The sequence below is a fragment of the Dreissena polymorpha genome, chromosome 9 (genome assembly GCF_020536995.1).
Source record: "Dreissena polymorpha isolate Duluth1 chromosome 9, UMN_Dpol_1.0, whole genome shotgun sequence".
Taxonomy (NCBI): Eukaryota; Metazoa; Mollusca; class Bivalvia; order Myida; family Dreissenidae; genus Dreissena; species Dreissena polymorpha.
In genome coordinates, this window is record NC_068363.1 from 100,736,052 (window position 1) to 100,808,140 (window position 72,089).

Genomic DNA, 72,089 nt, shown 5'->3' on the forward strand with positions numbered 1-72,089 from the left:
TTCTAATTCAAGGTCATGCCAACCTACAAAAAAGGGTTAATTTCCACCAATAACTGTTGCATACACATGCAATTAACCTTTGTTATAAGAATTTTGAAACCTTGTTACATGAAAATTATTTATTCATTTTCGACAAAAACATTCATCTTTAAGATAATAACAAGAATTATAAGTCACTGTGTATGATGAACGGAAAGTTGTATTTATTCACATGATTACATAACTGTTTTATTTAGCCTACATAAGCGCTCTATAAATAGCAATTTCTAAGTTCCAATTCACTAGTCTGATTGACATCAAAATATACTTATGCCTTTTGAACTCACTTCCTGTCGTTGTTCGATATTGTACAATAAAAAGTAAAAAAAAAAGTTTGAAAGACTGTATGTATATAAATTGAATTGCTGTGGTGTTTATTTGCGAGTCTCGTAATACAACAAACAAATTTTTAAAGTACAATTCATTTTAATTTTTAACACTTACCTGCTATCTCTTAGCTATACTTTTCCAAGGTGGGTTAAATCGTCCGGAAAATAATCAAGCTGGTAACCGTCCACCTCTATAATGAAACCAAATCATGTTAAATATAGTACAATGGAACCTAACAGGAAAACAAGAACCACAACTCATCTTCCTTTTACAAAAAAATAATTAGTCAATGAGCGGGGTAGGAGGTGGGACTTACCGATAGCAGGTAAGTATTTAATCATTAAAATGAATTTTACTTTTACTAAAAAAAAATTGTTTTTATGTCATAAATACGTTACCTGCTATCTCTAAGCTGATTTTGCAGCTGCGGCGGGAGGTTCGCATATATTTTCCCATCGCAGCAGAAACCATATCCAGAGTTTTCAGCCAGAGATAGTAGAATCATGTCTTCAGATAATCTTCGTTAGTACAGTATTGTACTTAATACTCAGATGGCACTAGTGAACTTACGCCATAGAAGAAACTACAGTTTGAGCAAACACAAGAGGACCCAACAAACTTGCTTGTTGGCACTCAAGAGAACGAAGATAAAAAGAGGAAAAGAGGAGGTGGTCGGAGTCCTCCAAAAAGCAGCTTGAAGCACTTCAGAAAGTGGGGTCTGATTAATATAAGCCCACGAAGCCGAAGGAGCTCTTAATTCATTCGGACTTATCTTTAACAGGGATAAATCCCTTAATGAAGAAGAAGAGTACGCCTTCCTCATGGTCGAGGCTACCCAACAAGAAATAGAAGCCGCAGACACATCGCCCCCCCCCCTTTTAAAGGAATGAAAAGACTTACGAGAACCTCGAATAGACTTTACTCTTTTAAGGTAGAACTTCAGAGCCCTGACCGGGCAAAGGAGTCTATCAATATCTTTATGTCCACAAGTTATAGAAAGACTTGGAACTTTGAAGGGGTTGGAAGCCATAGAGGGGAGTTGATTTTTTGCAAGGAATCCTGGCTGACATAACAACGTAACAGATCGATCGGAGGAGTCAAACCGAAGATGGCCATCCTCGATAGAAAGAGCATGAATTTCACTTCTCCGTTTTGCAAAAGCCATAGTAAGAAGAAAAACGGTCTTCCAGGTTAGAAACTGTAACGAAGCCTGATCAAGAGGTTAATACGGAGCCTTAGTAAGCGAACAAAGAACACAAGCTAAATCCCATTTAGGAGCATGTGTTCGAGATACAGGACGTTTAAGTTCCATAGCTCGAATCAGTTCTAAAATCGCTGGATCAGCACAGACTTGTGACCACTTACTAAAAGCCAATGTATGCGAAATCATAGATCTGTATCCTTTGATGGAGCTAAGAGACAGTTTCTTATCATCAAAATGATAAATGAAAAAATCCGCTATGCGTCTAGCAGAGGGATTGAGAGGATCAATTTTCACTCGAATACACCAATTAGAGAAGAGTTTCCAGCGAGCATCATAGACTGCTCTGGTGGACTTTCTCCTGACGGAAGCAACGAGGGTTGAAGCCCTGACAGAAAAACGTTTCTTCTGCAGCGATCGCCTGATAACGACCAGACGTGTAAGTGGAATATTTCTGCCTCTTTAAGACAGAAGATCTTACCTGTGAGGAAGTTTCCTGGGATAATCGTACAGGAGACCGAGAAGATCGTTGAACCAAGATCTCCTGGGCCAATAAGGTGCGATCAGGAGTATCCGGCACGAGCTCACCCTGATGTTCGCCAATATTTTGGGAATTAGAATGAGTGGGGGATACGCGTAAGCATCCAGTTGGTCCCAAGCGAACTAAAGCGCGTCTACTTCCCACGCTGCTGGATCGAAGACTGGACTCACATACATAGGAAGTATGTGGTTGTGTCTGAACGCAGATAGGTCGACCAGGGGATAACCGAACTTGAGAAAGATCTGATTGGTCACTTCTTTATGACGTGTTCACTCCGAAGGAAGTAACTGGTGTTTGCGAGACAAACCATCCGTCAGGGCGTTGAGGCGACCTGGTATATATTTTGCCAGAAGATAAATGTGGAGTGTCTTGCAAAGAACAAGTAATTTTCAGGTTTTCAGATACAGGGAGTGAGAATGAGTTCCCCCTGTGCCTGGATGTAAGTCACAACTGAAGTGTTGTCTGTTGACACCATCAAACAAGAATCTCCAAGATGTGATTGAAATTGAGATACAGCTAGAAAGACTGTTCGCATTTCTAGATTGTTGATATGAAGATGAGATTTCTGATGAGACTACAACGCTGAAGTTATTAGACTGAGAGGTTCCTGGTGAGCACCCCAACCTTCCTTGCTCGCATCCGTTATAAGATATAATGACGGTTGCGGAGGAAGAAGTAGTACTCCTGCCACGAGAGTCTCCTCGTCTAGCCACCACTGAATATGAGACACTAATGACGGAAGGATTGGAATTTGTGTTCGCAGATTGCCTGGAGACCATTTCCAACAAGCTGAGAGATAGTGTTGAAGATGACGTAGGAACAGACGTCCCAACTGCACAAAGTCTGCTACTGACCTCAGGATACCGTTGAGAGAGATAAATTCTAGAGCTGTTATATGAGATTGGGACAAAACGCAATTGAGCTTCGCCAGAAGGTCTGATATACGTTGACGTTACACTCTGACCCGATTGATGTGGGTCAAGAAATTCATTCCCACGAAAGTGAAATCCTGAGAAGGAATATGGTCTGATGTGTCTGCATTTAAAAGGAGTCCTAAGGAGAGGAGTTCCTTCAAAGAGAATTCTAGGTTGCGCAGAAGCAATTAACGATCGAGCTGGTGTAAGGGCCAGTCGTCGAAATACTGAATAAGAAAAATCCCGTGAAATCGGAGGTTTGCATCGACTGCAGCAATTAGTTTGGTAGAAACTCGTGGGCAGTCGCCTTTCTTCCGCCTGTTTTTCCAAGAAACCGAGAATGGAATCTGGAATATGGATGCGGGGATACCAACTCTATAGGGACGCGAGAAAGTGGAGGCCTTTTTTCGAATTGAAAATTAAGGCCTGTTGTAACATTAGATTGAACCCATTTGTCCGATGTTATTTGAAGCCATCGATTTAAAAAGTGTAAAAGTCTGGCCTTGACTCGTATTTCCGGCATCGGAGGTGGTGGCGGTAGAAAGGGTTGGGCTCTAGGGCTAGTAAGGATGGTCCGCCCCTGCCGGCAGAAGGTTTCCAGTTCATCTGATTTGGCTTGGATTTGCCCTTTTTACCAAAATCCTTACCAGAAGACCTCTGAGAAAAAGAAGGTCTGGTATAGGAAGAAGACCTGTTAGGAGCCGATCGTGAATAAAAGTAGGTCTTTTAGAGAAAATATTGCTTCTCTTAGAATTCTTGGCTGCTGGAACTGGTGGTGGTCTAGAAGCAGGACGCTTAAAGACCATTTGACGTTGTCCAGAGTTGTTTCTAGCTTACGAAGCATGAAGCTGGTCATCCCTGTCAGCTCCGATTGTTTCGTGTATCCTTCCACCAAAATATGAACCCTGATGCGAGAGGAGCCGTTCTGAGCAAATTCATACCTGGGTCCAAAAGAAAATCTTTAGGTTAAGACGAGAGGATAAGATCTCTACGAATCCTTAGCATCTCGGATATTGAAGAAGCAGTTTTGTGTGATAAAGACAATATCGTCCGTGAAAGATGAATGAATAAGTCACGGAGTTCCTAAGGAACAGAGTCCGACCAATCACAAACCATCTGCAAAATGATCGCCAACATAGCGTCTATCTGATTACTTAGACCTAATGATCTGCGCTCTCTCAATCCCCAATTTTCCAACATAGAGTAAGGAATTGAAACAGAGTTGGAAGCACTTCGCATATTAAAGGGGCCTTTTCACAGATTTTGGCATTTTTTTAACATATTCATTAAATGCTTTATATTTATAAATGTAAACATTGGATCGTAAAAGCTCCAGTAAAAAATCAAGAAAAAAAATAAAAAAAGGAAAAGAACATTGCCCGCAGCAGGTTTCGAACCAGTGACCCCTGGAGTCCTGCCAGAGTCCTGAAGTAAAAACGCTTTAGCCTACTGAGCTATTCCGCCGAGTACACATTTTTGACGTATTTTATACCATATATAAGCAATCTTCGTAGTTTCACAAAATTTAACGACAAAAACAGAACTCTCCAAATTATTCAATCGTTTCGCGTTGCAACGCTTTATAATTTTTAGGTTTTAAAATTGTCAAAAGATGCATATAATGGCTATATTAGACCATGGTTAATGTTCAGTATTACTGTTTCCTCACAAATATCATAACTAAAACGAAAACTTACGAATCTGAAACAACTTTTTTCAATTTTGTCAATTTACCAAAGCGTGAAAAGATCCCTTTAAGTAAAAGCTTGTTAATGACCGGATCCGGACCCGAAAGCTTGGACAAATCCAACCGGAAGTCGGATCTGGTACTGAAGGCTTGTAGCTTTTACTACCTTCGTGATGTTTAGGATTAGACATGTCCTTAGGAACTTTCCACGGCTTTCCTCGTTTTGGAATAAGTTTATTAGCAGATTCCACGGAGTCTGGAACATACGTTCATAGACCTGATTATTAGAGGCCAAATAGTGATTGGCATCACTGTTCAACTCTGCGTCTGATTCAGCTGAACTCTATGCAAAACCAGTGGTATGCATGGAGTCGGAAAGAAAGAAGTGGGAATAACAGGAACATTATTTTGTGCCAGATTGGAATTATCTGGTAAAGAAGAATGACCATCCACCAAGTCAGCAAACTGATAATGTAAACCGGAAGTTGACGGTAGATTATCAGTATTGACAGGCACAAAATGTCCAGACAAATTTTGAATCCATAAACTATCAGGATTCGCCGGGGTAGCAGCAGGGGGTACACGACTAGACAACGAAGAAGATACTCGTAGTGCTGCCAATGTAGCCGTAGTGGCGAGATGAACTCCTGAATTCAAATCTTGAGAGCTCAATGAACTAGGGTTCAAAGACAACTTAAGCCTAGTGACTGCAACACGTGTGGATGTCAACATGGGAACTGACACACGTGGCATGGAGAAATGAGATTCCGTTAAGGAATAAGAAAGTGAACGTCGATATGAATGGTAGGCACGGTGATGCCTACGTGAGGATCGTCGACGTCCTTTATCTCTGCGATGCCGAAATCTAGATCGGCTACGCTGAGAGCGAGATCTCCTAGAATAGCGTCTCCGTGAGCGTTGACTGCTCGATTAAGAAGAGCGTGTACGATGTCTACTCCTATTGTAGTCATTTGTTGATGACGAAGAGGCATTCGACGAAATAGAAGAGGAGTATGAATAGTCCGATAATGACGAACGACTTCTTCTGACCGATGACCGGTGACCGGACCGGTCCCAGGTGACCGGTGACCGGTGCCATGGACTGGTGACCGGTGACCGGACCGGTCATATCATGACCGGTGGCGTCACCGGCCAAAGGCCGAAGTATGGCGGCTGTCATATGGTCTGACATTGATCAATGAGTCTCATTTGTAGATCCGCGATCAACGCCATCGGGCATAGACCGACGTAAGGTTTTCGTCATATGGTCTGACGTCGACCGACTACCGGCAATCAGCCCGTTTCGGTCAACATCCTGCCCGATACCCGGTCTTACTGGTCATCAATGACCGATAAAGTCACCTGGTAATCATCCTCTGTCGAAGTTTCTTCCATCCTTTTGCGACTTATGAATGTCCTCCGACGTTGAGCTCTCTGCCAAATGTCATTAGACCAAAAGTCGCTAACCGCACATTTGTTGTCAATTGTGCAGTGTGTACATGAAAGGCAGGTCTTGTGGTTATCCCACTTTGCCTAAACATGTCCGCAAGAACCTCGAGTTTGTAGGTTCATTTCTTAATTCTGTAATAAAAGAACAGAAAAGACACTACAAAGAAGCAATGATTATAACACAAAATAAAAAGTTAAAACAAAAAATGTACACAAAGTCACTTTACAATTGTTCTCAATTACCTATTGAAGAACAAGCACGAAATGCACGAAATGCACGAAATGCACGTGCTCCTGTACATGAGCAGGCTACGAAACAAAAAATCAGCAAATGCAGAAACAAACAAACTACTGCAATAAAAAATCAGAAAATAAACAGAATCATATTCAGAGGAAAGATAAATAAAATTTATCCGTAAAAAACCCGACAAACCACGACGAAAAGACCGAAAAATGTTAGAGCCAAAAAGTGGCGTGTTCTCATGGCTGTCCGGAAAAAGAAGATGAGTTGGGGTTCTTGATTTCCTATTAGGTTACATTATACTATGTTTAACCTGATTTGGTTTCATTGTAGAGGTGGACGGTTCCCAGCTTTATTATTTTCCGGATGATTTAACCCACATTGGAAAGGTATAGCTAAGAGATAGCAGGTAACGTATTTATGACATTAAAATGACGTCCATATAACTTTACCGTATTATGAGTAGCAAAAATAACCTTTTTTTCATAACTATTTATTTTCGTTTTATTACGTAGTATATTTAAAACAAATATTTACACGTTGTGTTGACTCAAGAAATATTCAGTGTGAGCTTTTGTGGCTGTCCCTTTCAAGAATACTCACTGGTTTCACAGTGGACTCCCTCGAAGCCAATTGGGCACAGACAGAAGAATGTGAGAGAGTTTCCGCTGCTTATGAAGCACGATCCATGTACACAGGGGCTTGGGAAACACGGATTGGCAGGGGTTGTTGGTGCTAAATCATGTGTCAATGTTCATTATATTACACAGAACATAATCCGTTTCATCTTATACAAATATACACAATGGAACTTAAATATTGTTAGTGCAAATCATTATTTGTATTATTATCTTTATTTCAAATACAATAAAGAAAACTGAGACCAATACCACGATGAAACATTTCAAAAAAACTTAATTTTATTATCGTATCAGTGCTTTGTGGGCACATATATCGAAGTTAAATACACCTGTGGTCGTTGAGGTAGTGGTGGAAGGTGACATTGTTGAAGTTGTAGCTGTAAAAAAAACACACTCACATTGACATTATTTTGTTATTATGTAAGTTTGGTCTTTTTAATGTGATTTTGAGTAAAACATCTGGTTATATCATGAAAAATGAAATAAAAGTGATATACATTAAACGTACGAGAATCTAGAAATCTTTTGTGTTAGGTTCTTTGTCGGGGATCTGTAACACGCAAAATATATTACAACTACGCAAAAGAATTTTTTTAATTGCAATGTCAAACTACACAAATGATTCAATGAACACCTATAATTGTTGCTTGAAAATTGGACATGCAAGTTCTTACTGAAACACAAATCGTAGAGCTTAGTAAATCTAATGGAAAACCAATCCTTGTCCTATCTCATAAGATAAAGAGTACATAACTTTAAAACCATGTTCTATTAAGATAGCTGTGAATAAGTCCGGGTTGGTTTGCGAAATTCAAGACATTATGACAGAGAATATATTTTGTCTGGGTACTTTCTCAACAAAATCAACTGCGTTTCCATTTAAGTCCTTGTTGTTTGTAAATGTGTCACATTGTTTTTTTATTTATATGCATATGTATTATGGCCACACAATATATTCACTGTTGTCTGATATTTTCTGTACACGAATTTAAAATGCAGTGAATTCATCGAAAATAAAGACATGATCTTATTATATGCAAAAATAATGTCTAGCCCGATAATATATTTAATATCGATATTTCTAAATGTGACAGTATGCTCATTGAAATTATGCAAATATCGTTAATGATATTTGCTATAAAAAAGTTCAGTTGCTTTGCTGTTACTTTAGACATTTCTAGTTGCTCGTTCTAGTTCACATGTCTTTCGATATGAATGAGATTTATGATATAAATTTTAGGATACAAAGATACACAATGTAAAAATGTAATTTTAATCCGTATTGTGCGAATCATAAATTGTGTTATAATCTTTATAGCAAACATTATAAAGAAAACTTAGAATAATACGACGTCGAAACATTTCCCACAAACTAAAAGATTTGCATTTCTGTTTAGACTGTTACAATGCTTTGTGAATAAATATATATTAGTTAACTTAACATGTAGTCGCTGAAATAGTAGTTGAAGGTGATGTTGTTGAAGTTGTCGCTGTAAAACTACAAACTCACATTTACATTCTTTTGTGACAGCTCGATATATTTAATGTTAATAGCAGGAAAATCCGTTTCTATAATGTTCATTTCAAGAATACATACTCGTTTCACAATGTACTCCCTCGAAGCCACTCTGGCACATACAGAAGAATGTAAGAGAGTTTGCGCTGCTTATGAAGCACGATCCGTGTACACAGGGACTTGGGAAACACGGATTGGCAGGGGTTGTAGGTGCTGAAACATGTATCAATGTTAATTATATTACACAGACATAATCCGTTTTATCTTATACAAAGAAACACAATGGAACTTTAATGTTGAATTGCAAATCATTATTTTTATTAGTATCTTTATTGCAAATAAAAAATGAAAACTTAGACCAATACCGCAAAGAAACATTTCCAACAAACTTAATTTTATGATCGTTTCGATGCGATGTAAGTAAATATATATTATTAAACTAAACCTATGATCGTTGAAGAAGTGGTGAAAGGTGATGTTGTTGAAGTGGGCGCTGAAACACAAACATACTTACATTGACAGTATTTGTTATTACGGTAGTTTGATCTATATTATGTCAGTTGGTGTTAAACATTCGGTTGTATCATGAAAGGTGAAATAAAATTAATTTATATTTAACGAATTATAATCTAGAAATCATTTGTGTTAGATCTGTGTCGGGAATCAGTAAAACGCAAAATATATTACAACTACGCACTTAACATATACAAGCAAAATAGTTTGCCCATTAAACTGGATTTTGACCTTGTTTATGCAGATGAATGATTTTATGTTAATTCCGCACTTTTTCAAATTCATTGTAATGTTAAATTACATACATGGCTCAATGCCACCTATAACTGTAGCTTGCAAATGGAACATGTAAGTTATTACTGAAACATAAATCGGTTCAGTATGCGTGATTTCATAGCGAATTATGCAAAAGCGTTAATGTAGTGTGTTAGGAAAACGTTTAGTTGTTTTGCTGTGACTTCGGACATTTCGAATTGCTCGTTATAATTCTCACGTCTTGTTGGTATAAAGGATGTTAAGTATGTACATGTTAGGGTTTATAAAGATACGCAATTTTAGTTTAATCCGTTTAGTGCAAATAATCAAATCTTTTGTTGCAGAGGATCGTGTGTTTTATCAGTAAAACACAAACATATAACAAGAACGCTCTTAATATAAATAAAAAGGGCTTATTCAATATGGATTTTGACATATAATTATTGATATGGGTATGCAGTGGTGAAATTCGGTACACAAATTTTCTAAATCAATGAAATGCGAACGTACAAACAATGGTTCATGTCCAACAATTACTATTCCATATACATTTCATGACACCTGTTTAAGTATTAAAAAATCATGTAAGATAAAACAAATGTTAATTCATTTTCGACAAAAAAAAACATTTAAAAATCAAAAGTAAAAGTATAAAGGTGTGTTAATAGTCTAATTTCGATATAGATCTTCAATCGACTTCACATTTACCCCCTGATCACTGGGTCATAAGTCGTCCGTTAACATTCGGAGCTGTATGCAGCCACGGTACTTTGGCTTATTTCCCTCACATGTACCCATTTACACACATGGGTGCAGAGGAGCAAATGTGGGACATATTTCTTGCTCAAGAAAATTCCAGTGGTAATCGTCCTAGCATCAGACCACTGCTCCCACATTTTAAAGATAATAACAAAAAATATCATTCATTATTCATCATGAACAGAGAGTTGTATTCATTCACATAATTAAGTAACTGTTTTATTTAGCCCACATTAGCGCTCTATAAATAGCAAATGCTATGATTCAATTTATTGGTGACATGTGGATCAAAGCATATACATGTCTGTCGAACTCGCTTTATAGTATCCTTTCGATATTGTTTAGTATGTAGTGATATAATATTAGAAAACAATATGTTCAGCTTAAATTCTATTCGATTTGCATTTGCGTTTGTTTTCGAGTCTTTTAATCTACAAAATGTATTTGATAACCATTTAATGTCATTTGAGGAGTAGAAATAACCTAGTTTCATAACTATAAATTTATGAAGTATTTTATTTAAAACATATATTTACACTTATTGTTGTGTTTAGTTCCCCTGAGCACGAAGCTTTAATAATGAGCTATTGTTATAGATGGCCCTCGGGCGTTCTTATATTTAAAATGTGTAAATTTAAGTTACCTACCGGTAATACCTGTACAAAGTGTGCCTTGATTACACATAACTCCTTGGCAAAATTTAGAGCATAGTTCAATATCGCCAGTTGCTCGCTTGCCAATCAAAGCATGGGTACCCATCTGGCCGGGACATGTCTGTAATATAGAATACAGGAGAAATGAAGCTCCAAAAACATTTAATTCATACAATTCTTGTCCGCTTGCAATTGACCAGTCGCCAAACACGCGACCGCTCCGCCAACTAAGTTGTGTTTTCATAAAACGCTTATTCCATTACTCCGACAGTCTTTGTTTGTTGGACCATGTGGCCGCAAAAAACGAAATCTTATTGATTATTACATGAGTTTGATTGACAGCTCGCGAGTGGTAAATTGATTAAGGCAAATGGATACTGACCTATTTAATACACAACAAAACATATAAAATGGCTTAAAAAACGATAACCTGTGGTAGCCGTCGGAAGCATTTTGATTTGAGAAATTCTTGAATGCGTATATGTCATTAGAGAAACTAGTGTACTTTTATTTCATATGAAAGGAAAATTGACAATTACCAAAACAATGCAAGACAATATAACATAATGACATTCAACATTAAATCCGATGCAGAGAATGAGGACTTCAATAGCAGCAACATGAAAACTTGCTTCCAACGTCATAAAGTACAATACTATACAACGCTTATTTTATGATAATGTGTTGATAATTCCACAACCAAAGGATTTAATAAAATTCGGCAATACAATAGACCGTTATAGTTTGTCGTTATAATATGCATATCAATATCACGCTTGTTTGAATAGTTGCACCCATGATAAACATATAAACACGACGTCAAACTAAAGGTGTAAATTGTATTATAAAGTCTGATGTGATACCTACCTGACTACTGTGACAACCGAATTCGTAAATTACCGTTCCATCAGGCTTCATTACGTACTTAGCATAGCATTCCTGAAAGTAAAATGGTTTCCATCGTTATTTGTGTTTGTTCAAGATATATAATTATCATTGATATCAGATAAGTGTCAAACTTTTAAAAGAACTTTACAATTATGAAAAAATATTAGGTTATAAATTGAATTACAATACATACTTGTCCGCCTGTACAGTTTGTGGTGGTTATACATGGCACACTGCTTGGCATTGGTGCACAACTTAAGCATTGTGTCGCTGCCACTGTAGTCAAATAATTATATTTTGCTGAGTATGGTCCCACAACAATTTATAAGACAAACATAGGAAAACTAAAGTGTCTTCTTTATTTTAATAACAGCTTAGGGAATTTTGACCTTATTGATAACTAAAATTTGTATCTGATCCAGAAATGTTAAGCGGAACAGTAAATCCACGCTTAATATTTTAGCGATATCAATAATGTATAAATGCAGATACTCGGCTTTTGAACGCCATAGCTGTCTTACGTTGTCACATTTCTTTCTGTCTTCTTTAGAAGGTGTCGTATTATGTCAAACCGTCGTGTTATCTTGTCCAAATGTGGTGTTGACTTGTCAAATTGTCATGCTATCTTGTCCAGATGTGGTGTTGACTTGTCAAAATACAGTCTTATCATGTCAAACAGTCGTGTTATCTTGTCAAAATCATGTGCTGACTTGTCAAAATACAGTCCTATCATGTCGAACAGTCATGCTATCTTGTCAAAATCATGTGCTGACTTGTCAAAATATAGCCCTATTATGTCGAAACGTCGTATCATGTGCTGACTCATATTATGTCAAACATTCGTGTTATCTTGTCAACATCATGTGCTGACTTGTCAAAACACAGTCCTATTATGTCGAACCGTCGTGCAATCTTGTCTAAATCTGGTGAGGACTTGTCAAAATACAGTCTTATTATATCAAACAGTCGGGTTATCTTGTCAAAATCATGTGCTGACTTGTCAAAATACAGTCATATTATGTCGAACAGTCGTGCTATCTTGTCAAAATCATGTGCTGACTTGTCAAACTATAGTCCTATTATGTCGAACAGTCGTGCTATCTTGTCCAGATGTGGTCTTGACTTGTCAAAATACAGTCTTATCATGTCAAACAGTCGTGTTATCTTGTCAAAATCATGTGCTGACTTGTCAAAATACAGTCCTATTATGTCGAACAGTGGTGCTATCTTGTCAAAATCATCTGCTGACTTGTCAAAATATAGTCCTATTATGTCGAACAGTCGTGCTATCTTGTCCAGATGTGGTGTTGACTTGTCAAAATACAGTCTTATCATGTCAAACAGTTATGTTATCTTGTCAAAATCCTGTGCTGACTTGTCAAAATACAGCCCTATTATGTCGAACAGTCGTGCCATAATAGGACTATATTTTGACAAGTCAGCACATGATTTTGACAAGATAGCACGACTGTTCGACATAATAGGACTGTATTTTGACAAGTCAGCACATGATTTTGACAAGATAGCACGACTGTTCGACATAATAGGACTGTATTTTGACAAGTCAGCACATGATTTTGACAAGATAGCACGACTGTTCGACATAATAGGACTGTATTTTGACAAGTCAGCACATGATTTTGACAAGATAGCACGACTGTTCGACATAATAGGACTGTATTTTGACAAGTCAGCACATGATTTTGACAAGATAGCACGACTGTTCGACATAATAGGACTGTATTTTGCCAAGTCAGAACATGATTTTGACAAGATAACACGAATGTTTGACATATTATGACTGTATTTTGACAAGTCAGCACATGATACGACGGTTCGACATAATAGGACTATATTTTGACAAGTCAGCACATGATTTTGACAAGATAACACGACTGTTCGACATAATATGACTGTGTTTTGACAAGTCAACACCACATTTGGACAAGATAGCACGACAATTTGACAAGTCAACACCACATTTGGACAAGATTACACGACGGTTTGACATAATAGGACTGTATTTCGACAAGTCAACAACACATTTGGACAAGATAACACGACGGTTTGACATAATACGACACTTTCTTAAGAAGACAGAAAGAATTGTGACAACGTAAGAGAACTATGGCGTTCCATACTCGACATTGGCTGCATTGCAACTTTATTCATTCGATTGCTTGTAAGTGCTTTTGCTGTGATTTTATTTTCTAAATCATTTTTGTTTCGTCTTTATTTTTATTAGATCATATTTAATTGTGATGTTTTACAGTCAGTTTTGACGTAAGTCTTATAATTTGGAAGAGCTTCAGTTTGACCGAAGCGAATCAATATCTACCAGAAATTAAGTTCGTCAGCTGGATATTGAATAAAAAGTAAGCTTTGTACAATTTAAAAGTTATATACATATTAAACCAATATCAACTTTGTGCTTTATACGTAAATAATAAATACTTGAAATGTAGAAATATAACGTCTCTTTAATCAAAGATTAAGTTAAGACAAAGACGGTTTATGCAAAATTGTTATGGGAGATAGTCGCATAATTCAATGCCTGAAAGTTCTATCAATGAACGAACGACCTTGATCAATCCGAATATTGGAGCAAACTATGTTGTTGCTACAGGTGAATTACCTGATTCGATGAGAAGAAACAACCAACCAACGAGAACAACAAGATGCATTTCTGAAATAGATTTTCGTGTCTTATTGCATACTTCAATATGTGCTAGTTTATGGAAACATTTAAATGAACATCCTATGAAAATTAGTATAAATATAAATATTAAGCAGTCAACAAAAGCCCACATGCATATCACATTAGCAAATTAAGGTTAACAGCAGGCGTTATTAAGAAAGTAAAAGAGTGAACGTACCAATTCATTACCTTCACTGAGGTTGCCGAAAATTGACTCCAGTCTAATTTCTGTGTCCATTTATTGCACTTCTTATCTTATCCGTCGTGAAAAAGCCGTCAGGGACGGGCACTTTTAATGACCAAATGTAATATTATAATCGACATGTATACTCGTCAAAATAATTTTATGGTTGTTCGTTCAAACCGGACGAACAGCCAGTAATGCAACTGAAACATGTATTCCGATATACATTTCAGAATAAAACAAAACTATTTATAATAGCATATTGATTCTAACGCTCTAGTGGAATAAAGTATTTATTATAATTTAGTAATTATATATTACTTAGCAATAAATGCAATACGTATTCATCTTCAATATGATTGTTATTTTTACCACGTATTGGTTTCGGACAGGTTAGATGGTTGTGTGTATACTAATTGTAAAGCAACTGTGATCTAAATATCATATATACTTGGTACATTTATCCTTATTATGCGTTCACTATGCCACAATGTACTTTAAAAACAACCCGTATTCATATAGCAATTATACGTAGTAAACACACTGAGAAAAATTAGTATATTTGTGGATTTTATTGGCGTTACAACACACCTAGTACGTTAATGAATATGCCATTGGTCAGATCGTGTTGGCAACACTTATTATCCAACGTTTGCCTTGCGTCGTTCTCGTCTCAGATTCTGAACTATACATGACATGTCTCCAAATAAGGAATTGAACGAAACCAGCAACAAAGACGAACAGTAAAAATTGTATGGTTGTCCAGTGAATAGGCTGATATCATCAATACACACATTAAGAAATAACGTTATGAATGCTTTGAAAAGATTTTAATACACACATTGCCCAATGATATCATAAAATATGTATTGAAAAAATATCAAAATGTAACTGCTAATGACGATGCCGTTCGCAAAGAGGTAACATTTTTAGTATCTCTAACAAGAGTTGCGTAAAATAATATGACATCAATGTTGATGTTGATTTATATTAAATTGTACTTTCATTAGGTCAATGACATTGTGTGCATAGTATGTATATGCGTGAATGTGTGTAGTTGTGTGTGTGCATATGAAGATTGTGACGTGTGTGTTTTGACATTGTATTTTGGATTCAGAAAACACCATTGCCAGCTATAGGCCTATAGAAAAGTTCATCGAAATTCGATAACAATTATGAATGGTAGCTGCAGTTTCCTGATATATATATATATATGTGTGTGTTTATTTCACTGATTTTGCGAGATCGTTATTTTGGTAAGGAGGGGTACAGAGAAGGGCAAACCATCCTTCAGGTATATCGACCAACAACCAAACCTACATGCGACTGAGAGAGATGCGAATGTACCAAACATGCGCTAATCGCGATACTCAATATCTAAACTGATGCAGTGATCAAAAACTGACCGGGTTTAAATAGGTCAGCACCATTTTATTTTTAAATGAAGATTTTATTCCCTTTGTCTATAAACATCAGAGCTGCTAAAATATTTTTTTAAAGTTAACGAAAGACAAAATTGACTACTGCTATTTAAATAAAAAGAACAGGTTTATTGTTACAACAAAAGTTGTTTCTTCATATAATTTGTGCACATTCCTCACTTAAAAAGAATTTTTTGCTCTTGGTTTTCATCGCTTCTCTCCGCCTCTAATCCAGACCCGAGTGAGCGCAAGCCTGAACTCGTTAAATATTTATCTGCCATACTTGCAAAAAAACATCAAAATTGTTACAGTGAACACGTCATTGTTTGCTGTTCTTTTGGGCCACTCGTTTCGCATAGTCGACTTCTGGATAACAAGGGCTAACACACGATCAAAGGGTATGAGAGCACAGTGAGAGAATGCGATAACAGAATTTAAAATCGCGAAATTCGTATCCCAACGTAATCGTAAGATCAGGCCCGTTCAAAGTGTTGTCGTGTTTTCGACTAGCGTATATATCAAAAAGTCGAAATGAAAGAAGATCGTATTTAGGCAACTTAGCATCGTAATTTCGCGAGCACGCATCATAATTTGGCGCTTTCGCATCGGAATATCTTGATATCAGGTCGTAAATTGACTCGATCGACCTTTGGATTACCTAAGAACGAGAAACACATAATGCGAGGTTGTGAATTAAATATTTAGTTAATGCCGCGAGTGTGGGCTTTCATCGATAGCTCTAGTTGGACAGTTACACTCATTTAGTGTAAACAGTGTCTGTGTGGATAAAATGTTTAAATAACCTGTATTTTTTAAACACGATTTTTTATTTAAGAGTCTGTATGTGTAACACTTCGGTATGCTTTCTTGTGTGTGTGTGTGTGTGTGTGTGTGTTTAAAGAAATAAATATTTGTAGCATTTTACAAAAGATTGTTCACACAGAATTAATGACAAAGACTTTGCTCTTATAGTTTAAATAATTGCAGCTTGTATACACATTGTAATTGAAAGAATTTAATATAATTATTCTGCATTCCATCGGTGTATGAACTGTCTGCAAAGTTATGCCCGATTCATGCATAATCTCTATAGATTTCATTATGCTGTGTGCGTTTTTTAAAAATAAATACCGACTAAATACTTACAATTATATGATTTTTAAGTCACCGTCTCGAAATCTGTCCGTATTTGTAGTATATAACATTCTGCCGGTACCGGTGTTGTACCGGTAGCCCGAATGTCCGCCTGAAGGGTAGATGCGTTCTCAGAGAGGGTAAGACCGTGATAGTCAAGATGGCGACATAAATGACAAGAAAAAGTATTTTTCGCCGTTTTATATCCAGTATTCCATATATGCCGCTCACTTTTCAGCCATATCAGCAAGAAAGTAACTAGTGTTTATTTCGTATTTATATTCGCTCTATATCTCGACTTTACTCGCTGTGATATTTCTAAGAAGGGTGAACTTATTAGAGCTCAACTAAGAAAACTCATGTGATCCTTCGAGATATAAAGCGAATGTTAATACAAAATAAACGATAATCACCTTCTTACTGATAAGGCTTGAAAAATTAGCGTCATTTAAAAATTAAATAAAGGTAATAAAGGGTGTAAAACGGCAAAATATACAAGTCTCGGCATGGACGTCGCCATCTTGACTACCACGTTATTACCACTTTTTATTCTGTCACTGCCGATATATGAAAAAACGCTCTAATTTCTGCCTGAGTCGTGTCTGTTAGACTGACAACTTCTCTACGAAAGAGCACATCGGTTCGTGTTCTGATAAAAGTGGAGTTAGCAGCAGCAGCAGGAGGTGGAGGAGAAGTTCTGTAAGTACTAGTAGTAGCAGCAGCAGCAGCAGCAGCAGCAGTAGCAGCAGCAACAGCAATAGAAATAGTCGTAACATGTCACGCACAGGAAACCTTAGCTCGCTATTAGTCAGCTATTTTCGTAAATCGCATACTTTCGCGCGCAATTAAAATTCCAAAGCAGGTTTTTCACTTTATTTTAATAGGTAAAAAAGTGCATGCTTTATATTAATTATTATAAAATATTTGAAGAAATTTGTATGTACAATTGTTTGCGTAAAATTAATAAAACTCGATGCTTTTGAATATGTACGTAAGTCTAAGAACTGTGTAAAGTAGTTTGGAACAACAAAACCCTGTTCCATTGAGTCAAGGTGAACTCTTATGTCTCGTGCATAACTTTGTCATGCATTAATGTTCTTTACAACTTGTCAGAAGTGGCAATCATGATAACAACGTTTAACATATGAAGAACCAAGCAAGTTATTTTTCACCATACATAAAAGATATCAAACCCTAATACTTTCAAAAGCACGCATGTATTTCCACAAAATCGTGATATTTTTCTTCTTTTTGGGGGACAATATATTGAACACATGTTGATGTACCATGTTAGTGTTTGTGTGTCGTGTGAACAGTTATCGTTGCAGGAAACTAAAATGGAATGTATTGTGCCTCAAAAAATCAAAACGAGCATTTTGTATCTGTAGAATCTATGTTACCATACATCCTCTAGCGTTGAAATTTTGGTAATTGATATATGGAACACTGATTTTTTTATTGGTTAACATTATTTCACGAAATATTTTGCGAAATATTCGTTATTTTTGAGTATTAATGTTACTTTAAGGTCAAAGGGCAAAACGGTTCAGCATAAATAGGATTTCCACACACATGACTTGGCAGGTATTTGATTCACTATATTACGCAATTGAATATGCAAGTACCAGGATCCAATTCACTTAACTACATATGTACACATAAAACATAAGAGCAAAAACGATTTGGAGATTTATATTGCAATTTATTAAATAAAATAACATAATAATACGGCCACAGGTTGTGTTCTCAATCCATGAATACAACAAAAATAGAACAGAAGAATAGTGCATTTTGCAACAAAAGACAAATGTTAATTATCCATTATTAAATAGTTGTAATGTTTAACAGAGAAAAGCATAAGAAAAATCAAAGTTGTGTTTATGAATGGTATCCATAAAAAAAATTGGGTTGAAATATTTGTTGCAAAATCAATTATTTTAATCTCACAAATTCAATAATTTTATTAATTAATATAGAATTCATATAATTTAACCTACAAAAAATTGATATGAATCAGCTTATTGCCATTTGTAAACAATTTATCAAATGTTCGGAATGCCTTTCTTGTTCAATTATATAAAGTATGAAAACAATTAACATGTATAAAAAAATGGACGATTTAAGAAATATGTGAACTTGTCCCCCCTCTAATTACTGTACACCTATTTTTAACAGCACAATGTGTTTCAAAGCTCAGATTTTAGTGCTATATATTTAACCTTCTTTGCAATAGACAGTTCTGCAGCTACAGTGTTGGTACAGTAATAGGCTAAAAAGTGTGATCTAACAGGGATTTATCACCAATTGAAAATTCTTAGGTCTTATTCACAATCCTACCCAAGATTCTCTGCATGTCACTTATTGTGCTGCGTTCTGGTAACATCACATCTATCTCTTCACCGTTGTCCGCAATGATTGTCTGCAGCAAGAAATGAAATACTGAACTTAAATTCCAAATACAATAGAAATCATTTAAGACAATTATGAATTGTTATTATCTCAACTATTCAAGCTTGACTATTCTTCCGCTTTAAATATTGTTATGGTCATTTTTTGTAGGTAGCTTCTATATTAAATGCGATATATATTTAATGGTATACATCTGTAATCAAACAAGAAGGCCAAGATGGTAAGTTATCACGAACTTGTATGGGGCGTGGCAAAATTTGACCCATATGTGCAATTTGAAAAATAATGTAGCAGATCACAATCCAATGTCAAGTATGGTACCAAATACCAATTCCAGAGTCTAATTTGACTGAACATGAACGATCCTAAAAACTTAGCACAGCAACATTGTATGATGTTACATGCCAAAATGTACAACTTTTTGCATTTTTGTTTTTAGATGTTTTAAATGTAACTGATTTAGTTTTTATAAATTATGTGACCCCTGGGGTGTTTCCAGTTTCAGCACCAATGGCATGATTTGAACAATCTTTGTACAGAAACACTAGACATGATACAAACCAAATATTTAGTCTCTTGGACTAGAAGTTTCAGAAAGGATTTCTTTTATTATTTACTATATAAGTGTACAGTATCAATCAAGTCATAGGCAATGGTTAGTAAATATAAATGTTCATAAAGACACTGAACACAGACTTACAGTTTATTCCAATATTTGTATTAGACATTGAGATCTGGAGATGTGGATTAATTTGAATGCAACATTTAACCTGCATTTCATGTGTACAAAAGGGTCATATTTCTCCTAAATTCTGGTTCAAAGTTATGGAACTTGATCAGTAACCTAAAACAATGATCCTAAACACATGTGCAAAGTGCAATTTATACCAAGCACTTCAATAGACCCATAATTCCCAATCAAAAGATTTCAAAGTGTGATTTTTAGCAATTTCAGTGTTTTTCACAATTATTTTTCCCAATTTGTTTAGTATTGGTACTTTTCCCAATTCAGCCAAAAGCAAGCTGTAGCACCTTACTACATTGTTTTGCATTTAAACTGTTTCATAACTGTACACCAAATAAAGTCCAACACTGATATAAAATGCAATATTCTTTGAAGCAAAGTCATATACCTGATGAATATTCTTTTTTTAGTATTAGTTTATATATTTCAGTCATGAAACTTAACATTTTGACCAAGCAAGCTAAAGACAAAATATTGTATTTTTGATGTGACTTGAGACAATGACAATGATACAAACCCCAAATTAAGGTACAAAGGATCTGAGACTGCAGGTTTCTAATTTAACCAGTGCATGGCTTGCAGACTTGAGCTAATTGCAAACATATATATTTATTCTGTCCAAATCAATGTATAGAGTCTCAATAATTCCAAACCATTTTCCGGTCAATGTTGACAGGACTTCCGGCCATTGACATGATAAGTTCATCCGGTTTAACGTTTCGTTTCATCGCAGGGGTGATTGGCAGACGGGGATCGAACTTGGGTGTGACCATCGGTGTGGCTCCCCAGCCCAGCATGGACATGTTGCGGGAACCGGCCGCAGGCGTAACAAAGCTGGGAAAAAAATGCAAAAAGTTAGTTTAGTTTAAACATATTTATTTAAGCTTGATTGCATTGAAACTCATGCTTAATGAAATGCTGTTGAAGCTTTTTCTTGGGTAGAACTAGTACTTGAAGTCTTTTTGAGAAATCTAAATCATGCTTACACTGTAGGGATCAAACCCCTAACCTCCCGGTTGATAAATTATAAACAGACACCATATACACTATGCCACGGAGACATGAAATTGTTTACTTTATTTTTCAAATAATTAAAAATGGAGTTTATCAATTCAGGATTTTTTTGACAAACTTCAAAACATGCTAAAAAATCTGTGAACAAGTCTCTTTATGGATTTCTAATTTCATTTTGCACTTGTCAATTTTCCAATCCGTAACATAGCAATTTAAAGAAAGAATGGGGACATTATGATCATTCTTTCATTCTTAGGCATACAAATGCATGCATTGAGATAAACAAGACAATTGGCAGATGCGTGAAGCATCACAAAAAGATATACCTGTAACTCCTAAATAGTATTTGGTATGGGATTAAATTCCAACTAGAAATGGCGCGGCAGAGGCCGACGCGTATCCCCATGCCGAATGTTTGACCTAGGTGTGCCCCAGGGTTGGTAATGGGGCCATGCATAGCTGAGATTGACCGTATTGTCATAAGAGAAGTTCATCATCAATAAGAAGTGAATTGGTGTAGAAATGAAGAAGTTATAGTAAAAGGCAATTTTGGGTGGGTGTGACATATGTGGGCAGGGCGCCCCAGGGTTGGTAATTGTGCCATGCATAGTTGAGATTGACCATATTGTCATAAGAGAAGTTCAGTATCAATTTGAAGTGAATCGGTGTAGAAAAGAAGAAATTATAGTAAAAGGCAATTTTGGGTGGGTGTGGTCTATGTGGGCGGGGCCCCAGGGTTGGTAATGGGGCCATGCATAGTTGAGATTGACCGTATTGTCATAAGAGAGGTTCAGTATCAATTTGAAGTGAATCGGTGTAGAAATGAAGAAATTATAGTAAAAGGCAATTTTGGGTGGGTGTGGTCTATGTGGGCGGGGCGCCCCAGGGTTGGTAATGGGGCCATGCATAGTTGAGATTGACTGTATTGTCATAAGAGAAGTTCAATATCAATTTGAAGTGAATCGGTGTAGAAATGAAGAAATTATAGTAAAGGCAATTTTGGGTGGGTGTGGTCTATGTGGGCGGGGCCCCAGGGTTGGTTATGGGGCCATGCATAGTTGAGATTGACCCTATTGTCATAAGAGAAGTTCAGTATCAATTTGAAGTGAATCCGTGTAGAAATGAAAAAATTATAGTAAATGGAATTTTTTGGTGGGTGTGGCCTATGTGGGCGGGCGCCCCAGGGTTGGGATTGGGGCCATGCATAGTTGAGATTGACCCTAATGTCATAACAAAAGTTCAGTATCAATTTGAAGTGAATCCGTGTAGAAATGAAAAAATTATAGTAAATGGAAATTTTTGGTGGGTGTGGCCTATGTGGGCGGGGCGCCCCAGGGTTGGGAATGGGGCCATGCATGGTTGAGATTGACCGTATTGTCATAAGAGAGGTCCAGTATCAATTTGAAGTGAATCGGTGTAGAAATAAAGAAGTAAATGTAAAATAACCTAAAAAAATGAGTGATAATTTCTGACGCGGCCCCACCCCAACCGCTATAACTTTTGACCCAGGGGTCAGATCAAAATTCCAAATAGTGCAGGGTCGCACATATGCTCATAGCTACCATGTGTGTAAGTTTAAAGGTTCTAGTGCTTTTAGTGTAGGAGGAGATAGTGGCCAGGACAGACGGACAGACAGACGGACGGCGGAGATAACCACAATATCCCCACCTTTTTTTCAAAAAGCGTGGGGATAATAATTCAAAATCACAAACATTCCCACATAAAAATGTTTTAAAAAATCAACTTGTCACAAATTGTAAACACGAACAGAGCATGAGTATCAACAGTATTAAATACCTCAACTTCTAGCACTAATTTCGGTTCTCAAATAATACAGTTTTAGTAGAAAAAAATCAAAATCTATACCTATTTATTGGCTCATCGGCATTGAAGGTGACACCTTTTCCTTTGACAACCGTCTTTTTTCTGGTTGTCTGAATTGAAATGGAGACATGTTTTACATTAATGTAAGAGTTTCAATGGTTAATCTAAAAACGCTGAAAATGAACAATCACATATTAGTACAGTCTTTACAAGCTTTCTTGTTATTGAAAATATATTCTGTAAATCCAATATAAAGCGCTATGTAATAAGGCTTAATTCAATAAAGAGCAGGCGAGTTTTTGCTCCAGATTTTCTCCAAGCTTCTATTTCGGTTTCGAGCATTTTATTCAAATATGGCGGCACCTGTTGTGCTGATAACATGATTGCTAAATTGTAGGCGATTAAAGACTAACAATTACTGGGCAATTTGAGTGTGATAATCTATTGTTTAATTCAAATAAAGGTGGGAACAAGGGACAAAATTGTCACAAAACCAGGTTTTCATTGTGAAAAAAAAATCTGATAAAGGGAGAAAACTCAAACTGAACTTTTGAAATGAACAAACAAAATTAACCCCCTTTGTAAGTTTGTTTTAAAAAAAAATCTATTTTTAGTCGTGGCGACCTTGACCTTGGAGATATCGACGTAATTATTTCGCGCGACACACCGTCCAATGATGGTAAACAAATGTGCCAAATGATTTTAAAATCTGACAATGAACGACATAGTTATGGCCCGGACAAGCTTGTTCCGCCAGCCCGCCAGCCAGCCAGCCAGCCAGCCAGCCAGCCCGCCCGCATTCGCCAATGTAATAACCAGTTTTTTCCTTCGGAAAACCTGGTTAAAAATAGCATGTGTTCATCCTTGTTTCACACTCTAATGCTGTTACTATTTTTGTGCTTTCGATCTTTTGAATCACTTTTACAAGTGTTACGAGACATGTTTAATTTCATTGTTATTTGCAGACAAAATCCATTTAAATAATAATTAATATTGTCTGCTACAATGCAAGTGGGACATACCAGGCAAAGATAACTAAGTTATCCAGACGAATTGGTCACATGAAAACACAGGGTAATTGTTAACAAAAATTCGCATTCAATATTCACCCAATTTTCAAGGGATACACGTTTTTTACATGACTGCGTATGATGCAATAAACCATGGCTGTGTATCATATTGCATTTAATTTAACTTTAAATTCACTTGTCCATTGGTTGTTATAATTAAATCCAAGCAGTTCTCTGTCCCATAATGTACAGTACACTTTACACTGCTGAAAAATTGTGTGTTTGTGTCGATCAAATTTTTAAACACAACTATCGTCATAAATTGCCAGAGTTATTTTTTAACATTGATGTTGTACTTATATTGGATTAATGGATATTTATACACTTTAAACAAGAGATGTGTTTGTCAGAAACACAATGCCCCCTACTGCGCTGCTTTGAAGCAATATATTTGACCTTTGACCTTCAAGGATAACCTTGATCATTCACAACTCAAAATGTGCAGCTCCATTAGATACACATTCATGCCTAATATCAAGTTGCTATCTTCAATATTTCAAAAGTTATGACCAAGGTTAAAGTTTTGGGACAGAATGACAAACACATACAATGACAGACAGACAGGAAAAAAAACAACAATTTACCCCTGATCATTCGATCCGGGGGCATAAAAAGTGGCAGGCATACAGTTATTGATAAGGCAGGGTTTTTATGCATGAATTGGTGAATGACAACATTAATGGCAATCAATGAGCTCAGAACTTGTAATGCGGATCCGTTTACATGTATATCTCAGTGTTGTGGCTTGGACCCCGTCATCCGTATTATATTGGAGTAACAGTGTACATCCAAATTGACAGTGGATGGTTGTTGGCTTGATACTAGGGATGGCAAAATTATTTGAATATTCGATTGAATGGTCAGTATTCTAATAACAAAATTTATATTTGCATATTCGCATTTTTTTTTCAAACGTAATTGCCCTCATATTTAATGACCTGCGATCCGCTAACTAATTGGCTTCCAAAATCATTTGGGATTAACATGTTTGATGTGACGTTCTTGGTGTCAAACTGATAACGCGGCTCGTATCAGCGCTGACTGCGCAATGCAATATACACACTCTAAGGCCCCGAACTGTTTGTCAATGGGGTGCCATTTAACAGCTTCAATTGACTGGCAAATAATAATTAAGTTTTTGTGATCACACTATGAACAGCCATTAAAATGTGTGAATTACCCAAATGCGCAATGCAATATACACACTCTTAGAAAGGGCCCGAACTGTTGTTTGTCAATTAGGTGCCAATTAAGGGCTTCATTTGACTGGCGAATAATAATTTAGTTTCTGTGATCACAGTTTGAACAGAAACAAAACAATGTGAATTACTCAAATTTAACAAATGATATAACTGAATAAACATACAGGATATCGTTATTTTAAAAATGTCAAATAAAAATAAAATTCTATGACATGATGGCTGTCCTTATATTTTTTCTTGAATATTTGGTGTACTTTGCATGCCTTATTGATGTTTTATTTTTATATAAGCATACATGCAATCGGTACTTTAAAATTTCAAATAAAGATACAATTCTATGACATGATATTTTTCTGTCTATTTGGGCCCGATAACAGTATCGGTCATAGTATTAGCCGACAGCGATACAATTATTCAATAGCAACGTTAATAAACAGCCTCGTATTTAGCAAATGGATATAACTTACACAACAATGGAAGTTAACACAGAACAAGTTTCACTCTTTTCTAAAATATATATCGGCTAAATAGGCTTTTTCAAAGTTTGTTTTTACAACTCATATACAGTTTATTTCTATTTCTCAACACAACAATTGTATATTCAAATGTATCTCTGTGTCAATGTATATTTAATATCCTTAGTGGTTACGAAACTGAGTAATAAAAGTTAAATCAATCCAGCCGTTTGCATGCGAATATTCGATTGAATGGATTTGCGAATATTCGAATCCTGATATAGGTATTTGATGCCATCCCTACTTATTCTGCACTTTCTGGATGACCCTTTTACAGATAAAAAGTACTGTTTTTTCCCCAAGAAACAGACTCATGAGTCTTTAACTTAACTGCATAAATGTTAACACTTTCCAAGCGGCTGAGCGAACAAGAGCTGTGTTAGTGAAACTCAATGCCCCCTACTGCGCCATATATTTTACCTTTAAACTTGAAAGATGACCGTTACCTTGACCTTTCACCACTCAAAATATGCAGCTCCATGAGAAACAAATGCATGCCAAATATTAAGTTGCTATCTTCAATATTGCAAAAGTTATGACCGAGGTTAAAGTTTTGGGACACACACATATAATGAGTGAATGACAGGCAGACAGGCCAAAAACAATATACCCCGATAATTCCATCTGGGGGCAAAACACATACACACAAACTATAGCTTTTCCATAAACTTGCCTTGTCCTCAAAAAATGAACAAGGGCTGTTTGTAAAACATGCATGCCCCCCATATGGTCTGTCCGTTGTAGTGGCAGCCATTGTGTGAATACGATTTTTGTCACTGTGACCTTGACCTTTGACCTAGTGACCTGAAAATCAATAGGGGTCATCTGCGGGTCACGATCAATGTACCTATGAAGTGTCATGATCCTAGGCAAAAGCGTTCTTGAGTTATCATCCGAAAATCATTTTACTATTTTGGGTCACCGTGACCTTGACCTTTGACCTTGTGACCTCAAAATCAATAGGGGTCATCTGCAAGTCATGACCAATCTATCTATGAAGTTTCATGATCCTAGGCCTATGCGTTCTTGAGTTATCATCCGAAAACCATTTTACTATTTCAGGTCACCGTGACCTTGACCTTTGACCTAGTGACCTCAAAATCAATAGGGGTCATCTGCGAGTCATGATCAATCTACCCATGAAGTTTCATGATCCTAAGCGTATGCGTTCTTGAGTTATCATCCGGAAACCATTTTACTATTTCGGGTCACCATGACCTTGACCTTTGACCTAGTGACCTCAAAATCAATAGGGGTCATCTGCAAGTCATGATCAATCTACCCATGAAGTTTCATGATCCTAGGCGTATGCGTTCTTGAGTTATCATTCAAAAACCATTTTACTATTTCAGGTTACCGTGACCTTGACCTTTGACCTAGTGACCTAAAATTCAATAGGGGTCATCTGCGAGTCATGATCAATGTACCTATGAAGTTTCATGATCCTAGGCCCAAGCGTTCTTGAGTTATCGTCTGACAACCACCTGGTGGACGGACCGACAGACCGACCGACCGACATGAGCAAAGCAATATACCCCCTCTTCTTCGAAGGGGGGCATAAAAATGGCCAGAAAGGCCCAAAGTCGCTCACCTGAGATTCAAAGGAACTGACCTGTTCTGTGCACCCCAAGATGTCATTAGAACAAAATATTCTTTCATGACTAGTGAACACACTGGCAGCCACGTTTTTTCAACAGAACAGAACCGTTTTCATACACTTTCAAAATATATAAATCATCTGACTAAGTTTCATGATGATCAGACAATAAATGTGGCCTCTAGAGTGTTAATAAGGTTTTACTTAAGCAAATAATTGCCATATTAGAAAAAAGGCCCCACCCCCTGGTGGCCATGTTTTTGAAGTAACCGAAACCATTTTCAAAGTCATCCAAGATATCATTGAGACAGATCTTCTGACCAAGTTTCATGAAGATCGGAAAATAAATGTGGCCTCTATAGTGTTAACAAGGTTTTACTATAGACATATAAGGAACAAGAGTGCCAAACTGTCACAAGATACGCCCGTTTGAAGGTTTTGGACAACTTGATAACTTTACCATGACCCATATTTGAACTTGACCTACATATAATCTAGACACAACTTCTGACCAAATTTGGTGAAGATCAGATGAAAACTTCTTCAATTAGAGAGCGGACACCATGCTAAATGCTTGAACTGCACTAAGTGACCTCAATATCTATTTTTTGACCCGGCATGACCCATATTTGAACTTGACCTACATATTGTCTAAACACAACTTCTGACCAAATTTGGTGAAAATCGAATGAAAACTACTTCAACTAGGGAGAGCGGACACCATGCTAAATGCTTGAAATGCACCAAGTGACCCTGTGACCTAGTTTTTAACTCTTTCAACCCTATATTAGTTTTCTATAAGAATACCCTTCAACCTGGAATAAATTGATTGGAACTGGAAATACATCATATGTTTATAATTCCTTTATTTCAGCAAAAACAAAGCATTTTTACTGTACCAAACCATACATTTTCGGAAAGGTCATACTTGCATCTACATAAGCAGAATAACAATAATTTAATTTTATTCATATTTACCTGGTTTTTCAGGTGAGAAATCTAATTAACAGGTAAAAATTCAATAATTTTAAAGAAATAATCATAATTAAACATCAATTCATTTCAAAATTATTTCTATTTAATTGGTATACAATATAAAGTGTAAATAGATAAGTGTTCTTGTTTAAAACCTTGAATTTATAACTTTAAAAGATTAATTAAGTACACAGGTAAATTGGCAGAACTAAGAAATACATCATATGTTCATACATCCTTTATAACAGCAAAAACAAAGCATTTTTTCTATAACAAGCCATACATTTTTAGAAAGTTCATACATGTATCTATATAATCACAAAAACAATAATTTGATTGTATTCATATTTACCTGTTTTTTTCAGGTAAGATACCTAATTAACAGGTAAAAATTCAATAATTTTAAAGAATAATCATAATAAAACATCAATTCATTTCAAAAAAATTTTTGTACTATTGGTATACAATATATAGTGTAAAAAGATAAGCGTGTCCTTGTTTAAAACCTTGAATTTATAACTTTAAAGGAATAATTAAGTACACAGGTAAAATGGCAGTTGCTTACATTTCATTCATTTATAATACTCTAATAAGCATCATTGTTGAACAAATCATGGTTGTCAACACAACACGTTACTGTACACAATATACACTGTCTTAAAATGCCTGAAAGTATTTATATAATGACATGTGTCCATCTCACAAGGTAATATAATTACAGGTGAGTTTTTCACCTGTACAGGTGTGTCTTTCCATACGATATGTCAGTATCACTGGACTACAAATTCACCAGTGTGTGGAAGTCTGTGAAACACATGTTTTTAGTGTTGCAGCACAAATACTTATCGCACTTGCTGCACTTGATTGTTGTTTTGCACCTCTTGAAAGGATTTTCACTATAGGTAGCTTCCGGATGCTTCCTCTTGTACCTGTTGTGCCTCTCGTTGCACACAACGCAAACATGGTCCTTTCCTTCACCGATTGCTGGCAGGTGGGAGATGTTGTCCAGGCGAAGAATATTTTCTGAGTTTTCTGACCGACTTCGCCCAGAGGATCTCTTTCGCAGTCGTGAAGTTCCCACAAGCGCATGTGCCAGATCCAGCTTGAAGGACATCAAGTCACGTTTCCTTTTTCCTGGAGCCTTCTGGTCTCTGATCGTTCCTTCTATAATGTATGCATTGTAAACTGAAAGTTCCAACAATTTGCGCTCGATTTTGCGATACCACCGCATGCTTTTTTTGGATTTGTTAAGCCTCGTCATTTGGTCATTGCGGTCGACACCACCCATGTATCTTCCATATTCCTCGACACACGGAGTTGATGGTAGACGCTGTATCGTCCCATCTTTATTTTTTCTTGAGGTAGTAAGCTGATCCAGTTCTGGCATGTGGGCAGTAGACAGAAAGTACACCATTTTATTGTCTTTCCATGAGGTAGCTACTAAACTTCCACACTGCATCCAGTCAAAGTGGCCCCGTGGTAGCTGTCGTGCCTCGGCTTTTGTCTTTACCAGTTCCTGTGGATAACCATGCCTATTGGTCCTCACTGTCCCGCAGGTGTATATTTCCTTGGAGGCTAGGAAGTGGGCAAGTTTAGGACTGGTGTAGAAGTTGTCGGTATAAATGGTGTAACCCTTCCCAGCCAGGTCCTTGGTTAAGTCGATGACCACCTGTGCGCTCAGTCCAAACACCTGGTAGATCTGTAAACAAACCAATCAAAATGTGTAGAATAAAATAAAATCACTGTGTTGCTTCCTGTAGTAAAATACCAGTAATATTTATGGTTCTTCAAGTAATACTAAAAGAAACATTGTGTGACTCCTTTGGTGTGTATTTTTTATATTATTGTTTTTTAATTATGTGTCTACATACATTTGTGTTGTACACAATAAATTTGATATAACTTTTGTTCAAACTTGTGGTTTTCAAACAATAAAACAAATAGCAATAACTGTAATTTAAATAAAACATTTTATTATAGAAGCAATTTAAATGAAAGATTCAATTTTAAAACTAATATTGCGTAGTTACCTGAGTAGCCCGTTTGCCAACGTAAACATCAAAGTTCCAACAGTAGGCTGAAATGGAGTCGGCAGCCATCCACATCTTGACGCCAAATTTTACAGGCTTGTCCTTCATATATTGCTTGATACCAAGACGTCCTTTGAATGGCACCATGGACTCGTCTACACTCATCTGTTCATGGGGCACATATTCAGACTTGAATTTCTTTCTCAGAGTGTCCAGCATGAATCGGACCTTGAACAGTTTGTCTGTATGGTTGTTAGTTTCATATGTGAAGTGAAGGTAGCACTTGATCTGGAAGAATCGCTCTTTTGTGATCACTTCTGGAATTTTTGACCCAAGCATGAAATGAGTGTCTGTACTGTCCTTAAAATACATTTCATCTCTATCAAACTTCACTATATCCATCATCAACATAACACCATAGAACACCTTGATGTCAGTGATAGTTACATCTGTCCATGTAGTTTTGTGCTCTTCCGGATTAGCTGCACGTTTTCTCTGGGCATTTAGGTTTGTGCAGTCTGTTATGTGTTGAAATATTTCATTTGAGTAGAACACTTGGAAAAGTTCTAAGGGGGAGGCAGAAGTGTCATATATTCTGACAGGGCCTGGAACTTCCTCAAACTTCTTTATGCAGCATACACTGTAGGAACTGTTCCACTCAAACACATCAGGTGTTTCATAATTTCCAAAAAAGTCGACGTCACCTGTATCGTTATCTGGATTGTTTTCAAAAGTTTGTAAAACACTATTCAATCGTTGTCTGTCATTTTCATCTAAATGATGCAAGTCAAAATCACCTATTTGATCAATAAATTCGTCATCCGACCACTCATCCGAAGAAATTTCACCGTCCGCCATTGTTATAACCAGTGTGTTGTTTAAATTCTCGATTAAACACGTTTAAAATAAAAAAAATTCATTCTTTTCGGTAAACACGGAAGTAACAATCGGCCATAACCCACGCTAACGTTTGTTCTCGCTGATAAACGTGATTTACTTGTGTGAGTCAGACAAAGAAAGGTTAAAGCCACACACCTTAAAATTAAGTGCCTGTTCATCAATACATATAGATGCAATTTGAAAGTGTGCAAAATTGTCCTTAAATCTATAGCCTAGTAAGCAAGTAATTTATTTATTTTTTTAATTTTCAAACCGAAAGTATGATTTCTATACGTATTCGTCCATTTCGGCAAACGCGATTATTTTTAAGTTATAAATCGCAAAAAAGACAAATTTCTGCCTTGTTACCACCAGATATATTTTAATTGACGTAGATAAAATTAAATCTATAGCACAGTTAGCAAATAATTTATTATTTTTCAAACAGTACGTTTTTAAAACCGAAGGTAGGATTTCTAGACGTATACTCCATTTTCAACAAACGCGATTATTTTTAAGTTTTAAAGCGCAAAAGAGACGTATTTCTACCTTGTTACCACCAGATATATTCTTATTGACATAGATAAAATATGTTTCTTATTTATACTTAAATTTTCTATGTCATGTATTTCATTTCAGGGTGTGTGGCTTTAAATATCGGAACACCCGCTATAGCGGGCTATCGTGGTGAACGGTGTAAACTACGGCTGCCCGCTGTTGCGGGCTACGGAGTTGAAAGAGTTAATCCTGCATGACCCATATTCGAACTTGACCTAGATATTGTCTAGATACAACTTCTGACCAAGTATGGTGATTATCGGATGAAAACTACTTTTATTACAGAGTGGACACCATGCTAAATGCTTGAAATGCACTACGTGACCCCGTGACCTAGTTTTTGACCCGGCATGACCCATATTCGAACTTGACATAGATATTGTCTAGATACAACTTCTGACCAAGTTTGGTGAAGATCAGATAAAAACTACTTCAAATAGAGAGCAGAAACCATGCTAAATGCTTGAAATGCACTAAGTGACCCTGTGACCTTGATTTTGACCCAGCATAACCCATATTCGAACTTGACCTAGATGTTGTCTAGATAAAACTTCTGACCAAGTTTGGTGAAGATCCGATGAAAACTATTTGAATTAGAGAGCGGAAACTGCTGTGGACGCCTCCAAGGTGAAACTATAATACTTCCCGTTTTTTTAAAACGGGCGTATAAAAATGCCCCGCCCCCTGGCGGCCATGTTTTTAAAGCAACCAATATCATTTTCGAACTCGTCCAAAATATTATTGGGATGAATCTTCTGACCAAGTTTCATGAAGATCGGACTATAAATGTGGCCTCTAGAGTGTTAACAAGGTATTACTATAGCAATACATAGCCATATAAGGAAAAATGCCCCACCCCTTGGCAGCCATGTTTTTCAAGCAAACATAACCATTTTCATACTCATCCAAGATATTATTAAGACCAATGTTCTGACCAAATTTCATGAAGATTGGACAATAAATGTGGCCTCTAGAGTGTTTACAAGGCAAATGTTGACACCGCAGGACGCACAACGCATGACGGACAAAAGGCGATCACAAAAGCTCACCATGAGCACATTGTGCTCAGTTGAGCTTAAAGGTAATCCTTTTCTCCTTCTTTAGCATCGGCCTTATAAAGGTCCCTTCCTTTAAGAAAAAGGCCCCTTCTCCAAAGAGAATTTCTTTAAAATGATTAATTTTCCCCAAAGTTCAAGCTTACTTTGGGGTTTGTTCTCATTTCTCAATTTTGTCAATATTTTTTCCCCAAAATGGAAGGCTAAGCGCTTTCACAAAATCAAGACAAGAAAAAAGCCCTCTACTCCTATAATGTTTGCTCTACCTCATGGCTAAAACAAACAAACAAAATATCTTTGAAATTTAGGCATACAGGCACCTCGTATTTAAAAATTCAAACACAAGGATAGCCCTGCTCTGGGGCAAAGGATGTACCTGACTTATCCCATAGGACTGCTTTGTCAACTATGGTCAAGGTGTCAAATAAACCAGGATTGTGAATAGTTTCATGCAAATCTAAACTTGATCACATGATTCAAGTTCAATTTTGATGCAAGAGATAATGCGGAACTAGTTCGCTCCACATATTTATAACTTTTTACAAGGACTTATAACCAACCTACTGAAGACTAACACATATGCAAGCTCAAAAATGTTCATGGGGATATATCAAGCTAAACAACACGTAGTTGTACCTTCTTCACAGTGGTAGTCTCTGATGAGTTGCCTTCCTCTGGTATGGTGTCAATCGCACGCCGGTTCTTGTACTTGCTCCTGAGACATTCAATCATTCATTACTTCACATGTCACAAACGTTGTTTACATGATATGCGAGATGTATGCTTTCATGAAATGTATTATTTATGTATTGTCCTCGGTGGTAATGAAAAGGTCATAGACCGGACGGACTCGTATGACTTGAAGGAAAGAACAAACACAATATTGTTGATTGAAAACGGGCATTTATTATAAAATGCCATAAAAAAAATATAAAAATAGAACAGATTCTTTTCAGAAAGGCATAATGGGTGGTAAAAACACGCCACACGTATATACACATACAAAAACATGAATTTAAATGTGATGACGGCGGGAAAAACACGCCCAAAATAAGTATAAAAGAAAAATATTTGATGTGTATAACAGAAAATAAGAAACAAATGTGTTTTACACACGGGTAAAAACATACATAGTACGGGAGTAAAACCTTATGGCGGAGAAGGGGTGGAGGTGGGTTGTTAATTTCGACCATATTGGATGCCACGTTAGTCAGAAGGATCCAAAAGGGCCACAATGGCCAACACTGAATTTGATTGGTCAAAAGAGCCCATGTGACCCCACACTGAGGTTATACACAAGTAATTAAATATAAGGCTTGAACCAATATAATGTTCAACAATTAAGAAATCGTACAATTACATAAAATCTTTTATCAGTGCATAAAATATTATTTATGTATTGTCCTCGGTGGTAAAGAAAAGGTCATAGACCGGACGGACTCGTATGACTTGAAGGAAAGAACAAACACAATATTGTAGATTGAAAACGGGCATTTATTATAAAATGCCATAAAAAAATATAAAAATAGAACAGATTCTTTACAGAAAGGCATAATGGGTGGTAAAAACACGCCACAAAGGGGACCGGAACGGGAACCCCGCCGCCCATGAAGTAAGCACCTCGGCTTTACGCTTAAGAATGTTCTGAATTTGAGTTTTACCGACTCCAAACTCATCTGCGATTTTACGTCCAAAACCCGAATTTTCTCGTTCAACACTTTTCGTTTTGACATTTTAATTTCTGCATGTACGCTTAAGGAAATCTGACTCGATTATGATACATAATGAGCTGAAAAAATTAAAACACGTCAATTGAAAACAAACAAACAGTCCTGATTGGAAAATTTATTAAGTAAATAATAATGTGATTGGCTAACAAATATCTACTAATTAGCATAATTACAAATTGGTAATGTACTGATTTCGACAGATGTTGGTGATTAATAGTTTATTTTCCGCACTTCTCAGGAAATGCTTGTCCTGTACAGTGCATTGTTTCTGCACCTGTTATCTATACTCGAGAAAAATCGGCGTTGTCTCTTAACGTTCCACATAGTAAACTATTTAAGCTGTAGACTGTGCGTAATACGTTCCTCTATTATTCAACTTAATAAATTGATACGCAGTCTACAACAATACCGGTCAGAACCGGTCAAGGAGACAAAGCATAATCATAATGGTTGGTGTGAAAACAAAGCAGAGGTGTAACAGTACATCTTATCGGCTTAGATAAACAATTAACACGGATTTGTCCCTGAAAGATCAATAGATTAACCACTTTTACCTCCTAGTGGTCGCTTTATTCAAGATTCGGACATCAAAATACACAAAAATCAGCGGTCGCTGGTCGTGTAAGACAAAAGTCGCTTAATACAATATCATTATATATCGAAAAAGCTCCGTGGGATTTCAAAATGGTTGCATAAGACAAAGGTCGCTTAATACAAGTGGTCGCATCCACAAGATTGACTGCATGTATTGCATTTGAACAGAAAAATATTAACATCAGTTAAGGTAAATATCACAAATACATAAAAATAATTTCATGAAGACAAATTAACAAACAAGAGCACTGCCTTGCGGGTGCAGACCACTCATCTATTTTCCTTTTAAAGGTGAAGGGACTCTCAATTTCAATCACAAAGGAGGGAGGGGTGGAGTGAAGAGGGGTGTATAGTGTGGGGGTGTGGACATTTATTACATTATCTTCCAAAAATGCGAAAAAAAAATGCAAAAAAAAACAAAAGAATTTCGGGGGTTGGGGTGGGGGAGTGTGGGGGGAGGGGATTCTTGGGTGCGATGGTTGGACGGTATTTCAAAAATAAAATAATAAATATTTGTTTTTTAACCGTTTCAAAAAAAAGAATTGGGGGGGGGGGTGGGGTGGGTATAGTGTGAGGGTGTGGTGGTCATTTGTGAAATGATCTGAATCTGGGGGATTCGGTGGGGGGGGGGGGGAGGGCACGGGGGATGGTTTGGGTGGAGTCTATTGTGGTATGTCAGGTAAGAGTAGTTTTGTCAAAGTATAAATCAAATCTTATCATAAATAAAAAAGTAATGGCAATTTTAGCAAAATTTAATAATTTGACCTTGAGAGTCAAGGTCATTCAAAGGTCAAGGTAAAATTCAACTTGCCAGGTACAGTAACCTCATGATAGCATGAAAGTATTTGAAGTTTGAAAGCAATAGCCTTGATACTTTAGAAGTAAAGTGGATAGAAACACAAAATTTAACCATTTATTCAAAGTTACTAAGTCAAAAAAGGGCCATAATTCCGTAAAAATGACAACCAGAGTTATGCAACTTGTCCTTTTACTGTACCCTTATGATAGTTTGCAAGTGTTCCAAGTATGAAAGCAATATCTATGAAACTTTAGAGGTACTTCTAAGTATAAAGGGCCCATAATTCCGTCCAAATGCCAGTCAGAGTTACATAACTTTGCCTGCACAGTCCCCTTATGATAGTTAATAAGTGTTGCAAGTATGAAAGCAATAGCTTTGATACTGTAGGAATAAAGTAGACCTAAACACAAAACTTAACCAAATTTTCAATTTTCTAAGTATAAAAAGGGCACATATTTCTGTCAAAATGCCAGTCAGAGTTACATAACTTTGCCTGCACAGTCCCCTCATGATAGTAAGTAAGTGTACCAAGTTTGAAAGCAATAGCATTGATACTTTCTGAGAAAAGTGGACCTAAACGCAAAACTTAACCGGACGCCGACGCCAACGCCGACCCCAAGCTGATGACAATAGCTCATAATTGTTTTTCAAAAAATAGATGAGCTAATAATTATTATGATTGACATAGGAAAATCTATTATTATGATTGACTTCAATATTTAAAGGTGCAGGGTTCCCGCTGTTAAACTGCATTGTTGCTATTGGCGACAAAATCACAAAAGTTGCAACATTTTTTTTTCAAAATTGGCAACTTTTCAAAAGATGAATTTTTTTGTTTTGTACCCTTTACTAAATGGGAAAAGCAGCTTTATTGAGATGCCGATTCATGCCAATCAGTAACTGGAGAAGATTAAGACTGCAAAAACTCCCAAACAGCATTTTTTGTTATATCATCAATAGGCCTCTTGTCGAAGATGAGAGCAGGTGTGAAAATAAAACCTTTTGCATCAGTTTTCAACTGGAGTGCAGCTGAAATTGTTTCAAGACTTATTTTGGAACCTTATTACATTGCCTGCCCTGAGCCAAGATGCATTTTGTCATGAATGATGATTGTAATACAAACACAGCTTCATGCAAAGAGGATTTAGAAATCTGCTAGTTAGGTGTTATTTTTAATATTGTCACACATTTGTGTGATCCTGCAAAGCGATAAAACTGTTGACAACAATTTGATATGTGTTTTAGATAGAATACTTCCTAGGGTTAAGACCTGTTTGACCAAGGTAAAATCACATTCATGCAGTTGATGCTACTTAATGGCATCAAGAATGGTTAAATAGAGAATGAATTGTGACCAATATCTTTGACATAATAATAGCAACATTTTTTTTTAACTCTGAAGGAGCATACACAACCAGTATAATTATTTATAAACAACCTTTTACACTTGAGAAATTCTCTCACAAGCTAAAGTAAGGCAAATGGCAACAATGCATTGCCAGTCATTTATAACGCAAGGGACACCAATTCCAAAAAAAGATAAAATAATAATTATATATAATGAGAATTCCAGGCACAATAGGATATTAGGACGTCATAAAACATCAGAAACCAGAGACGAGGATGTAAATGCAAACCTGTAAATACAGTGTTGACCACTACGTTTAAACTTCTAGTTTTTTTTAAAGTAAAAGCAAATCCTGGTGTAAAAAAATGGGCCAGGAAGTTTAAACTTCTAGTCTTCGAAAGCTACGTTAGCGTTACCGATCGCCGAAATCGCCATTGGCGATTACAATTCCTGGCTGGCGATTAAAAATAAGATTTTCATGAAAGTGGCGATTGAAAAACATTAGACCCTATGCTTTACAAATGCACACTCTAAATGCCTGTTTTCAGGCCGTATAAATCGCCAGAAACATCGCTAAGATTACACAGAAAAGGCCCCGGGATAACGACGAGTTCACGCGTGACGTCACGCGCACCTGCGTGTTTACATCCGGGCTATATTGGTAGTCAAAAGAAAGATACAATCAATGGGGAGAAATAGAGCGTGATCGATTAAATTTAAACGATTATATTTAGATTTTATTTTTCAACATGCCAACAAGTTGTTCTACGTTACTGAAACAACTAAGATTGAACACAATGAATAAATAGATCAAATCCAAATAAAAAACATTTACAAATAACCATAATGGTATTTGTCTGGGCAGGGACCTTTACCCTGGTCCGGGAAAACTAACATGTTGACACATTAAATAAACATTTAATTAAATTAAATGCAATAGTTTTCATTTGATTGTTTGCATCAATCTCAAAATCGTTTAAGCCTTTGTATTCCGGTGTTTAATTGCCCCTTTGTTCTGCCTAATCCGATTATCTCGTTTTGATCAGATATTGTCCAGACCTAACTAACAACATGGTGTCATAAATCACATTAGGTGGCAGATGACAGTCTGGTCATTAAACGCAATTGATGATGCCACCATGTCTTCATTCTGGTAGTATTAAGTAACTAGGCATTTGGTTGAATAAATTTACCACCGACATACTTAACAGTTGCTTAAATTAGATATGTTACATAATTATTGTACAAATTTGAAGTCTATAGATAATCGGAAATTGAACACGGTAAAGATACAAGCCCGTTTTATTTATAAAAAAATAAAGTATTTATGAATTATAAAATGTAAATAAAAAACATTTAACGTATTTAGCGGGCATCGGTTAATTATAAATACGTCATTCCGTATGAAGATGTAATGTTACGGCAATGCACGAAATACATCATAAAAACAAGAAATTACGTTTGACATCAATGGGGGTAAATAATAATGAAACAATGTGTATATATTATATTATATATGTATATATATTATGTTGTGTGTGTTTGTTTGTGCGTGTGTGTTAAATGTTAGATAGTTGTCACTCATACTCGATCACTAGTAACGAGTTTACAAAATACATGAATACACAGTTCAATTTACATCATGTGAGGTTGTGTTTTTCAGTTGAATGTTAATATTCCTCAAGTCATTCTCTGAACAACACCCATCCAAATTAAAATTACATGTAAATACCGTCATGAATTTCGCTTTTAATAGGGCTTTGTAGTACGTTTATTTTCAATGAAACACTGACACATTCTAGCTATCACTAATTTTTTATTATTCTAGTTTACGCATGCAATGATAATTATAATTTTATAATTAGATGTATCATTATTTTTATTGAAGCTTTTCTGCAAATAATTATACGGCTAATGCATAGAGCTCTTTGTTGCATCGAATTTTCTGTCGTTCAGTCTTCAGACAATCTTAATTACTTTTATGCTAATGACGCGTTCTTTTAAAATGCAAATAAATGTGTTAATGCATTCTTTTGGCACTAAACATGATATTTTTAAAATATTATTTAGGTGTTGTTTTTTTAGTTTCTTTTTGATTTATTGACTAAACAAGTCTCGTTATCCATATGCTTTGCGTTAGCTGCAAGCAATGCTTTTGACTACCAGTGCATTGCGCATGCGCGAAAATCGGGAATCAAAACAATAACAATGAACTGGCCTATCCACATGGCTAATGTCTTAATTGGTCACGCTTTACACTGCGACCAGACTTTACAAATATTTGGGTTACTTGGCGATTTACGTTAAAACTGAACCACTGAAGCGTGCCATATAATGACCTATGCTATTGATGTTATGATTCAACTTAATCGAATCGACCAGTACGGAATTGTCATTTAATCAGAAGGGCGGAGTTATGGTATTGAAATAGCCACTATAAACTAATTTCCCAAGAAACAACAGTTTTTGATTGGCTAAAAAAGTGGATAAGAGTAACTTCCCTTTACTGTCGCTATGCGATTCAAAGACCGATTTAGAAAGTGGGTTGCAGATTCCGGGAAAAATGGATACTGCGAACGAAAATGGAAACTCGGAGCAACAGAAATTGACACAATTCCTTAAAAAAGAAAGCGAACAGAATAATGTTAGCTCAGGAAATGACCAAATGTTAGGTTCGCGATCAGAGGACGTCTTAAATAGTGCAGACGTGAATGCAGAATCGGAAACGTCTACCTGTCAAGTCTCACGGTTTCGCCTTGAGTCTCAGGTTTTTGACATGCAACTAAGTAATTTTGTACGATTTCTTCAAAAACAAAAAATGAAAAAAGTAATGTTTGTATTTCATACAATGTCGTATAATTACTACCGAGACGGCGGGCTGTTTTAGTGGTTTCTGGCGGGCTGTTTTAAGGGTTTCTAACCTAAATACCACGTGTATCGAAAACTTTTTAACAGTATTAATGTATCATTACTACGCCCCCGGTGTCTCTGTAAACAAAAAAATCGGCTGCAAAATGTCAGCAAGTGTCTCACCAGCGAAGACAAATTTTCAAGAAAAAAAGGGCTAATTTCAGACAAAAATAGTCTTAATATTACTCAGAAAATAGCCCCTAAACGCATCACAGACGATCCTAGGATCTAAAACTTTTCAGGGGGGGCATGCCCCCGGACCCCCCTAGATTTGGCGACTAAGGTTTTTTCCTTAGCGCCAACCTAGGAAAGTAAATGCAAATCCTAAGGTAAAGAGTTGGCCATGCAAATCCTAAGGTAAAGTGTTGGCCAGGAAATTTAAAACTGGTTGTTTTTGATAGTAAATACAAACCCTGACATACAGTGTGGACTGTATATTCTGTAGACGCTGCAGTGGGGGTTCAGTAAGTATGGCACTCGTGGCAGTTGACGGCAAGGGAGCAATCTCGTCTTTCTCTTCTGCATCAAGATACTCTGTAATACAAACAAAACAAGAGATGTGTTTGTCAGAAACACAATGCCCCCTAGTGCGCGGCTTTGAATTAATTAAAAAAAAAGAAGATATTATATCCCTTTAAAAAATATTACTTCCCTTTTGAAAATGATATTTATCCTATTACCAGATGAAAATCGATAGTATAACAACGATCGTATAAACTTTAGCTTTATACTATTGCTTTTTTTAGATAAAATTTGGGTTTTTCCAAAAATTTGAGAATATGGTTTTGTCAACTACGAAAAGATAAATTCGTCAAAAAATGACATATTTGATAATTATTAATGGAAAATAGAGTGTAAATATTGGATAAATAGAATATTATGTGAGTTTTGGATACAGATCAAGTTTAACATGCTCGGTTTGAACCATGTTAGTGCTTGGCAAGCCTCGCGCTATATTGGTTCTAAGCCTCGCATGATAAACTTGATCTTTATCCAAAACTCACATAATATTCTCTAGTCATTGTATCTGCCAAATGATAAATAGAAATTATATCCCTTTAAAGCTTGTTACTTCCCTTGGATTTTGTTTTTGGACCTTTGACCTTGAAGGATGACCTTGACCTTTCACCACTCAAAATGTGCAACTCCATGAGGTACACATGCATGCCAAATATCAAGTTGCTATCTTCAATATTGCAAAAGTTTTGGCCAATGTTAAAGTTTTCAGACGGACACACAGACTGACAGACGGACTGACAGTTCAACTGCTATATGCCACCCCACTAGGGTCATAAAAACATGACTTAAGCCCCACACAGCTTTGTCAAGGCTTATAAATCAGGAATGTGTGGAATTACTAATACTAGGCTGAAATGTTTCTTGAAAATCTAGGTTAAATTGCAACAATATATTCTAAGTTTTAATTAAACCATTAAAGAGTGCAATACCAACTAGAGCTTTGTCACAGACGTGACGAAAACCCCACATGAAGAGCGGATGAAAGTACTTGAAATAGGGAACACCATGCTAAATGTGTAAAACGCACTAAGTGACCCTGTGACCTAGTTTTTGTCTGGCATGGCATATGTTCCATCATGGCCTAGAGATCATCTTTATAAAACCTCTAACCAAGTTTGGTGAAGATCAGAAGTAAACTACTTCAACTAGAGAGCAGACACCATGCTCAATGTTTAAGACGCACTAAGTGACCCCGTGACCTAGTTTTTGACCCGGCAAGGCCCATGTTTGAACATGGCCTTAAGATCATCTACTTCTGACCAAGTTCGGTGAAGATTGGATGAAAACTACTTGAATTAGAGAGTGGACACCATGCTGAATGTTAAAAAACGCACAAAGTGACCCTGTAACTTAGTTTTTGGCCTGGCATGACCCATGTTCATACTTGACCAAGACATCATCTAGATACAACTTCTGACCAAGTTTGGCGAAGATCAGATGAAAACAACTTGAATTAGAGAGTGGACACTTAATACCGACTAAAAGACAGACAAGTTCACTCCTATATAACCCCCTAAACTTTGTTTGTAGGGGTATAATAAATTGTATAATAAATTGTAAGCTGACAAAACCAACTGACCAAAAAACTGAGGGACTCTATAAACCCCTTTTTAAAGTTTATTAAGACCTCATCAATCATTAAAATTCTCACCAACATACTCCTCTAATGTCATCTGAAGCTCTCTCTGAAAATAAAAACACTTAACAATTTTTGTTGTGTTCAAAGCCAGATAATCTAATTACCTTAAAGACTTGCCAAGGCAATACAATAGCTTGATGATCCCAACATTTAAAAAAATCATGAACATCGATCAGAAGTCATAGAAGATACACAGCGGGCACAAAATGGAGACTTCAGTGTTTGTATGATTTACTTGACCTTGACCTAAAGTCCACTTCAAGATCTTTGCAATTCTTAATATTAAATAATATCATTCATTTGTTCTTAGAGCTTTAAACGAACTTTGGTGAAAAAATACATTTTGCCGATGTGTAATTGAAGTTTTTATAAATATCAGCAGAATGTTGCTGCTTGGAATAGTTCATACCGGTGAGAGCTTCAACATGATCTGTGAGAAGTGTTTGTCAACCATCTTTTTCATGCGTTCCATTTCCTCTTCATACTGCTTTGTGAGCTCAGCCACTGAAAAAACAGTCATGAACATTTTTGGTTTTGTTGATACCTGTATTACAGAGCTCTCATAAACCTTTGTAGACACAAAATCTCTCTATCCCCTGATTTTGGAAGTTTTGCCCATATTAAAGAATGTGTAAGTTATGACAGTAATCAGTGATATAAACATGCACATAATATTATCACTTTTAACAGCATTTACAATTAATATATAGATTTGGCGATAACATTTTCAGCCCTTGTAAAAAATTCCAAAGCAATTGGCAACTAAAATCTCTAATAATAATTAACCAAAATGCATGGCAATATTTTTTAATGATACACACATTTACTCCTTAGACAACAAGAATATCAGTGAAACTGATGGATGCTCCCTATGATGCGCTTTGTCAATCTATGTGTTAATAACCACCTAAAAAATTCTTATTAGCCTCTGTGACCTTGACCCCAGTGACCTCGAACCTCATCAAAAGGTAGAGACCCATGCAAGGTACCTACATGCCAAATATGAAAGAGATTGGTAAAGTATTGACAGGGTTCCTAGCTTTTTGTATGAACAAAATTCCCTGATTTTTCCCTGATGGTAAATAAAAATTCCAGGATCATAATTTCGACCTATTTCTTGTTTTAGACACCCTAAATAAAGAGCAGTTGCAGACAATAACATGTATTATATTTATGTAATTTTAAAGCAATGGCCTCTCATTTCCCCTCACAGCCATCCTTTCCTCGCCTTTTCATTTATTTGCTGTTTTAATTGTATGGACTTTTCGACACAAGTCGAGAAAGTCAGACCAAACAAAATTCCCTGATTTTTCCCCGATTTCAGGAACTTTTCCCAAATTCCCTGACTTTTCCCTGACTGGAAAATGTCTTTCCCAGGTTTTCCCTGATTTCCAGGTTAGCTGGGAACCCTGATTGAAGGCCCTATGAGAAACTGTAAGAAAAGCGTGACGGAAAATATATTAATAGCCTCAGTGACCTTGATCCCGGTGACCTCAAACCTCATCAAAAGGTAGAGGTCCATGCAAGGCACCTACATGCCAAATATGTAAGAGATCGGTTAAGTATTGAAGGCCCTATAAAAAACTGTAAGAAAAGTGTGACGGAAAATCTATTATTAGCCTTAGTGACATTGAGCCCAGTGACCTCAAACCTCATCAAAAGGTAGAGGTCCATGGAAGGTACCTACATGCCAAATATGAAAGAGATCGGTAATTATATGAAAGAGATTGGTAAAGTAACAAAAGCATGACGGAAAATCTATTATAAGCCTCGGTGACTTTGACCCCAGTGACCTCAAATCTCATCAGAAGGTAGAGGTACATGCAAGGTACCTACATTCCAAATATGAAAGAGATCGGTTAAGTATTGAAGGTGCTATGAGAAACTGTAACAAAAGTGTGACAGAAAAATATATTATTAGCCTCTGTGACCTTGACCCCAGTGACCTCAAACCTCATCAAAAGGTAGAGGTCCATGCAAGGTACCTACTTTTCTTGGGTGCGATGGTTGGACGGTATTTCAAACATAAAATAATAAAAATAAATATTTGTGTTTTTTAACTGTTTCCAAAAAATTGGCGGGGGTTGGGGTGGGGGGGTATAGTGTGAGGGTGTGGTGGTCATTTGTGAGATGATCTTAAAAAAAAAAAATTAGGGCGGGGGGGAATTCGGGGGGGGGGGGGGGGGGGGGGGGGTATAGTATAGTGTGAGGGTGTGGTGGTCATTTGTGAGATGATCTTTAAAAAAAAAAAAAAAATTAGGGGGGGAGAATTCGGGGGGGGGGGGGGAGGGGGGTAGGGGTATTCTTGGGTGCGATGGTTGGACGGTATTTCAAACATAAAATAATAAAATAATAAAAATAAATATTTGTGTTTTTTAACCGTTTCAAAAAAAAAAATTGGGGGTGGGGTGGTATAGTATAGTGTGAGGGTGTGGTGGTCATTTGTGAGATGATCTTAAAAAAAAAAATTAGGGGGGGGGTATAGTATAGTGTGAGGGTGTGGTGGTCATTTGTGAGATGATCTTAAAAAAAAAAAAAATTAGGGGGGGGTGGGGGGGGGGGTATAGTATAGTGTGAGGGTGTGGTGGTCATTTGTGAGATGATCTTAAAAAAAAAAAAAAAAATTAGGGGGGGGTGGAATTCAGGGGGGGAGGAGGGGGTGGGGGGGTGGGGGGGTATTCTTGGGTGCGATGGTTGGACGGTATTTCAAACATAAAATAATAAAAATAAATATTTGTGTTTTTTAACCGTTTAAAAAAAAAACAATTTGGGGGTGGGGTGGGGGGTATTGTATAGTGTGAGGGTGTGGAGTCTATTGTGGTATGTCAGGTAAGAGTCGTTTTGTCAAAGTATCAATCAAATCTAATCATAAATAAAGAAGTTATGGCATTTTTAGCAAAATTTAATAATTTGACCTTGAGAGTCAAGGTTATTCAAAGGTTAAGGTAAACTTCAACTTGCCAGGTACAGTAACCTCATGATAACAGTGCTCCAGCTAGGCCTAAATCAAAGGGCGCCGCGCCCAGCCCTCCCGAACCTCCGCCCTGCCCCCCTTAACCTCCGCCATGCCCCTCCCCCTCAAAAAAAAAAAATAAAAATTTTCATTTGATAATTCATAAATCTCTTATTACATTGTAATTAGTTTAATCCTCATTGTAGACATTATATTTCAATGATTTAATAATAATGGGAATAATACAATTATTTATTACATATAAATTAACATGCAATAGAAAGCATTCCAGAAACACCAGCTCGCTCGAACGTGCCCTTTTCACAAAATACTGCGCGTCGAAAGAGCCCTTTTCACAAAATACTGCGCGTCAAAATTGACCTTTTGACAAAAAAGCCCCCTGCCCTTTTCAAATCCTAGCTGGAGCACTGGATAACATGAAAGTATTTGAAGTTTAAAAGCAATAGCCTTGATACTTTAGAAGTAAAGTGGATTGAAACACAAAATTTAACCATATATTCAAAGTTACTAAGTCAAAAAAGGGCCATAATTCCGTAAAAATGACAAACAGAGTTATGCAACTTGTCCTTTTACTGTACCCTTATGATAGTTTGCGAGTGTTCCAAGTATGAAAGCAATATCTATGATAGTTTAGGGGTAAAGGGACCAAAACACAAAACTTAACAAAATTTTCAATTTTCTATGTATAAAGGGCCCATAATTCCGTCCAAATGCCAGTCAGAGTTACATAACTTTGCCTGCACAGTCCCCTTATGATAGTTAATAAGTGTTGCAAGTATGAAAGCAATAGCTTTGATACTGTAGGAATAAAGTGGACCTAAACACAAAACTTAACCAAATTTTCAATTTTCTAAGTATAAAAAGGGCACATAATTCTGTCAAAATGCCAGTCAGAGTTACATTACTTTGCCTGCACAGTCCCCTTATGATAGTTAGTAAGTGTTGCAAGTATGAAAGCAATAGCTTTGATACTTAAGGAATAAAATGGACCTAAACACAAAACTTAACCAAAATTTTCAATTTTCTAAGTATAAAAAGGGCACATAATTCTGTCAAAATGCACGCCAGAGTTATCTTACTTTGCCTGCCCAGTCCCCTCATGATAGTAAGTAAGTGTACCAAGTTTGAATGCAATAGCATTGATACTTTCTGAGAAAAGCGGACCTAAACGCAAAACTTAACCGGACGCCAACGCCAAGGTGATGACAATAGCTCATTTTTTTTTTCCAAAAATAGATGAGCTAAAAAATTAAAAATGTTTAGCCATTAAGCTAATTTCTGCATACCATTTAATTTAAAATCATGCACAATATTGGTAAGTTTTTCTTTCCGCTGTTCATATGTCAGTCCGTTAACAAGTTCATCTGCATCAGATGGTGGCAACTTTGGTTTTGCCCGGGTTGATGCGGCAGTGGTATTCCTCTTGCGTGGCATTTTCACCTTAAATTGCACAATGATTGCAAAGTTTAAATATACATGATAAGAGTAAAACTATTGAAAAAAAATTAACATTGCAATATGAACTAGAAATGGCGTGGCAGAGGCCGACGTGTATCCCCACGCTGCATGGTTGACCAAGGGGGCGCCCCAGGGTTGGTAATGGGGCCCTGCATAGTTTAGATTGACTGTATTGTCATAAGAGATGTTCAGTATCAATTTGAAGTAAATCGGTGTAGAAATGAAGAAGTTATGGTAAAAGGCAATCTTGGGTGCGCGTGGTCTATGTGGGCGAGAATGCCCAAGGGTTGGTAAAGGGACCATGCATAGTTGAGATTGACCCTATTGTCAAAAGAGATGTTCAGTATCAATTTAAAGTAAATCGGTGAAGAAATGAAGAAGTTAATGTAAAATAACATAAAAAATGAGTGAAAATCTCTGACCCAGCCCCACCCCAACAACTTTTGATCCAGGGGTCAGATCAAAATTCCAAAAAGTGCAGGGTCGCACATATGCTCATAGCTTCCATGTGTGTAAGTTTCAATGTTCTAGTGCTTATAGTGTAGAAGGAGATAGTGGCCAGGACGGACAGACAGACAGACACACAGAAGGCAGAGATAAACACAATATCCCCTAACTTTTCAAAAAGCGTGGGGATAATTAATTAAAAGCTTTTTGATGTGTTAAATAAAGTGTGAAATTAAAACTAAAGGCATGAAAAAAAACAGCATAAAATCTCAAATGCAATGTTTACTGTTGAACCATTGGAAACAACATGTTATTGAATATCCTAATTAAAGAATTATGACGCAAGTTGTATCAGTAATCTGTAACATCGTGTGGGGTGGCCAAATATCGACAACGAGCCTACGCTTTGCAGTGTAAAAAGAAGGAAACAGGACAGTAATCATATAAACTGATAAGAATCGTTATGTGAAGGAATCTATGCGGGCAACGTTCGTATACATATGTTTAATAATTATTGAAATATACTTCATAGTTCACTGACGTTTGTGATGTTGTTTTTTTCACTTGAATATGCCGCTTCGTTCTTTGAATGTATTACCCCAAAGAGAAACTGGCGGATGTCAAACACACAGCGGTTACATTACATTCGTGTAGGTTATATTACACTAAATCGGATTCCCATAGGGTCCCATTATAAAACTGACAACTTTCAAAGCGTTCATATTGCCTTTCGGACTATCATTTTTTCCGAACCTGGTATCATTTTAAATATGGATCTGTCTTCTTCCAATAATTGCAATCAAAAATATACCGTCTCATAATTTCTAAGAAAGTAAATCGCTGTTGAATGCACACACCGTTGAAAAACCTGTTTCAGAAGCCTAATTTCGACAAAAGCTCCACACAATAGAAAAGACACCTCAAAAATTCATCTTTTCAGTTAACTTCCATTTCAAGGCATCAAAGTACTCCAGACACATACATGATATTACAAACAACCACAAAAGACATGTCTCACATTGTTAACTGGCATACTCAATAAGAGAAAGAGAACTCTTTAGTAATAGGCACTACTTTTGATGGACCACGGAGGGATACACAATTATTTAGTGTAATGTAACCTGTATATGAGAGCAAGGAACGACAACTCTGCATGAAGATTGAACATAGTTATTTACTCGGGTGTGGGGGGGGGGGGTAAATCTCATTAAGGTAACAAAATAATATGATCATAGGTATTACCTCATTTATAAGAAAACCCATTTTAAATAAATGTGTAGGATAATATTAAATAAATGTACATAATGTTAGAAAATTGACCTTTTACGTCCATTTATTTAAATCTCAATAATTGCATCTTCATAGGATTTTTCAGTTCATTCATGTTTGTATCTTCACATACAACACCAATTATTGGTTCTTCCCAGGAAATTAATGCGAACATTTTTTTTTTCCATTATGCATAGCAAGTGATGCAATGATGAATAAGTCGTACATAATGTTTAAATCGAATAACTTCAACTAAACATAATATGATTATAGGTGCTACCTAATTTACGAGCAAACACTTTTTAAGTTTTTTTGATAACCATGTATTTTTAATAAATATATGGACATGATTGTGTTCAAAATATGATAATTGTTGCAATAATTGAGTAATGCATCCAAAAAAATCAATCTTAAAACGAGTTACATGTTCCAAGATTCAAGATCTAGCATCTTAATTTTTTTTTCTACCCACAGGAATTTATAGCTGGTTCGGTGTCTGTGGTATAGTGGATGGGGTGTCTGCTAACTGGCTTAGTCACTGGGAGGTCTCTGTAGTGATCCTTTAAGTGGGAGCATTCTTTAGATAACCCTAAAAACATACTATGGCGTACCATTTGGGTTGAAAGTCAAGAAGACCTACACGTTAAAAAGAGAAATGTACGTCGAAGTAAAATAATTGTACGTCGACATGAATATAAAATACACTTCGAAGTATATATTTGTACGTCAAAGTACAATTTGTACTTCGACATACATGTTTGTACTTCTACGTACACATTTTCTGAACAGCCAATCAAAACACTAGTCTCTTGAGCCGCTTTTCCTTCAGATTTATTCATAATAAATGTTTAAAATCTCTTTTTTAGTTGAGGACAAAATGAATAAAAATATCAGAATGGCAAAAAAAAAACAACACATAGAAGTTTCAAGTATTTAATGCATTGAAATAGATTATATACAAATTTGAAGAAGATTCAATTGTTTCCTTTTTAAAATTAAAATTATTCAGCATATTGTGTGTATGAAATGATCATGCGGGGCGGAGTATCACGACCGTCCAGCGTATTACTGTGTAGGAAATTCCCAACGGTAACCAGTTACCAAGCATTAATGGGATAAATAATGTATTATAAACTCCCCGTTGGTCGTATTTTGTGATAACCATAACTAGCATAAGTCAGAGGTTAATTCCGCCACGCCAGGTCAATAAATACGCACAATATCTATGAGTGAGCGGTCGATAGTCGCATAATTTGGTATAAACTATAATAATAATAATGTTTAATAAATACGCACAATATCTATGAGTAAGCGGTTGATAGTTGCATAATTCGGTATAAATAATAATAATAATGTTCAATGTCAAAAATCTGTAAAAGCAACAGACGTAAGGTGTCTTCTGATTGGCTAACACTCAAGGGTCGGTGAAAATTGTACGTCGAAGTACATTTCTCGTTCTACTTAGTAGGTCTTGTACTCTTTCGACGTCATGGTACGTCATCAGAAGAATGATTTCTACTGTTGGGAAATGTTAACACCACTAATTGTCTTCTTATTTATTATCAATGTATAATTATGTGTAACAGCATAACAACATACTTGATTCGCAATTAAAATATTTAATAAATACAGGTATCTTGCAGGTTTCTAATTTCCTTTCGCAAACTATTGTTGAATAGTTTAAATTTTGTCGCCACTAAAAAACTAGCCATTTTGTAGCAATTCTAAAATCACAGTCTAAACTGCATACACTTAGCTCTATAGTTACAATTTGAATGCAAATATTAGAATGCATCATGTTATATCATCCATATTTTTTTATTTAAACATTCAAATAACACATAACACAGTACATATATAAAAAGGTATGTGGTATTGTGTGGAGATACAAAACACCTCACATCATTTATTTGCACATAAAATAATAGTTACAAAATAAGTAAAACTAAAACACTGTCATCAACCTACATTTCAAGAATATTCACTTATATGAAATTACAAAGTAGTGTTAGTGTATTACCTTTTACTAAATTAACATTGCTGGTTTTGTACTAGCCATAAAACATTTATCATAGATTAACAAGTAACAACCAATTTATTAATTACACAATAGAACAGAAATCATATTAATTGCATAATGCATTTACTAAACAAGTTATTTGCTACTGTTTAGAATTACGCTATCTTACTAAATATGATCACAGGTACTTAGTGCTTTTACATACTTGTGGTAAGTTTTGTATTACTAGTTTGACAATTATCGGCAGACACTCGTTGATATACAGACAAAATTTGCATGGGAACTCTCATACTTTTTCAGCATAATTGCCTTCAAATTGTTAATTTAACAACCCTTTGACATTGTTTGCACATCTGATCTTATTATACAATAGCTGATTTTTGTTTATAGATAGACATATATAGACTTTTCAAAGTTCTATAAAAGTTCACACATGTTCCATCCAAGTAAACAAACAGAATCAATAAAGATCACCACAGATAATAACTGTGTGTATAGCTTGGAAATTTGATAGTTCAGGAATCCCTCCTTTGATGATTTCTGTAAACCAAAACTGTCAGTTTTGCTGGATAGAATGGCTTGTATGATGCCCAGCTCTTGCCTTCGCAGAACAGCTTCTAAAAACGGAAAACCAACAAATATCTTAAAATTTGATCAATAATGCAGACAATTTATAAATGCCTTGTTTTTTGTTGATTTCGAATCTGGGAAATTTTTTACGTAAGATTGTGGTACGAAAATCCAACGGTATCGGATTTTGTGGTTTTAGGCCTAAACTAATTATAGTGATATGTAACCTTTGGGAATATCGGTAAAGTGCGAGCAGACGAGGTGTAAATACGTTTAAAATTAAAGCTAAAAGACTAAAAAGTTAGATCGGAATATCTTTAAATTTTGTGAATAAATGTGTTTCTGGTGGATAACAACGACAACTTGCCAAAATATTGCTCATGATCACACGTAAAACTTCTTTCTGAGACATTGTGTACACACCGGTCTTACTGACAATAACGAAGTGACGTCACCATCTATGTATAGAATGCTTTCTGAGAGCGAATGGAAAATGCCATTCGGTACCCCTCGCAGATTATCATAATCGGACTCGGGAGAAATACGGGTTGAAAGTAGTCCGCCCACGTGATACCATTCTAAGAATGTTACAACAACAAAAACAATAACAACGACGGCGTCCATAATTCCTGTAGAGTTTGAACTTGCTCTGGCTTCAGAGCATAGAAAATCCCCATTTTCATCTTTGCAAAATGTAAACAACTCGCAAAACGGGCCATGTTTGTTTTTACTATGTAATTTTGATTCGCGTAGGTAGACCGCAATACCGCTTTCGAAATGTGTATTCATACTATCTACTTCGAGGTACTTATCCGATGTTTGACGGAAAGGGCCGAGAATGTGCGATTGTGGAAAATGCGTCACATATTCTGACAAATAAACAGTAGGGTGTCGTTATTGAAATACCGCGAGAATACTGGAAGAATAGAGATGCCAACTATAATGTTTAAAACAAATAATTTTTTAACAAGCGTTTGTGATTTGTCAGGATAATATTAACAATAAGATATCGAAAAGATCAAAGCAAATAAATTCGACAGAAATCTGAGATTCGGCAATATATTAAAGACGGGTTATGTTCACCTAAATTGTGTTTGGTAAAGACTGTCACTATATGTAGTGAACCAGTCTTCGGCTTTTACCCACTGAAGAAGAGCATTCAGGGGAGATAATTTAGTAATCACTTAATTCTGGAACGGTTGCGAAGAAAAACAAATAATGCGAGAATATTTAGTGCGATTCGCTTCACAATTATGATGTCATTGATATAACTTTTCCTGAGGTATGTATTTACATGTGATTTAGCATATGTCAAAGTGTTTTTGATTTGTTCAAGTTCATAAATAGCATCGCGAAAATATATGTCGCGTGGCAAATTTTTTTGAGACGTATCCATATGTGGTATTCCTATGTAATTTTGTGTCTAAATTCCCATATGCATGAACGGTCAACGCCCGCTTCGCGGGCTTTTGCCCGTATTATATCAAGTATTTACATGGAGCCTGCAAATGAACAAGACATCACCTATTGAAATATGTTTCTGCATACGCAGGTAGATCTATCTTAGTGATTATATTTGTGTACACTATGTATTAATAATATGATTATAGATGCTACCTAATTTACGGGCAAAAGCTTAATTATTTTAAAGCTATTTAAAAATTACAGTGTGATTGTAATAACATTAAAAATTATACTCACAACTCATCTTGCAGGCTGCGCATGAAAACTGGTTGTGAGCCCTGGTCTATGGTGAGGCTGAAATTGGAAACACACAAATTAGAACATTAAGGATAAAACAAAAGTTTGGTTCAATAAAAAATAAATAGTAAGACGTTTTCAAGTATTATAAAAGAACAATAGTCAATCACTTGTTATTAAATTTTTTGAAAAACATTTTTTAATAAGTTTTGTACCTACCTTTGATTGGTTCTGTTTTAGTCATCTGGTACTTTTTTACTGTTGAGAGCATCCTGTTTCCATGTTGGTCTTGGTGAGTATTTGTGTTTTATTTGTTTTGGTTAGTGACTGACATGTCACCCACCAGCATTAATTTCGCATGGGCATAATTTTGATACTTGATTAATACTTTTAATGTATTTTGGTTATCATTAAAAAAAAGATAATGCATAGGAAAAGTATATATGTGACTACAGTTAGAGTTTGTTGTTGGAGTATTATTTGATTGTTATGTTTTAATTGGATCCGGTTAGTGACTCACATGTCACCCACCAGAAATGTAAACTTAAATGTTAATGTGACATTTGATATTTCTCCTATGTAGACAGACAGACGGTATTGTTATGCAAATCAAACAATTATTGAAATATTTTTAAATAATATTTTGTGTATCATACGAAACACACATCAATAGCAACACTAACCCAAGTTATCAAATAATGAAAAAGCAACAACGCAAGAATATGCTGATAAAATTAAAAGTATGTAAGTTTATACTGTTTGTGATATTAACAAGGGTATTGTATGATCCAGAAAAATAACGGGATTTAAGTTATGTCAAACGTGCATCATTTTACTGCATATCATTTGGGTAAGTAAATGTTGTTTATGTGTAATAAACGAAATGCATTTTTAAGCCAAAAAATGTAGATCAATCCAATTATTATAGATATCATGATCTGGGATATAAATTGAAAGAAAAGACAATTACTGATCAAGTGAAGTAGTTGCAAACTGCATGTTATATATTCATTTCTAGACATAATAAGGCAAAAAATAATCATGCCAATAAAAATTAGATTAAATGTGTAAGTTAAGCATTAACAAAGTAATGTCCTTTTAAGAATGAGAAAAAAAAATACTGTCAATAAAACAGACTGGTTTAATTGTTATTATTGGAACACAAAGTTTTGTATTTAATGCTTATTTGTTGTTTATTTTACCCTACCGGTTTCACCGGTGGGGACTTATGGTTTGCGCTCTGTCCGTCAGTCCGTCCGTCTGTCACACTTTTCTGGATCCTGCGATAACTTTGAAAGTTCTTTATATTTTTTTCATGAAACTTGAAACATGGACAGATGGCAATATGGAGATTATGCACGTCATTTCATTTTGTTCCTACGTCAAAAATTCTGGTTGCTATGGCAAAAAATATATTAAAAAAAATAAGCTACTTAATGGTACACATACGTGTATGGGGACATCATTGCTTGGCAATAGCTTGTTTGAAATTAAAACATTTCCCATTTAAATATTAATAAAAAAAGTAAATGAACCATAGATTATTCTGCCATAATTATTTGCGGAGCTAACACATTTTAAGCATGCGCTAGTTACAAATAGTTGATTATCCATTTTTACAAATACATAAATATAGAAAATAAATTTAGTCTCTTGTGGCTGCTCCACTGGTTAAAATATTAATTTCTATGATCACTTGTGAAATAAAATTGATAATCTTTCTATGTCAACAAATATTTTCTAATCTTCTTTCATTCTACTTCTTAATGTTCTTATTGTAATTTCAAGCGCTTAAAATCCCAAGTATCATGATCTTCAGAGCTATCTGACTCGTAAGCAGGATTCAAGTCTTTGACAACTGATTCACACATGTATGTGTACCATTTAGTAGCTAAGCTAGACTGTGGATGTACACCGTCGTAAAACAAACTGTATGAAAATTTCTTTATTTTGTGCTTATTCTGGCCATTTTTGCCTCGTTTTTTAGTTTTGCAAATTAAAAGGTCTCTATCCCAACGTGCTGAATGTTTTGAAAAGCGTTCATTTAGTGAGCTTATTAGTGAATTTATTTCATTGATGTCATTTTCCAAGTCAATTTGTTGTTGTGAAATTTGATCATAAGTATACATTGATTTGGTCAGTGTTCTTTTTGACATATTAAACTGTGATGAGGAAATCAATGAAACAGGTGGAATATGGATTAATTTGCATGAAACTGTACTGCTGTTGTAGGTTTTATAAACAGAATTTATGACTTCAAGAATGTGTGATGTTTTAGCAAGATCAGAAATGTAGACGATTTCTGTACCATTGGCATGGTGATTTTTTTCAGTTAAATTGCATATGCCTGCAGCAACAATGACAAATACATGGTGAACTGATGTTGATGATGAGAATATTTTTCTTAATTTGTTGTCAAAAGCTTGTGTTAATGTTTCTATTTTTGCTCCCGGAATTATGATTGTATGTACAGTGTAAAGAGTAAGTGTTGTGTTTGACATAAAAAACTGTTTTAACTTTGCCCCTCTAGAATCTGTGGCAAAAATAATGTGATTCATGACGTTTTCTGAATCTACAATAGCAAATAAAATATGTTTTAAATACATACAATATTGTCATACAGAAAAAATTCCTCTGTGTTAACACAAACAGGACAAGTGCATCCAAATTAGAAAAATGTTTCATTTTGAGTAATTATGAAATAAATTGTGTTTCACTTCACCAGCATGTTAAATTTATTTGCAGGAAATCAATAATGCCAACAAAGAATTGAATGGAAACCAAACAGCAGTTGTGGTGTATGAAAGAATGATGGAGAGTTCGTCCCCAATGTGTTTGTTATAATTTGAAGAAACATTATTTTACCTTTCTGGTTAATGTCATCAAATTAACCTGAAATTATATTAGCAGCAATTGTCAGTGTTTATATCGGGTAAGAAATTAGAGAAATGTTATAACTTTATTGAATTATAGAATTTATATTGTGGCTTAGTTTTTACATGAACACTTGCAAGCATTAAATAAACTTCTCAGTAAATTGGTTAGTAGCTGACATGCCACCCACCAAACTTATTTGAAAGTATTCAATACATTCATTCTTCTGTACCTTGTATTTCTTGGAAGTGGTTGTTGAAAGACGTTGATAGTAGTGTTTGGAAAACATCATCATTAATCAAATTCAATTGAGCAAATTTACTTCCTGTTTGGTTGGCAAGTTTTGACAAGTGCTTAATTTCATTTGACCTTGCCTTAGTTCGAGGTGTATCGACAATATGACATAACCTGTCTTCATTAACCAATACATTTGGATGCCAAAAAAAGTCTGCAATTTAATTTGGACCCCCAGCTGTTTTTGCCCTTGAAAGTGCTACAAAGAGAGCTCCGGGATTCTTTGACTCAAAAGACTTTGTACCTGGATCAATAACTATGTAGCGATTTGTTTCACCATGTCCGATTGTCATGCCTTGACATCGGTGAATTGTTGTACCCCAGGCAAGCCTTAAAGGTAATTGTTTTCGTTTGCAACCATGACAATAACATTCCACTTTTCTTTCTGCAGGTACAAGAGGGACAATGCATGGGTTGTCTTTCATAAAAGGTGGTCCTGTGTACCTTGGGAAATGCACCATAACAACATCTGGTTGACAAAGAGGTGGTTTGTTACCATTACAGTATATAATGTCAACTATGGTCCCAATGGAGCCATTGAACAAACCATAGGGAACATTAAGATTGCAGGTAAGCATGACTTTTGCACCTCTGCATAAAAAGAGCACTTTCATTAAACCATGGACTTTGTCTTCAGTGGCACTCAAAGCATGTGGGCCATGATCAATACAGAGTATCTTAGCAACAGGAAATTCAGAATTGATTGTCTTAAGCTGATTCATATTATGTTTGTATTCAGACGCATGAGTAGGGAAAACAAAAAGAGCATTTTGTTCAATGTTTTTCATCACATTGTTAGTATAACGACGTTTGATGTCATTCCATTGAAACTGTTGAAGCCATGTGGCATTTTCTTTAGTAAGTTTGTAGTCTCTAAGTGACATTAAAATGTCTTTAAAGTGTTTCTGTTCCTCATTTTGACGAATAATGGTATCTAAATGAACAACTTCTGAAAACTGTTGCCATACCAAAGCACCATGCATGGCTGCTGGTATTTTGCCATTGAAATAATAAACAGGTGAATCAAGAACAGGTGGTAATTGTACATCATCTCCAAAAAATACAACAACAGGAAGCCCACCCCAGTCAGCTGTCACATTGTTTATACCATGCTTGCAATGAAACTTCATCCATTCCAATGTTGTACATCCAATAAGGGACCTCTCATCAACAAGTAATGCTTTAACGTTCTTTAGATTACTTTGTAATGTTTCCCCACGTGATCCATCAGGAGTTGGCATATCCTTACAGGAAACGTTTCCTGTAGGTATTTTTAAAAAGCTGTGTATTGTTTGTCCACCAATAAGATTTGCACTGTTACCTGTGGGACAAAGGACTTGAACAGAATCATGAGAATGGAACAAGTGTCTTATTGCCTGTACAAGACATTTAATGAGGAACGACTTGCCAGAGCCAGCAGTTCCACTGACCACTAGTCGAAGAGGTGTAAATGGTAACTCGTTTTTACAGTTTTGAAGTGTTGTCATAATAATACTAAATGCAAATTTCTGTTTTGAGTTCATATTAGATAAATCTACATTTTCATATTCAATGTGGTTGTTAGGCTGGTCTTCATTTTTTAAAGACTCCAAAAAGTGTATGCCTAAACCATCTGGATAGTTGTATGAACATTGTCCCCAATCATGGTTTGGACTACCATCATCAAAAGTATAATCATCATCATTTGACATAAATTCATTATTTGGTCTTAAAGTCTCCACCCATTCTGGCTGTTCTACTATGATTTCTTCTGGCTCGCATTGTTGTTCATGAACAAAGTCATCAGATTGATTTCGTTTGGCTCTTTCAATAGCAGCTTTGATAAAGTTTGGACATGCTTCAGACTCTACAAAGGTGTTCATGACTTCAGTCCAAGTGTTTGTTCCTCTTATATCATCTAATTTCCTCCAGTCTGGCCAATGCAAAAGCAGTATGGTCCTTGAGTATTCTTCACTGAATGGCCATACTGCTTTTGTACTGTTACCAGCTATCACAGGAACTTTGCCTTTGTTGCATATAAATTGATACCATGAGCATTTTTCTTTCTCAGGCCGTGACAAATATTTATCCAGAGGTGTACTTTTTGTGCAAGTGTTGCCAGTTTTTTTCAAGTACCCTTGACCCAGACATGCTTACTGACTGAAACTGGTGACTGCTGTGAAACAAAGGTAAACCTGTCAGTTCATATGCTGCTTCCATACTTGAAATGTCTCTTTTTATTGTGTTCATTAGCAACTTGGTGCAGAGGGATTTGCCATCAGTGCTAGAAGTTTCATCAGTGGCATTTACCATTGCATTAAAAAGATCAACCACTTCTCCAGTTGGCTGATTTCCTTTGCATGCATAACCAGAAACATACTTCTCAGTTGCAATTATATCACTTATTGATGGATTATCTGGTGAACTTTTTGAAAGGATTAAGGATATATCACCATTTGCCCGCCATGCTTGAGTATGGTACTGGGAATGCTGAACCAGAAATGGGTGGTCTCTCTTCATTTCAAGTCTAAGAGAGCCATTTTTATCCTTTACAATTGCGGGACTATCACGAATAGCTTTACCTTGCATGTTTTCTGACCCAAACTCCATTCTACAGACTTTGTGTTTCATCCCACAGACTTTGTGTTTCATCCCCTTTTTTGAAACGAGGCAGTACGATGAACAACGGTGCAAGTTAATTTTATTTGTAAGAAGTAAATGGTCTTCTAGTATAGAATTTTCACTCTGACTTATGTCCATGAACAATTTAAAAAGGGGATTTTTAGATTCAGGTGGTGCGGGTGCATTTCCCTCGGGAGGAGGCCACAGATCCTTGTTTGGATTACCAGAGGCATCAGAACCGGCAGGATGCATTGCGGTCATGGCAAAATTTTGCTGTGCCCACTCAGAGAGCTTACTGGCACAGACATCTTCATCCAGACCGTTTTTCAAAGCCTCATGAAGAAGATTGTGTGGTTCTCTGTCAGATCTCCAACATAGTCCATGAAAGTGAATCATGCCTCTGGATTTGGCAAACTCATACCTGTACCAGAAAGTATCAATCTTAAATGCAGTTTTCATTACAGTTTCAAAGTATTCTTGTGTCCGAAGATTAAAGTAATGTGAGACAATGTGACTGTTATTTTGAAGAATAGAAAATAGAATGTTTTGTCGTTAAGATCAACAATTTCACCAGTTGTTTGTAGATTGTATTGAGTTAAAAGTCTCCTTAGTGGTGCAAAGTAAAATTCAGCACAGCTAGCAGTGCTGAAAAATGAAGGGAGGCCTTTTCCAGCATTAATTTGGTACTGAATAAGTGCTCTTAACTCTTGTGCTCTTCTGGACCAGTATTGTGAAGTTCCTCGAAGAGAAGCACCAAAGTACAAGATTTTTTGTGCAATAGAACTATCACCATTTTGAATTCTTTGCTTAAGGTCAGTGATGGACATGTGCTCATCACCGATCTGTTGTTTCATGATGTATGTGCTCTGTTCTAAAGCTCTTTTACGTGAAATAATGTTATGAACTATGAACTTAAAGTGCTTGTGTTGTGCAAAACGACCCTCTGTGTACCATATCAAATGTTCTGCCCATTCACTCATTGAAAAGCAAGTTCTTGGCCGATTTATGTGAAAGTCACCAACACAATTGGGAAACAAACATGGAAATGCAAGAGTAAAAAAATATTGAGTTGTAAACTATGAAACTGGACTATTGTCTCTTGTTGGCCATGGAATAGTTACTGGATTTTTTCTCGAACATTTTTCTTTACTTTTAGGATCTGTTTAGTGTTATTTCTTGTAAAATGGATTCAATGTTATTTCTAATATTAACTGATTCGTCTGGTAGTTGAACAGCTGAAACAGTATCGCCATTTATTTCATCAGGTGATACTTGTTCTTTAGCTGGCCCTTGGTCTTTATCAGTTGTGCTTTCAAAATTACTGCTGATTGTTTCAAGATTTATTTTCCCATTTTCAGGAAGAAGATTAAGTCTATCTTGACTAATAGTTATATCTGAGTAGGCCACATTGTTGGATTTAAGCCAATTCAGTGCTGATTGAACTGCAAAACGCCTTACTTTAAAGTCTTTGTGTATTGCATTATTTCCAGTTTTCCGGACACAAATTATTTGAATATCTGTTGGAAGTTTTGGTAAAATTTGACATGGTTCATTTATATTTTGTGGAAATGTAACACAATGGCCATTTGCCGCAATTCCACCATGCTTAAGCATATGAATATACATGAGTGGTGATATTCTGCTTATTAGTTGCTGTTCAACTAAAGATAAATGGGAAAGTTCTGCAGGGACATTTCCAGGGTCCATATTGTTTTGTTTAGAGAACATTTTAATGTCTGATTTGTCAATGTGACAACGATGACAAACTGTATTATTGTACATTTTCATTTCAATTCTACGTTCGTTACATATGTTACAGTACTAAAATATGTAAGACCTTTGTTTTAACTCGAATGATCGTATGCTATCCATTGCAATGTTATGCTGGACACTTTGAGACATTGGTGGTGGAGGTGGTATTTGATTAAAATTTAATGTTAGGTTTTTGACTGCTACAGACAAGGCATAGGCATTTTTTTAAATCCGTCTTTTTATTTCTAGTTTATCTTCATTTTGGTGAGGATGAACAAATGTTATACCCAATTTTCTACAACTCTGAAATGTGTCCAATTCCTTAGGAGTAAGAGCAGCTGTGCTAATGTGTTCATGAGTTTGTTTAAAAAGTTGTGTAGCTTTTGTGTTTTTCTTAAGGCTGTTTACGTAAGTGATTTTCAGCTTTGCTTTTTTAACAGCTTTTGATGGTATAGCACTTTTCTTGGACTTTTTTATATTCTTGCTTTGTTGTGTTTTTTGTGTGTGCAATATTGGAACTGTTGACAGAGGATTTGTTAGTGTATTTATGTTTGTGGGATTATTTTGTGATAAATGTGTATGTTTCATTAATGCTCTGTTGTTGCCTGTGTTTGAAGTGTTCTTCCTCTCTGAAAGTAGTGTAAAGTGACTGTTCCATAGATGAAGAGTCACATTAAGATCAGAGTTATGTGGTTATAAGTGAGAATGTTTTGTGTAAACAATTGAGGTTAGTCCTGTTTCAGAATTGCATATGCTGCCTTTTAACCATGTGTCTATGTTTATTAGTTAGATATCACATGCTGCTTTAATTTCACATATTGTTGCCCAACCGCATCTTGCAATCATTTGTAAGTGATATTCTTCCACTGAATCATTTACTAATTCATGTCCGCAAATGGCAGACTGCTGCCATGAATTCCAGTTTGCAGTGACATGTGTACAAATCATGTTTCTATAATAAGTGCTCATTGATATAGTACCATGTAATGCTAAACTGAGGCAGCTAAAGAAACAATTGCCATCACCTGGCACATTAAAGTTGTTAAAAACGTTTCCTTCTATTACCACTGAATTTGCATGCATTTTTAAGGAATCTAAATTGTACAGTTGAATAGTGGAATGTGTTGTCTGTATTTTTTTGCTTGAATTATAACGTGTGACACTTGTACCCGTGTTGTTTGGCCTTCTTTTTTTTGGAGAGTATTATTGGAAGATATTTGTTCATTTGCATGTATTGATTTATTTATTTCCATATGCTTGGTTGTGCATCTTTGCGTCAAATGCTTGTTTTCGTCAGTTACGTGTGTTACAAGAGGTTGCTTACTTGTATTAGTTACACAGCAGTTAACAATCCCAGTTTTACTAGCATTTGACTGGTGAAGTGAAACGCAGTTGTTCATTTCAGTAGTTTTTACTTTGGAATGACATGTAATGCCTCGAATTACTTCAGCGTACGTACGTTTTTGTGATTTTGTGTATTCAAACAGGTTGCTTTTGAACTCAATCTATTTTCAATGTGTGGTTGCATGCAGTAATTATGTTCAGCATTTGTGACATTTAAATGATCTGTATTACCACAAAAAGTGGTGAAGTAAACAGGTTTTTGAACAGAGTGACTAAAATAAGAATGTTCATGTGAAACACAAATATTATTTTCTATAGTTTGGACCTTTTGGTTATTTAAAATACTTTTTGTAACTTCGGCGTAAGTACGCTTTCTAGAATTTGCTTTTGTTGCTTTCGTTGAACTTGAGTTTTTTTCAATATGCGTAGGGATGCAGTAAGTATGTTCAGTGCGACTTGTAGAAGACATTTTTATAATGGGAAATGTATTACTTTAGTGAGCCAAAATAACGCTTTAATGAAAATAAATGAAATATCAAATTAAATGCTACTTTTCCTATGGTATCAGAAAATTGAAATTTCTCAATGGTATAATAATTGGAATAAGTCTTTAATAAGTAGTGAAAAAATGCCAGTAAAAATAATATATACAACTGAATTACATGAATATGAAATTAAATGTTGAAATTTCTATACCATAAATACGTGAATATGTGAAGTTTCTTGACTACCAGTACTTTGAATAACACAAATGTGGATTCGAATAAAGAAATAATGTGAAATTTGTTAATTATGTGGATAATTATACCAATTTATATTTAAGTTGGTTGTTGTTATTTAGTTCTCAATTATAATTCATAAATTAACCCCTTTTTAAATAAAATATACCAAGACTAGGAGCTCTCAACAGGACAGTTCTTCCCTCAATATCTGCTGCAGACGAATACCAAAAATGCACCGCTCGCGACCGGAATTAGGGAATACACACCGGATGCTGGATTTCGTTATTGTTATTTTCGTAGTGGTGACCTCCCTTTAAATTTAATACCTCTAAACAACGCTGGGGTTAATGATTTTAACAAAAAAGGCCTTTTAAATATATATTTTTTATTAATTTATGAGGATAATAATAAAAATAAGGTGCAGAATTAAACGAATAAAATAAATTCGAGACTAATCTTATTCGATTAAATGCGTCGGGATTTAGGCAATACATTTTAGACGGGCTATATTTTTGAACATTATGTTTGGAAAAAGTGAACGCGAAATTTAGTATAGCAGTCTGTGGAATATGACTTGTTGCCTGTTACGGCTTACGGCCGGGAAACAGGCAAACCGGAAGAAAAAAAATTGCATTTTGGCGGTCAAAAACATATTAAACAATAACATAGAGTACGATTCGCTACTTAATAATTACAGCCATGCCGTATTATTTCATGAGGAATGCATCTACGTGTCATATAGCGTTTGTCGAAATGCCTATGTGCTCCAGCGCTCTATGATTTTTCATCGCGAAAATAGGTGACGGCAGATATTATTTGACTTGTATCCCTATAAGGTAATGTCTCTTTGTATTTCAGAAAAGTGATACAAATAAACGGTCAACGCCCGCTTCGCGGGCTTTTGCCCGTATAAATTTGGCTTTTGATAAGGATATATTTAATTAACACTGAACAAGCCCACTTGTGTCGTTTAACAATATAAACAAAGATCTATCAGGAAACATATTTCATATTTATAGATCTTTGATATGAATAATACGCGAATCAGACAGTGGTACATACAGTCCGGTCAGTATATTGCTAACTGTCCAGTATTGCGAGTCAAACTTCTTGAAACATACATTTGTTGTCTGGTACTTCCACGCCAGTTTTCCTGGTCAGATGTCTGTAAGGTTAGCCAGTCTGCCACTCAACCTATGTGTCAATTATTTTCGATTTTCGACATTTGTCTTAAAGGGATCTTTTCGCGGTTTGGTAAATAGACAATATTGAAAAAAGTTGTTTCAGATTCGCAAATTTTCGTTTGAATTATGATATTTGTGAGGAAACAGTAATATGATTATAGGTGCTACCTAATTTACGGGCAAAAGCTTTTTAAGTTTTTTTTTGATAACCATGTATTTTTAATAAATATATGGACATGATTGTGTTCAAAATATGATAATTGTTGCAATAATTGAGTAATGCATCCAAAAAAATCAATCTTAAAACGAGTTACATGTTCCAAGCTTAAAGATCTAGCATCTTATTTTTTTTTCTAGCCACAGGAATTTATAGCTGGTTGGATGTCTGTGGTATAGTGGATGGGGTGTCTGCTAACTGGCTTAGTCACTGGGAGGTCTCTGTATTGATCCTTTAAGTGGGAGCATTCTTTAGATAACCCTAAAGACATACTATGGCGTACCATTTGGGTTGAAAGTCAAGAAGACCTACACGTTAAAAAGAGAAATGTACGTCGAAGTACAATAATTGTACGTCGACATGAATATAAAATACACTTCGAAGTATATATTTGTACGTCAAAGTACAATTTGTACTTCGACATACATGTTTGTACTTCTACGTACACATTTTCTGAACAGCCAATCAAAACACTAGTCTCTTGAGCCGCTTTTCCTTCAGATTTATTCATAATAAATGTTTAAAATCTCTTTTTTAGTTGAGGACAAAATGAATAAAAATATCAGAATGGCAAAAAAAAAAACAACACATAGAAGTTTCAAGTATTTAATGCATTGAAATAGATTATATACAAATTTGAAGAAGATTCAATTGTTACCTTTTTAAAATTAAAATTATTCAGCATATTGTGTGTATGAAATGATCATGCGGGGCGGAGTATCACGACCGTCCAGCGTATTACTGTGTAGGAAATTCCCAACGGTAACCAGTTACCAAGCATTAATGGGATAAATAATGTATTATAAACTCCCCGTTGGTCGTATTTTGTGATAACCATAACTAGCATAAGTCAGAGGTTAATTCCGCCACGCCAGGTCAATAAATACGCACAATATCTATGAGTGAGCGGTCGATAGTCGCATAATTTGGTATAAACTATAATGATAATAATGTTTAATAAATACGCACAATAGCTATGAGTAAGCGGTTGATAGTCGCATAATTCGGTATAAATAATAATAATGTTCAATGTCAAAAATCTGTAAAAGCAACAGACGTTAGGTGTCTTCTGATTGGCTAACACTCAAGGGTCGGTGAAAATTGTACGTCGAAGTACATTTCTCGTTCTACTTAGTAGGTCTTGTACTCTTTCGACGTCATGGTACGTCATATAGACACTAAGTACTGGTCCTACCCAGGAAACAGTTTGTTTCATCAAATGTCTCAATTCAACTTGACAGCTTGCTAAAGCAGTTGCATTTAGCATACAGTACACTGATTTAACATAATCAAAATCATGTGATGTGTCAAATCAATTTTGATTGACAAATTTGACAGGATTTTTTTTTAATCCAATAAGTTTTAGACTGTCAAATAACACACACTACGTATTGAAAGCCATACCTGGAGCTTTCGTCTGTATATCACTGACTTCATCAGAAGAATGATTTCTACTGTTGGGAAATGTTAACACCACTAATTGTCTTCTTATTTATTATCAATGTATAATTATGTGTAACAGCATAACAACATACTTGATTCGCAATTAAAATATTTAATAAATACAGGTATCTTGCAGGTTTCTAATTTCCTTTCGCAAACTATTGTTGAATAGTTTAAATTTTGTCGCCACTAAAAAACTAGCCATTTTGTAGCAATTCTAAAATCACAGTCTAAACTGCATACACTTAGCTCTATAGTTACAATTTGAATGCAAATATTAGAATGCATCATGTTATATCATCCATATTTTTTTATTTAAACATTCAAATAACACATAACACAGTACATATATAAAAAGGTATGTGGTATTGTGTGGAGATACAAAACACCTCACATCATTTATTTGCACATAAAATAATAGTTACAAAATAAGTAAAACTAAAACACTGTCATCAACCTACATTTCAAGAATATTCACTTATATGAAATTACAAAGTGGTGTTAGTGTATTACCTTTTACTAAATTAACATTGCTGGTTTTGTACTAGCCATAAAACATTTATCATAGATTAACAAGTAACAACCAATTTATTAATTACACAATAGAACAGAAATCATATTAATTGCATAATGCATTTACTAAACAAGTTATTTGCTACTGTTTAGAATTACGCTATCTTACTAAATATGATCACAGGTACTTAGTGCTTTTACATACTTGTGGTAAGTTTTGTATTACTAGTTTGACAATTATCGGCAGACACTCGTTGATATACAGACAAAATTTGCATGGGAACTCTCATATTTTTTCAGCATAATTGCCTTCAAATTGTTAATTTAACAACCCTTTGACATTGTTTGCACATCTGATCTTATTATACAATAGCTGATTTATGTTTATAGATAGACATATATAGACTTTTCAAAGTTCTATAAAAGTTCACACATGTTCCATCCAAGTAAACAAACAGAACCAATAAAGATCACCACAGATAATAACTGTGTGTATAGCTTGGAAATGTGATAGTTCAGGAATCCCTCCTTTGATGATTTCTGTAAACCAAAACTGTCAGTTTTGCTGGATAGAATGGCTTGTATGATGCCCAGCTCTTGCCTTCGCAGAACAGCTTCTAAAAACGGAAAACCAACAAATATCTTAAAATTTGATCAATAATGCAGACAATTTATAAATGCCTTGTTTTTTGTTGATTTCGAATCTGGGAAATTTTTTACGTAAGATTGTGGTACGAAAATCCAACGGTATCGGATTTTGTGGTTTTAGGCCTAAACTAATTATAGTGATATGTAACCTTTGGGAATATCGGTAAAGTGCGAGCAGACGAGGTGTAAATACGTTTAAAATTAAAGCTTAAAGACTAAAAAGTTAGATCGGAATATCTTTAAATTTTGTGAATAAATGTGTTTCTGGTGGATAACAACGACAACTTGCCAAAATATTGCTCATGATCACACGTAAAACTTCTTTCTGAGACATTGTGTACACACCGGTCTTACTGACAATAACGAAGTGACGTCACCATCTATGTATAGAATGCTTTCTGAGAGCGAATGGAAAATGCCATTCGGTACCCCTCGCAGATTATCATAATCGGACTCGGGAGAAATACGGGTTGAAAGTAGTCCGCCCACGTGATACCATTCTAAGAATGTTACAACAACAAAAACAATAACAACGACGGCGTCCATAATTCCTGTAGAGTTTGAACTTGCTCTGGCTTCAGAGCATAGAAAATCCCCATTTTCATCTTTGCAAAATGTAAACAACTCGCAAAACGGGCCATGTTTGTTTTTACTATGTAATTTTGATTCGCGTAGGCCCGCGTAGGTAGACCGCAATACCGCTTCCGAAATGTGTATTCATACTATCTCCTTCGAGGTACTTATCCGATGTTTGACGGAAAGGGCCGAGAATGTGCGATTGTGGAAAATGCGTCACATATTCTGACAAATAAACAGTAGGGTGTCGTTATTGAAATACCGCGAGAATACTGGAAGAATAGAGATGCCAACTATAATGTTTAAAACAAATAATTTTTTAACAAGCGTTTGTGATTTGTCAGGATAATATTAACAATAAGATATCGAAAAGATCAAAGCAAATAAATTCGACAGAAATCTGAGATTCGGCAATATATTAAAGACGGGTTATGTTCACCTAAATTGTGTTTGGTAAAGACTGTCACTATATGTAGTGAACCAGTCTTCGGCTTTTACCCACTGAAGAAGAGCATTCAGGGGAGATAATTTAGTAATCACTGAATTCTGGAACGGTTGCGAAGAAAAACAAATAATGCGAGAATATTTAGTGCGATTCGCTTCACAATTATGATGTCATTGATATAACTTTTCCTGAGGTATGTATTTACATGTGATTTAGCATATGTCAAAGTGTTTTTGATTTGTTCAAGTTCATAAATAGCATCGCGAAAATATATGTCGCGTGGCAAATTTTTTTGAGACGTATCCATATGTGGTATTCCTATGTAATTTTGTGTCTAAATTCCCATATGCATGAACGGTCAACGCCCGCTTCGCGGGCTTTTGCCCGTATTATATCAAGTATTTACATGGAGCCTGCAAATGAACAAGACATCACCTATTGAAATATGTTTCTGCATACGCAGGTAGATCTATCTTAGTGATTATATTTGTGTACACTATGTATTAATAATATGATTATAGGTGCTACCTTATTTACGGGCAAAAGCTTAATTATTTTAAAGCTATTTAAAAATTACAGTGTGATTGTAATAACATTAAAAATTATACTCACAACTCATCTTGCAGGCTGCGCATGAAAACTGGTTGTGAGCCCTGGTCTATGGTGAGGCTGAAATTGGAAACACACAAATTAGAACATTAAGGATAAAACAAAAGTTTGGTTCAATAAAAATAAATAGAAAGACGTTTTCAAGTATTATAAAAGAACAATAGTCAATCACTTGTTATTAAATTTTTTGAAAAACATTTTTTAATAAGTTTTGTACCTACCTTTGATTGGTTCTGTTTTAGTCATCTGGTACTTTTTTACTGTTGAGAGCATCCTGTTTCCATGTTGGTCTTGGTGAGTATTTGTGTTTTATTTGTTTTGGTTAGTGACTGACATGTCACCCACCAGCATTAATTTCGCATGGGCATAATTTGATACTTGATTAATACTTTTAATGTATTTTGGTTATCATTAAAAAAAAAGATAATGCATAGGAAAAGTATATATGTGTGTACAGTTAGAGTTTGTTGTTGGAGTATTATTTGATTGTTATGTTTTAATTGGATCCGGTTAGTGACTCACATGTCACCCACCAGAAATGTAAACTTAAATGTTAATGTGACATTTGATATTTCTCCTATGTAGACAGACAGACGGTATTGTTATGCAAATCAAACAATTATTGAAATATTATTAAATAATATTTTGTGTATCATACGAAACACACATCAATAGCAACACTAACCCAAGTTATCAAATAATGAAAAAGCAACAACGCAAGAATATGCTGATAAAATTAAAAAGTATGTAAGTTTATACTGTTTGTGATATTAACAAGGGTATTGTATGATCCAGAAAAAGAACGGGATTTAAGTTATGTCAAACGTGCATCATTTTACTGCATATCATTTGGGTAAGTAAATGTTGTTTATGTGTAATAAACGAAATGCATTTTTAAGCCAAAAAATGTAGATCAATCCAATTATTATAGATATCATGATCTGGGATATAAATTGAAAGAAAAGACAATTACTGATCAAGTGAAGTAGTTGCAAACTGCATGTTATATATTCATTTCTAGACATAATAAGGCAAAAAATAATCATGCCAATAAAAATTAGATTAAATGTGTAAGTTAAGCATTAACAAAGTAATGTCCTTTTAAGAATGAGAAAAAAAAATACTGTCAATAAAACAGACTGGTTTAATTGTTATTATTGGAACACAAAGTTTTGTATTTAATGCTTATTTGTTGTTTATTTTACCCTACCGGTTTCACCGGTGGGGACTTATGGTTTGCGCTCTGTCCGTCAGTCCGTCCGTCTGTCACACTTTTCTGGATCCTGCGATAACTTTGAAAGTTCTTTATATTTTTTTCATGAAACTTGAAACATGGACAGATGGCAATATGGAGATTATGCACGTCATTTCATTTTGTTCCTACGTCAAAATTCTGGTTGCTATGGCAAAAAATATATTAAAAAAAATAAGCTACTTAATGGTACACATACATGTATGGGGACATCATTGCTTGGCAATAGCTTGTTTGAAATTAAAACATTTCCCATTCAAATATTAATAAAAAAAAGTCAATGAACCATAGATTATTCTGCCATAATTATTTGCGGAGCTAACACATTTTAAGCATGCGCTAGTTACAAATAGTTGATTATCCATTTTTACAAATACATAAATATAGAAAATAAATTTAGTCTCTTGTGGCTGCTCCACTGGTTAAAATATTAATTTCTATGATCACTTGTGAAATAAAATTGATAATCTTTCTATGTCAACAAATATTTTCTAATCTTCTTTCATTCTACTTCTTAATGTTCTTATTGTAATTTCAAGCGCTTAAAATCCCAAGTATCATGATCTTCAGAGCTATCTGACTCGTAAGCAGGATTCAAGTCTTTGACAACTGATTCACACATGTATGTGTACCATTTAGTAGCTAAGCTAGACTGTGGATGTACACCATCGTAAAACAAACTGTATGAAAATTTCTTTATTTTGTGCTTATTCTGGCCATTTTTGCCTCGTTTTTTAGTTTTGCAAATTAAAAGGTCTCTATCCCAACGTGCTGAATGTTTTGAAAAGCGTTCATTTAGTGAGCTTATTAGTGAATTTATTTCATTGATGTCATTTTCCAAGTCAATTTGTTGTTGTGAAATTTGATCATAAGTATACATTGATTTGGTCAGTGTTGTTTTTGATATCATCTAATTTCCTCCAGTCTGGCCAATGCAAAAAGCAGTATGGTATTGAGTATTCTTCACTGAATGGCCATACTGCTTTTGTACTGTTAACAGCTATCACAGGAACTTTGCCTTTGTTGCATATAAATTGATACCATGAGCATTTTTCTTTCTCAGGCCGTGACAAATATTTATCCAGAGGTGTACTTTTTGTGCAAGTGTTGCCATTTTTTCAAGTACCCTTGACCCAGACATGCTTACTGACTGAAACTGGTGACTGCTGTGAAACAAAGGTAAACCTGTCAGTTCATATGCTGCTTCCATACTTGAAATGTCTGTTTTTATTGTGTTCATTAGCAACTTGGTGCAGAGGGATTTGCCATCAGTGCTAGAAGTTTCATCAGTGGCATTTACCATTGCATTAAAAAGATCAACCACTTCTCCAGTTGGCTGATTTCCTTTGCATGCATAACCAGAAACATACTTCTCAGTTGCAATTATATCACTTATTGATGGATTATCTGGTGAACTTTTTGAAAGGATTAAGGATATATCACCATTTGCCCGCCATGCTTGAGTATGGTACTGGGAATGCTGAACCAGAAATGGGTGGTCTCTCTTCATTTCAAGTCTAAGAGAGCCATTTTTATCCTTTACAATTGCGGGACTATCACGAATAGCTTTACCTTGCATGTTTTCTGACCCAAACTCCATTCTACAGACTTTGTGTTTCATCCCCTTTTTTGAAACGAGGCAGTACGATGAACAACGGTGCAAGTTAATTTTATTTGTAAGAAGTAAATGGTCTTCTAGTATAGAATTTTCACTCTGACTTATGTCCATGAACAATTTAAAAAGGGGATTTTTAGATTCAGGTGGTGCGGGTGCATTTCCCTCGGGAGGAGGCCACAGATCCTTGTTTGGATTACCAGAGGCATCAGAACCGGCAGGATGCATTGCGGTCATGGCAAAATTTTGCTGTGCCCACTCAGAGAGCTTACTGGCACAGACATCTTCATCCAGACCGTTTTTCAAAGCCTCATGAAGAAGATTGTGTGGTTCTCTGTCAGATCTCCAACATAGTCCATGAAAGTGAATCATGCCTCTGGATTTGGCAAACTCATACCTGTACCAGAAAGTATCAATCTTAAATGCAGTTTTCATTACAGTTTCAAAGTATTCTTGTGTCCGAAGATTAAAGTAATGTGAGACAATGTGACTGTTATTTTGAAGAATAGAAAATAGAATGTTTTGTCGTTAAGATCAACAATTTCACCAGTTGTTTGTAGATTGTATTGAGTTAAAAGTCTCCTTAGTGGTGCAAAGTAAAATTCAGCACAGCTAGCAGTGCTGAAAAATGAAGGGAGGCCTTTTCCAGCATTAATTTGGTACTGAATAAGTGCTCTTAACTCTTGTGCTCTTCTGGACCAGTATTGTGAAGTTCCTCGAAGAGAAGCACCAAAGTACAAGATTTTTTGTGCAATAGAACTATCACCATTTTGAATTCTTTGCTTAAGGTCAGTGATGGACATGTGCTCATCACCGATCTGTTGTTTCATGATGTATGTGCTCTGTTCTAAAGCTCTTTTACGTGAAATAATGTTATGAACTATGAACTTAAAGTGCTTGTGTTGTGCAAAACGACCCTCTGTGTACCATATCAAATGTTCTGCCCATTCACTCATTGAAAAGCAAGTTCTTGGCCGATTTATGTGAAAGTCACCAACACAATTGGGAAACAAACATGGAAATGCAAGAGTAAAAAAATATTGAGTTGTAAACTCTGAAACTGGACTATTGTCTCTTGTTGGCCA

General features: G+C 35.7%; 2 protein-coding genes and 1 long non-coding RNA gene across 12 annotated transcripts in view; 1 reads left to right on the forward strand and 2 right to left on the reverse strand.

The window, feature by feature from the left end:
* Positions 1-14,608, reverse strand: part of LOC127845078 (neurogenic locus notch homolog protein 2-like) — a 27,174-nt gene extending 12,566 nt beyond the window's left edge. For 2 of the 9 annotated variants that reach the window (XM_052375746.1, XM_052375742.1), the window contains exons 1-9: positions 14,515-14,593; positions 14,263-14,313; positions 11,821-11,903; positions 11,607-11,678; positions 10,734-10,860; positions 9,005-9,052; positions 8,641-8,772; positions 7,373-7,420; positions 7,006-7,137 (exon numbers count right to left, since the gene is read on the reverse strand). In XM_052375746.1, the coding sequence (XP_052231706.1) occupies positions 7,006-7,137; positions 7,373-7,420; positions 8,641-8,772; positions 9,005-9,052; positions 10,734-10,860; positions 11,607-11,678; positions 11,821-11,903; positions 14,263-14,313; positions 14,515-14,563 (742 nt within the window). In that variant the 5' untranslated portion in view covers positions 14,564-14,593. Of the gene's footprint in view, positions 1-7,005; positions 7,138-7,372; positions 7,421-8,640; positions 8,773-9,004; positions 9,053-10,733; positions 10,861-11,606; positions 11,679-11,820; positions 11,904-14,262; positions 14,314-14,503 lie in introns of all 9 variants that reach the window. The other 7 variants (XR_008033045.1, XM_052375745.1, XM_052375744.1 and 4 more) reach the window with 7 other exon arrangements.
* A 4,704-nt stretch (positions 14,609-19,312) lies between these two features.
* LOC127844852 (borealin-like) lies at positions 19,313-47,988 on the reverse strand. The gene is made up of 9 exons (XM_052375378.1): positions 47,897-47,988; positions 46,737-46,890; positions 42,886-42,980; positions 42,489-42,522; positions 40,741-40,852; positions 33,574-33,652; positions 23,099-23,166; positions 20,872-21,052; positions 19,313-19,483 (listed from the first exon to the last, which is right to left on the reverse strand). The coding sequence occupies exons 2-9, from the start codon at positions 46,882-46,884 to the stop codon at positions 19,379-19,381; spliced, it is 822 nt and encodes a 273-aa protein (XP_052231338.1). The 5' UTR covers positions 46,885-46,890; positions 47,897-47,988; the 3' UTR covers positions 19,313-19,378.
* A 7,694-nt stretch (positions 47,989-55,682) lies between these two features.
* The window catches only part of LOC127844853 (uncharacterized), a 16,448-nt gene continuing 41 nt past the window's right edge, over positions 55,683-72,089 (forward strand). Inside the window, exons 1-4 of one of the 2 annotated variants that reach the window (XR_008032911.1) lie at positions 55,683-56,653; positions 57,391-57,536; positions 58,134-58,251; positions 71,145-72,089. The exon at positions 71,145-72,089 is cut by the window's right edge and continues 41 nt beyond it. This is a non-coding gene — a long non-coding RNA (uncharacterized LOC127844853). Of the gene's footprint in view, positions 56,654-57,390; positions 57,537-58,133; positions 58,252-58,848; positions 62,524-71,144 lie in introns of those variants that run through there. The other variant, XR_008032910.1, reaches the window with a different exon arrangement.

Bases quoted from the DNA above. Each gene is read 5' to 3' on its own strand.
- LOC127844852 (XM_052375378.1), bottom strand. From the start codon at position 46,884: ATGCCACGCAAGAGGAATACCACTGCCGCATCAACCCGGGCAAAACCA. The intron at 33,653-40,740 runs GTATGTCAGGGT...TGAATGTCTCAG, and splicing joins CAGAATATACAGTCCACACT to GAGCAAGTACAAGAACCGGC. The intron at 23,167-33,573 runs GTACAACTACGT...ATTTCAATTCAG, and splicing joins AGACTACCACTGTGAAGAAG to ACAACCAGAAAAAAGACGGT.